The sequence below is a fragment of the Zingiber officinale genome, chromosome 10B (genome assembly GCF_018446385.1).
Source record: "Zingiber officinale cultivar Zhangliang chromosome 10B, Zo_v1.1, whole genome shotgun sequence".
NCBI lineage: Eukaryota > Viridiplantae > Streptophyta > Magnoliopsida > Zingiberales > Zingiberaceae > Zingiber > Zingiber officinale.
Window position 1 is genome coordinate 30350021 of NC_056005.1, and position 72089 is coordinate 30422109.

At 39.5% G+C, this 72089-nt stretch overlaps 2 protein-coding genes and 1 pseudogene across 2 annotated transcripts; 1 reads left to right on the forward strand and 2 right to left on the reverse strand.

Annotated features, from left to right (window-relative positions):
- Nucleotides 1–2672: 2672 nt before the first annotated feature.
- LOC122029058 lies at nucleotides 2673–37183 on the reverse strand. The gene is made up of 6 exons (XM_042588016.1): nucleotides 37050–37183; nucleotides 4511–4555; nucleotides 4134–4378; nucleotides 3953–4050; nucleotides 3748–3802; nucleotides 2673–2689 (listed from the first exon to the last, which is right to left on the reverse strand). The coding sequence occupies exons 1-6, from the start codon at nucleotides 37181–37183 to the stop codon at nucleotides 2685–2687; spliced, it is 582 nt and encodes a 193-aa protein (XP_042443950.1). The 3' UTR covers nucleotides 2673–2684.
- Nucleotides 37184–38492: 1309 nt separating this feature from the next.
- Nucleotides 38493–39140, reverse strand: LOC122029059. Its single transcript, XM_042588018.1, has 2 exons — nucleotides 38877–39140; nucleotides 38493–38822 (listed from the first exon to the last, which is right to left on the reverse strand). Exons 1-2 carry the CDS (start codon nucleotides 39138–39140, stop codon nucleotides 38493–38495), a joined length of 594 nt encoding a protein of 197 aa, XP_042443952.1.
- A 721-nt stretch (nucleotides 39141–39861) lies between these two features.
- On the forward strand, nucleotides 39862–39933 carry LOC122030691 (annotated as a pseudogene).
- Nucleotides 39934–72089: the final 32156 nt, after the last annotated feature.

Consider the following 72089-nt stretch of genomic DNA (forward strand, 5'->3'; position numbering starts at 1 on the left):
CCAGGATTCCTACAACACATAACAATCATCATATACGTGCAATATAGACATGCAAAATCAGCATACCAGCTCAATCAAAGAGACCAACCTTATGCTACCAACACTCATGGGTTACGGGTATATCTAAACAAAATTCATGCATATGTATCAAGCATGAATACATCAATCAAAAGCAACTCAAAATGGAGCAGCCTAATCATCCAGTAACAACCCTGCTCTAAGTTCAAAGGAACTAGTATCGGACAAGAAAAATATACACAGCCGTGGTATAACATTGCAAGTCAATGTCATACCCTACCAAGACTATATCAAATGGGAAGAATTTTATCATCATAAATCCAAATGTACTCTCCCAGTATACACTAGTAACGAGTGTATCCCATAAGTGTTAAGCAATTAACTCTACACTTCCTTACATCAGCGGGGTCATATATCCCAATGCACCCTCTAAATTATCCCACCAGATATATACAGTCCATGGTCAAAGTTTTCATGGAATAGGATACATCGATCCTCTATAACCTATCCAAGCCGACAATGATATACGGCTGAATCCGTCCTTTCCACGTCAGTACAAAGCATGTACTCAAATGTGCTCTAGATACATAACTAAGCACAAACAACCTAAAGGTTCAAACCTCTAAGAATAGAGTATGACAATCCTCTACTGATCAACCAACAAAACTAAATCATTCATCTACTAACTAATCAAGAATACCTTAATCCTCCACAAGCAACTAAGGTATATCAAACTACGATCAAATGGTATACTACATTATCAAATAACTAAATCAGTTCATGGGTCAATTCAACACTAATACATCATCTCAAACTAGAGAATGTCAATCCACATAATATCATATGAATAAATGTGTACGACCCAAAAGAAAAAGCTAGAATTCAATATCATCAAGACACCCTCATTTTTTTTATTTTTTTTTTTTATCCTCAAAAATATCAGCCCACTAATATCAGATGAATAAGTCTCTACTCTCCATGAGGGTAAGTTAGCATTCAAAACATCAAATCATTATTTATCCACATAGTTCAATATCAGATGAAACAAATATCAATTTTATCATCCTGTTAACTAACCACAATTAACCAGATTTATTAAAATCAAAAATCTCATAGGCACATAAACTCTCTAGCTTCCAATTTATAATCTGATCACCAACTATAAACATCAACCTGTGAACACTATACATGATACTCACTATATCACCATCAATGACAACCCAAATAAAAGATCATCAAAATAGTTATCCACTAAAAGATCATCAACAACCACATAACATTTACTCTCTTAAATCATTAGAAATCAACACATCAAAATATCTTATCTCACAATATCCCTCAACCTCAAACCATTCTCAACAATGATCAAACATGGTAACTCCCCTAATGAACAATTTTTCATCATATCGGGTATCCTAATATCCAAAAGATATGAGTATAAAACCTCCACTGGCTAAAACAACATAAATATGTAGGTATCATCCACTACCCAGCTAACAATAGCAGAGGCTGGTATGTGCCTCCATCTCCTACTAATAGTAACAGAAGCTAAAATCTACTGATGGTATGATGTGAAAAATCACCAGAGACTATAATCCTTGATCTCTATTAAGGTCAACCATGCTTAATGGCTAACTCATCACAAAAAATATGTGCTACAGCAACCAGACAGGTACTAAATAAAGAATGCTAATACCTGTCATAAACTATAAAATTAAACATCATACCTATATCCGTCGATGTCCAGTCCCCAAATTGACCTCAAAATTTCCGATCGAGAACAACAACGGAAATCCATATAAATCCGAAACGGAAATCCAAACCCAATCGTAATGGAAAAATTCATGTCACTCAAACAACTACCCAGTTTGACTCGCAAACTTGGGCTAAATCCAAAAATCCAGAATACCCAAAAACAGGTATCCGATAAATCACCAGAACACCGAAAGCAGGTATCATAACCCGCTCTGATACCAAATAAATTGGTATCAGATAAATCTCAAAAATCCAACACACGAAAATCCAACAAGTATCGCCAAACTTTGGCGCTCTGATACCATATCAATTGGTATCAGGTTATACCAACTATGCAAAATACGAAAACAAAGATCGTAAAAATCCAGAACACACAGCAAGTATCGTATACCTGCTCTGATACCACTAAATTGTCACGCCCCAGAGGAGTCTCTGTCCGAAGAAATTTCGGCAGCATCTCCCCTGTACGGCGGACAATATGAAACTTTCTACATATCACATATACATCAGCCACAGGCGGCTGGAATGATAACAAAAAAATAAAGACAAACACCACGCAGTTAATAAAGATATCCAGCCTCTGGCTGTCACAACCACGCAGTTAATAATAGTAAACAACAACAATAGGACTCTGACTCGAAATCCACCCTACTCCACTACATTCGTAAAGCTCAAATCCAACGAACTCACCTCTTCTGCCGTCTAGGCAGGCATATAGTAGAATAAAAACCAAACCATCCAAAAATCCATCAAACGGTAACAATCCGTACAATATCCATAAATAAAATCCAAAACAAAACTAAAACATAGTCTGATGGAAGAAAAACCAAAATAAAGCAAATAACAACCTAGTAGAGAACTAGCTCTACGTGCAGATGGGGGGCCAGCGACTGGAACTGCTCCGGACAGCCTCAACCTGAAAATATATCAACAATGGAGGCGGGGTGAGTCCAACACTCAGCAGGTACAACTGATATGCATAATAAAACAAATAACAGACAACACTAATCATGCGTACAGTCTCCTGAATATGAGGAGGATAAATGCAACTGAAATGAAATCAGAAGATAACTGTACTGACCGGATCAAAGTATAAAGGTAACAGGTCGTCAGACCGAGTGAGTCATAATCCTGTATGCATGTCAATCAATGCATCCAAACAAATGCAGCATATAAGTGCAGCAATCACAAGCAAATAAAAATGCAATAAATGCATATGTCAACCCCATACTCTGAAATCAATGCTCCTGTGCAATGACAGAGTAAACGGGATGCTGTCGGAGTACTCCTGTCCTGTGACCCCAAATCATAAATGGGGGAGCTCAATGCTCTCATCTCCCGGTACACGATGACGGGGAGGATATCTCTGCCGGCTACCACGCTGAGTCTCCTGACCAACGGAGCCAAACAAAGTCCACCATCTGCCGGCTACCACGCTGCTACCCTAAATGCCAACGGAGCCAAACAGAGCGGAACTGACTGCCGGCTACCACGCTGAGTCGCCTGACCAACGGAGCCAAACAGCAGAACCGCCACACACCAGCCAGATATACAAATCCATGGGTGATGTGTGCAGTACATGTAACTGGCGATGAGCTCAACCAAAGTAGAGCCGACAATCGCACAGCATGCAATCATGATGCATGATACTGAACATGGCAATCTCATGAATAACATGGCATGATCCATATAAATAGATACAAAGTGTGTACCACAAGAAGACGTATCAAATAGAAGGTACACAAATCGAAGAGGGTATCAAATAAACCCTAGATCCAGAATATAACAGAGCATGTGGTTAGGTCACTACCTAAGGCATATGTGATCAGGTAGATAATATGCAATGCAGAATAAATAAACAAACAACATGTACTAATCATGTAGTGACCAACCGAAATAAACAAGTAACACAATTACTGTTATATGTTAAACATATTATCATGCATATCAAAAGACACAAGTCAAAGTACCCGCCTCCAATAAAGTGGTCCAAATCCAATAATTGAGAAACACGTCTCGCGTCAAGCTCCTGTATCACCAATATTTAGTTTAGCAACTTCTATCACACATTAGTTAGCTAAACTAAATCCTAATCGAATTAAGAAATTCCAAATTAGATTAACTCAACATAATCCTACAACCATGAAATCCACAATTATACTCACAACCATGCATTTACCTTAATCCAAAACTCACCCAATTGCGTATGCCCGACTGTTGAGTCACTGTCGGAGACGCGTGCCTTGGTGATATAATGACCGGAACTAGAAGTTACTGCTGCGGAAATAAACAGTGACAGAATCCACTGTGATCAGCCAACAACTCAATGCAACATCCCCAAATTATATTCACATACCTACTCAAATCTGCCTCTCCTAACCAGTGCCCCTCGTTCCCTCTCTGTCGGTGGCTAATGGAAGAAGAAGCCGGCAGTGGAGAAAAGAACCAGGGCCCAGCGTCAACAATCAACCGATGGGGAAGAGGCTCGGTAGAATCCTGCGACCACAATGACCACAAACACAAGAAGCACCTCCGGCGATGAATGATGGCAGTCGAGTGATGATGGCCGACGATCAGGAGGTAGAACAGTCGGTCGGCCCTTGCTCTGCCGGAAGAAATAAAGAGAGGTGAAACATAAACTTGGTCGGCGCTAGGGCAGAAGAAGAAGAAAAGAAGAAGAGGGGAAATCAGGTTCGGTGAGGGAGAAGACGAGAAGATAAAGGGATTTGCCACAAACCCTAGGCCACGGCTGAGGAGAGGGAAAACTGTCGCGGTGACGGCGCTGGGAACTCCACGGCAAGGCTAGGGCAGAGGATGCTGTCCTCGTGAGGGGCAAGGGATGAGGAAGAAGAAGAGAGAACCGCCGAGTAGCCGGCGGTTAGGGCTCTTGGCGTCGGGTTCGGGAGTGAGGGAGAGAAGAGGCGCGCGGAGATGTTTCGGCGAGAAAGAAAACAGAATAAGAAATAAGAAAAAGAGAAAAAGAATTTAAAAGGAAAAGGAAAAATCAACTTTTCCTCATTTAAACGGGGTAACCTAAACAGGCTTTTCCGGACCCCGTTCTTATCCCCGTCAACTCGTCCGTACGAGCTCCGAAAAATTCCCAAAAAAATGTCCAAAATTCTGAAAAATTCCTTTATTAAGATTCGCCTATTTTCCGGTATTTTACATATATTTCCATTACATGTTTACATTGCTAGCATAGTCTTAAGTTGATGTTTTACATGATAAATCTATTTAAAAATGCATGTCATGTACATTTTCTGAATTATGTGTTTTAGCGTGAATTATTGTCAAGTGCGAGTTTTGTGTTTTCATAAGCAGTTTTTGAAAAGCATATTCTTGTTTTAATGCTTGTTTTGTGAGTAGATGGTACTTACTAAGCATTCGCTTATAGATTTGCATTTCCTTATACTGCAGATAAAGGTAAAGGAAAGCTCGAGTTGGAGGAGACAGCAGGAGCGATATTTTGTGTGTGTGTGTGACAAAATAGTGGAAAGATCTGGGAACTTGTTATTATCAGTTTGGAATATGTTAGAACTTGATGCTAAATTATGTTTTAACTTGCTATTATCAGTTTGGTAGTAATGTGAGTGGCAAAGAGGAAAGATTTAGGGTCTCCCCAAAGGGGAGGACCTCTCTTCATGCAATGGAAGAGAACCTTAACCCAAAGATGAGTACAAAGGGGAGAACAACCTTTTTTTGTAGAGCAGGGTGTGACCCCCCACACAACCCGCGACACGACCGTGTGGAGTCACACGACCGTGCACCTCTCCCTCTCGGCCTAGGTGACACAACCGTGTGGATTCACATGGTCGAGCACCTCTCCCTCTTGGCCAAGGAGACATGGCCGTGTGGATTCACACGACCGAGCACCTCTCCCTCTCGGCCAAGGAGACACGACCGTGTGGATTTACACGGTCGTGCCTCTCTCCCTCTTGGCCAAGGTGACACGACCGTGTGGATTCACATGGCCGTGCACCTCTTCCTATTGGCCAAGGCGACACGGTCGTGTAGATTCACACGGCCAAGCACTGCCAAGGTGACACAGTTGGTCATCGCCACACGGCCAAGTAGCACTCCTTCCCAGGTAAGGCTACATGGTCGGTCAGGGCCACACGGCCCAGACCCATTAGAAGCTCTAGACTCCCTTCCAGCTGTAACGACCCAATTTTTCTTATTTTGAGTTCTAAATATCTTTGAAAATGTCTGAAAATACTTTTAAAATATTCTGGAGATTTTTAGAAATTTTTAGAGTATTTTTATGTAATTTTTGGAGGTCGTTTAGTAGGGTTACAAAAAGAAAGAAGTTTTGATAAAAACGTTGAAGGGGAGACTCGAACCCGAGACCTTGACCCGAGCCGAATCTCAGCCGAACCCAGCCAACCAGCTGAGCTACCCGGTTTTATTAACCTAGTATGGAGAGAAATAGATTTAAGCATAGTTGGAATCGAATTTAAAACTAAGTTATAAAGGGGTTAAGTGTTTACCGTGACCTAAACCTAAGTTTTCCTCTCTTTTCTCTCCCGACGGCGCGATTTTCTTTCTCGGGCGAAAAAGGGGCGACGGCGCTAGGGCTCGTTTCCGGCGGCCGGCGAGGACTTCTTTCCGGGAGTTGTTCGCGGATTCGTGGTCTCCTCGTCAAGGAGAACACGCGGATAGGAAGGGATCGCCGAGACCTTCACTTCATCCAAACCGTAGAGCACTTCCCCTTCGGTTGTAAGTTCAAGAACCCAAGGTGAGTTGCTTCTCACCTGCAGTAGGAGTAGTTCCGATTCATTTATGTTTTCTGGTTGCTTGAGTTTCCTGTGAAGCATGCTAGGGTTGCTGTTTTAATGCCGTGTACTCTAAGAAGTTAGACAAAATCCTTTTGTGAAGTTTGATCTGTAAAGAATTCTTCGATTAGACTTAACAAAGGCTTAATACAAGATTTTTGATCTCTAAGCTATGAAGAACCAATTATAGTTCCTGTGGTTTCGGGTTGGTTTATAATGGTTGCTGCCATAATTGTTAAATCCGAATATGCTAGGTGGATTATGGGATCATTTTATGGTTGGGTAAGTCAGATTTGAGTTTGTGCCATGCAATGGGTGTAGATCAACCTTATTTGAGAGAGTCCTGTTGGTTTCTTTTAATGGCTTAATTTATTTCCTTAAGTTTAGAACCATGTTAGAACAGTTTGAAGTTAAAAGAGTAGTTAAGGAAATATTTTGCAATGAGCTAAGTTTTGGTTCCTTATATGCTTAATGTGCATGCTTAAAAGTATGATAATAGCAGCATTCGTTTAATTGATAACTACATTAAAGCCTTAATCAGAATGCTCATGTTCCTTTACAAGTTTTATTAGTTTTGGCTTGGTTTTAATAAGCAATGAATATGGGATAGCTTGATTAAATTTTGAGCTTGTAGTTAGTTTTCTGTATTGCTGTTAGAAGTTAAAAAAAAAAAAGAGACCAAAGTCTTAATAGAATCCCTAATCTTTTTAAGAATTGAGATCAGTAGCATATCAAGTGCTCAAAGAAATGCCAAGGCATTTTATCAGAAGAAGTATTTAAAGTAAGATATAAAGAAAAGTATTTTATTTTTAAAAAGGGCATGTACCGGACACAAGGTCCAAGGGATGGGCTCCAAGTTGCCCCTAGACATAAGGTCTAGAAGTGTCTTAATGGTTTTGGGATTAGCTACCTCAATTCTCATTAAGAAAGGCGCGCAAAGTGGTACAATGCCGGGCCCAAGTAAAGTTGAGTATTATTTTAAAGTATAAAAGTATTAAATTTGGAAACAAATAGAACAAGTTTCTTTTATCTAAATTGAAAGATTCTAACAAGATAGATTGTTGTTTTCCTTTAGAGATGCATGATGTAGTTCATTTCTATTTCATGTTGAGCATGTACCTCCTGTTTTCTTTTATGTATATGCATTTCTTATCGGATTTTGTGAGTAGAAAGCACTCACTAAGCTTTTAGCTTATAGATGCTATTTTTCCTCCTACTGCAGATATGGATAAAAATAAAGGAAAGGCTAAAGTGGCTTAGAAGAAGACGACAAGGAGACGATGATGGTGTGTGTGTGGTGGCGGATATGGAAGCTTGGGATCTAGCTAATAAATTGCTGCAAGTTAATTTATTTAGTTTTCTTCTTAAATAACTAGGAGAATTTAGAGAAATACAGATTCTGATACTCTTTCTGTTTTGCTGTTTTGAAGTGTTCAAATGTTTTGTTTTTGTTTCTGTTGGATTTCTGGAACCATTCGGATGGTTAAATGCATGGTTAAATGTTTTATGGAAGAAAATGCATATGAAAATTCGGTTTTCATTGTAAAGTAGCCTCAGGTGATTGCTGGTATGTTTATGAGTTTGCTCTATGTAGGAAATCGCCATGTATGCTATTCCGTTGATTGTGTTAGATGTAAGATTGGTAGGAGTATATGCTAAATATTAGTAGGTATTTACAGATATAACATGTGTAAGTTGCTTTAAATTCTTAATATGAGTAAGTGATGGAATTATGAATACTATAACATGCGTGAGCTTCCTTTGGTGATAAATACAGCATGGTAAAGGTCTTGCAGATTTTGGTAATTGCTTAGCATGTTAGTATTATTATATGAGTTTTGTCCTATGGAAGCATTTAGTATAATGTTCAGTTGTTTGAAACATGCGAACAGTAAGTTTAAATTGCAGAATGAAAACTATCTTCCTTTAATAGATGCAAGTTAGGAAAGTTGTAGCAAGCAGTGAGAGTGGTTAAGTTACATGTGTCTGTATGCTATGCTTGTTGTCTCATTTAATTGCATGTTTGATCCTGTGAAAAGATAAACAAGAAAGAAAAAAAAAGTATCAAGGAATTTTATGCTGCTATTTAGAGACATGTTCTGATATATGATATGTTTTCCAATAGTTTAAAATATCTCTGGTCTTAAAGTAAGTAGTACAGTAGTTAGTAGAATCAGTAGCGGTCACCCTCAGAGTAGTAGTAAGGAGGGTGGTCATTACAGTTGGTATCAGAGCAGGTCCATTTTCCAGCAACACACACACATCAGCATCAACCTTGCCGTCTTCAAGTAAGAAAGTATTTAAGTTCTTTCTTTATTGCTTTCCTTTATTTACATTATTATTTGCAGTATGGATTGATAGTTATAAGTGAATGAGTAAGATAAGAGTTTTATTCTTTTAGCTATTTCCTTTCTTAATATATAAATTGGTATGTTTAGAAAGGGTAGAGAAATCATCAAATTTTCTTATTTGTTTAACTAGATGTCGAGAAGAGGACGTCCCCGTACCGCTCGGGTTGAGGACCAAGTTCAGGAGAATGAGGTGCCAGGCTCAACTGAGCCCAATCTTTCTGAAGTTGTTGCCCAACTTCAGAAACAAGTAGCAGAGCAGCAGCAAGTAATTGCCAATCTGATGGCAAATCAACAACCAGTCCCTCCTACTCCTCAAACAGTAACTGTGGAGACTCCAGTGGTAACTGAGGTTCCACCAGCTGCCCAAGGAGTCGTCACAGCACCCCAGAGACAAGAAGCCTACCTCATACAGTGGCTGAAACTGAAACCAGAGAGCTTCTCAGGCACGACTGAGCCCTGGGATGCCCAGGCTTGGTTCAAGACACTGGAGAGCACCATGGAGCTTCTTGACTGGCCAGAAGTCGAGAAGGTCAAGTGTGCCTCCTTCTGCCTGACTGGAGACGCACGCATGTGGTGGGAGAGAGTCAAAAGCAAGAGGGCAATCAATCAGATGAAATGGATTGATTTTGAGACAGAATTCTACGACGAGTTCTTTCGCCAAAAGATCACCAACAAGCACTACGAGGAGTTTATGGAGTTCAGACAGGGGGATCTGACAGTAGAGGAAGCAGTTAAAAGATTCAACAGGCTAGCTCGTCTCTGCCCAGAACTAGTAAGTACAGAGAAGGAGCGAGTCAGACTAATGCTCAGAATGCTGAAGCCTGTGATATCACTTAATGTGAGCAGTGGGACTCATCAGCCCATGACTGGAGAAGAGTTGGTCAGTAGAGCCTTAGTAGCTGAGCACTACCTGAGCAGCATGAAGGCACAAAGAGAGCAACACAAGCCAATCAAGATGGAGACCAAGACTGGGGGAAATCAGAAACCCCAGTCAAATAATCAGAACTGGAAAGGCAAGGGCACTAAAAGAAAGCAGTGGGATTCAGGAAGTAACCAGAAGGGAGGACCAGAAACCAAACAGACTAAGCTCCTTCCCTGTCCTAAATGTGGGAGAACACATCCAGGAGCCTGCCTCTTGGGTAAGACTGGATGTTATTCTTGTGGTCAAGAAGGACACATGGCCAAACAGTGTCCTAACAAGTTCAAAGCACCTCAGCCACAGCCAATACAATATGGAGCCAAGCCTCAACTACATTATATGCCTGCAACTCTGGAAGGACCTCAGATCAGTCAAGGAAGGTTGGAAGCTCCACCAATTCCAGCCTTTGACAATGCCAGAGTATTCTCCCTTACCAAAGAGGAAGCTGCTAGTGCCTCCACGGTCGTAACAGGTCAAGTAGTTATTTTTCAGCATATAGCTACTGCACTATTTGATACTGGGGTGACCCATTCTTTTGTATCCATACCTTTTGCCAAAGAATTACAGGTACCTACAGAAAGCATGAATTCCAAGTTCCTGACAACCCTACCTTCTGGGGAAGTCAGTGGCTTCGGTCTGTACCAGTCAGAATTTCAGACCGAGAGCTATGTGTTAATCTGGTAGTCCTCGCTATGCAGGATTTCGATATCATTTTGGGTATGGATTTCCTCAGCAAGTACAGTGCTTCAGTGGACTGCCGCAGAAGAAAAGTAATCTTTAGTCCAGAAGGTGAACCATCCTTTGAATTTACAGGAGTACCAAAGAGGAAGACCCAGAAATTCCTCTCTTCTCTCACAGCTCACCAGATGTTAGCTAAAGGGTGTGCTGGTTTTCTTGCATTCATTGTGAGTACAGAGGAAGAAGAAAGACCTAAGCAGGAGGAAGTTCGGGTAGTCTGTGAGTATCCAGAGGTATTCCCAGAAGAGCTACCTGGACTACCTCCCAACAGAGAAGTGGAGTTTGAGATTGAACTGGTTCCCGGTCCAATTTCAAAAGCTCCATATCGCATGTCTCCAGCAGAGCTAAAAGAGTTACAAGAGCAACTTCAGGAGCTACTTGACAAGGGTTTCATACGCCCTAGTCACTCACCATGGGGAGCTCCTGTGTTGTTTGTCAAGAAGAAGGATGGATCTATGCGGATGTGCATAGATTATAGAGCTCTGAATCAAGTGACCATCAAGAACAGGTATCCACTGCCCAGGATCGATGATTTATTTGATCAATTGAAAGGGGCAACAGTGTTCTCCAAGATAGATCTGCGCTCTGGGTACCATCAGTTAAAAGTGAAGGAGAGTGATATACCCAGAACTGCTTTCAGGACCAGATATGGACACTATGAATTCGTGGTCATGCCTTTTGGTGTGACTAATGCACCTGCAGTCTTCATGGACTTGATGAATAGAGTGTTCAGAGAATACCTCGACAAGTTTGTCATTGTGTTCATAGACGACATTCTAGTCTATTCCAGAACTTCAGAGGAGCATGACACGCACTTGAGAATAGTTCTGCAGACCCTTCAACAAAAGCAACTTTATGCTAAATTCTCAAAGTGCGAGTTCTGGTTGGAACAGGTGGCATTTCTAGGTCACATTGTTTCAAAAGAAGGTATTCAGGTAGATCCAGCCAAAGTAGAAGCGGTCAGCAACTGGAAGAGACCCAAGAATGCCAGGGAGATCAGAAGCTTCCTTGGTTTAGCTGGGTACTACAGGAAATTTGTGGAGGACTTTTCCAGGATAGCCTCTCCACTTACAGCCCTCACCAGGAAGGACAAGAAGTTTGAATGGTCAGATAAATGTGAGCAGAGTTTTCAAGAACTCAAGAGGAGACTGACCAGTGCTCCTATATTGACTGTTCCAGAGGATGACAAGAGTTTTGACATCTACAGTGATGCTTCCAAGATGGGCTTAGGAGCTGTACTCATGCAGGAAGGAAAAGTTGTAGCTTATGCTTCCAGACAACTCAAAGACTATGAGAAGAACTACCCCACTCATGATCTTGAGCTGGCAGCTGTGGTCTTTGCACTGAAACTCTGGCGACACTATTTGTATGGAGTCCGGTGTAGAATCTTCACAGATCATCGAGTCTTAAGTACTTCTTCACTCGGAAGGACTTAAACATGAGACAGCGCAGGTGGCTAGAGTTGGTCAAAGATTATGACTGTGAAATCCTCTACCACCCAGGTAAAGCTAATAAAGTGGCGGATGCACTAAGCGAAAGTCCAGTGCATCCTTGATGTCCTTATCATCATTAGCCCCGCCACTGCGGAAGGAGTTGTCAGATTTTGGACTTGAAATTATTTATGGGCAACTTTCTGCATTGACCCTAGAGTCAACCCTGCTTGAGGATATACAGAAAAAGCAAAGTGAAGATCCAGATATCCAAAAGATCAAGCAAGGAATACAAGAAGAAGGAAATTCAGAATTTCGAGTATCAGACAGTGGAATTCTTTATCAGGGAAATCGCCTTTGTGTTCCCAATGATGAAGAGCTGAGAAAGAGAATTTTAGAAGAGGCCCATAGTACGCCATATTCTATGCATCCTGGTTCTACCAAGATGTACCAAGACGTGAAACAGAAGTTCCGGTGGTCCGGACTCAAAAGAGATGTAGCTAAACATGTCAGAGAGTCAAAGCAGAACACCAGAGACCAAGAGGAGTTTTACAACCTCTTCCAATACCAGAGTGGAAGTGGGAAGACATATCCATGGACTTCATAACAGGTCTCCCAAGAACCACAAATGGATATGATGCGATATGGGTGATAGTGGACAGATTGACCAAGTCTGCTCATTTTCTAGCCATCAAAGTGTCTCACTCTATAGAGCAGTTAGCACAGCTGTATGTTAAAGAGGTGATCAGACTTCACGGAGTTCCCAAATCTATTATTTCTGATAGAGATGGGCGCTTCACCTCTCACTTTTGGGAGTGTGTACAGACTGCACTAGGCACCAAGCTCAAGTTCAGCACAGCCTTCCATCCTCAGACTGATGGACAGACAGAGCGAGTAAATCAGATCCTAGAAGATATGCTCAGGGCTTGTGCACTAGATTTTAAAGGCAGTTGGTGCAAGTATCTGTGCTTAGCTGAGTTTGCCTACAACAATAGCTATCAGGCTACCATCAAGATGGCACCATATGAGGCGTTGTATGGCAGAAAGTGCAGATCACCTATATGCTGGCAAGAAGCAGGTGAAAGAAAAGAAATGGAAGTAGAGCTGGGCATTCAGACAGAGCTGATAGATGAGACCACTCAGGCCATTCAGAAGATCAGACAAAGAATTGAGATTGCCCAGAGCAGACAGAAGAGTTATGCTGACACACGCCGAAGGCCATTGGAATTTCAAGTAGGAGATTCAGTTTTCCTCAAGGTCGCTCCTATGAAGGGAGTGATGAGATTTGGCAAGAAGGGCAAATTAAGTCCTCGTTATGTAGGACCTTACCTGATCATAGAGAGGATTGGGAAAGTAGCTTACAGACTGGACTTACCACAAGACATGTCAGCAATACACAATGTGTTTCATGTCTCCATGTTAAAGAAGTGCCTCCATGACCCTAGCCAAGTGATTGAGCCTCAGTCAGTGCAGATCCAAGAGGATCTTAGTTATGAGAGTAGACCTACACAGATAGTGGATAGAGCAGTCAAGAGGCTAAGGAACAAAGAAGTGCCACTGGTGAAGGTCGTCTGGCAGAACCAGAAGCACGAGGAAGTCACTTGGGAACGAGAGGACAGTATGAGGCAGAAATATCCAGAACTATTCTAAGTTCGAGGACGAACTTTTTATAAGGTATGGGGAGTTGTAACGACCCAATTTTCCTTATTTTGAGTTCTAAATATCTTTGAAAATGTCTGAAAATACTTTTAAAATATTCTGGAGATTTTTAGAAATTTTTAGAGTATTTTTATGTAATTTTTGGAGGTCGTTTAGTAGGGTTACAAAAAGAAAGAAGTTTTGATAAAAACGTTGAAGGGGAGACTCGAACCCGAGACCTTGACCCGAGCCGAATCTCAGCCGAGCCCAGCCAACCAGCTGAGCTACCCGGTTTTATTAACCTAGTATGGAGAGAAATAGATTTAAGCATAGTTGGAATCGAATTTAAAACTAAGTTATAAAGGGGTTAAGTGTTTACCGTGACCTAAACCTAAGTTTTCCTCTCTTTTCTCTCCCGACGGCGCGATTTTCTTTCTCGGGCGAAAAAGGGGCGACGGCGCTAGGGCTCGTTTCCGGCGGCCGGCGAGGACTTCTTTCCGGGAGTTGTTCGCGGATTCGTGGTCTCCTCGTCAAGGAGAACACGGGGATAGGAAGGGATCGCCGAGACCTTCACTTCATCCAAACCGTAGAGCACTTCCCCTTCGGTTGTAAGTTCAAGAACCCAAGGTGAGTTGCTTCTCACCTGCAGTAGGAGTAGTTCCGATTCGTTTATGTTTTCTGGTTGCTTGAGTTTCCTGTGAAGCATGCTAGGGTTGCTGTTTTATTGCCGTGTACTCTAAGAAGTTAGACAAAATCCTTTTGTGAAGTTTGATCTATAAAGAATTCTTCGATTAGACTTAACAAAGGCTTAATACAAGATTTTTGATCTCTAAGCTATGAAGAACCAATTATAGTTCCTGTGGTTTCGGGTTGGTTTATAATGGTTGCTGCCATAATTGTTAAATCCGAATATGCTAGGTGGATTATGGGATCATTTTATGGTTGGGTAAGTCAGATTTGAGTTTGTGCCATGCAATGGGTGTAGATCAACCTTATTTGAGAGAGTCCTGTTGGTTTCTTTTAATGGCTTAATTTATTTCCTTAAGTTTAGAACCATGTTAGAACAGTTTGAAGTTAAAAGAGTAGTTAAGGAAATATTTTGCAACGAGCTAAGTTTTGGTTCCTTATATGCTTAATGTGCATGCTTAAAAGTATGATAACAGCAGCATTCGTTTAATTGATAACTACATTAAAGCCTTAATCAGAATGCTCATGTTCCTTTACAAGTTTTATTAGTTTTGGCTTGGTTTTAATAAGCAATGAATATGGTATAGCTTGATTAAATTTTGAGCTTGTAGTTAGTTTTCTGTATTGCTGTTAGAAGTTAAAAAAAAAAAAAGAGACCAAAGTCTTAATAGAATCCCTAATCTTTTTAAGAATTGAGATCAGTAGCATATCAAGTGCTCAAAGAAATGCCAAGGCATTTTATCAGAAGAAGTATTTAAAGTAAGATATAAAGAAAAGTATTTTATTTTTAAAAAGGGCATGTACCGGACACAAGGTCCAAGGGATGGGCTCCAAGTTGCCCCTAGACATAAGGTCTAGAAGTGTCTTAATGGTTTTGGGATTAGCTACCTCAATTCTCATTAAGAAAGGCGCGCAAAGTGGTACAATGCCGGGCCCAAGTAAAGTTGAGTATTATTTTAAAGTATAAAAGTATTAAATTTGGAAACAAATAGAACAAGTTTCTTTTATCTAAATTGAAAGATTCTAACAAGATAGATTGTTGTTTTCCTTTAGAGATGCATGATGTAGTTCATTTCTATTTCATGTTGAGCATGTACCTCCTGTTTTCTTTTATGTATATGCATTTCTTATCGGATTTTATGAGTAGAAAGCACTCACTAAGCTTTTAGCTTATAGATGCTATTTTTCCTCCTATTGCAGATATGGATAAAAATAAAGGAAAGGCTAAAGTGGCTTAGAAGAAGACGACAAGGAGACGATGATGGTGTGTGTGTGGTGGCGGATATGGAAGCTTGGGATCTAGCTAATAAATTGCTGCAAGTTAATTTATTTAGTTTTCTTCTTAAATAACTAGGAGAATTTAGAGAAATACAGATTCTGATACTCTTTCTGTTTTGCTGTTTTGAAGTGTTCAAATGTTTTGTTTTTGTTTCTGTTGGATTTCTAGAACCATTCGGATGGTTAAATGCATGGTTAAATGTTTTATGGAAGAAAATGCATATGAAAATTCGGTTTTCATTGTAAAGTAGCCTCAGGTGATTGCTGGTATGTTTATGAGTTTGCTCTATGTAGGAAATCGCCATGTATGCTATTCCGTTGATTGTGTTAGATGTAAGATTGGTAGGAGTATATGCTAAATATTAGTAGGTATTTACAGATATAACATGTGTAAGTTGCTTTAAATTCTTAATATGAGTAAGTGATGGAATTATGAATACTATAACATGCGTGAGCTTCCTTTGGTGATAAATACAGCATGGTAAAGGTCTTGCAGATTTTGGTAATTGCTTAGCATGTTAGTATTATTATATGAGTTTTGTCCTATGGAAGCATTTAGTATAATGTTCAGTTGTTTGAAACATGCGAACAGTAAGTTTAAATTGCAGAATGAAAACTATCTTCCTTTAATAGATGCATGTTAGGAAAGTTGTAGCAAGCAGTGAGAGTGGTTAAGTTACATGTGTCTGTATGCTATGCTCGTTGTCTCATTTAATTGCATGTTTGATCCTGTGAAAAGATAAACAAGAAAGAAAAAAAAAAGTATCAAGGGATTTTATGCTGCTATTTAGAGACATGTTCTGATATATGATATGTTTTCCAATAGTTTAAAATATCTCTGGTCTTAAAGTAAGTAGTACAGTAGTTAGTAGAATCAGTAGCGGTCACTCTCAGAGTAGTAGTAAGGAGGGTGTTCGTTACACCAGCTCTGCTTGGCTCCATGTCACATCCTATCAGTTGAAACAAATTTAGGGTAGGTCTCTGAACCGAGCAGTATATAATGTAAGTATAAAAAAAACAATGAAAGAGTAACGTTTGCATTGTAAGGTAAGGCCACTCAAGGATGGGAGCATTACATGATCATTTGTTGATATGGCTCGATTCGAGCGCCTGGACCCTATCTGGGCACCTCCAACGTGGCAAACTCTATCTCCACATAATGGCCATGCAACGGTGTGAATTTTTTATACACTCTCGGGCGCCCGGACTACTGCTGACGTGGACCCAAAGTTGATCCACTATGTCGAGACACCCTTTTGGCACCAAAGTGGACCGAGTGCTCGGACCATCTTGTTCGGGTGCCTAGATGGTCCAAGCACCCGGACCAACTGGTTCGAGAGCCCATATCAGTTAGCTATATGTTGTTCATCCCGCGCCTTCTCCGGTCGCTTGAGTGATCCTCTGGCCTTCTAGAGTTGAGCTCACCCAAACCCAACTCCAGCATTCTCTCCTCGAGCAGTCTTCCACTCCGGCTTCTGGTCCTTCAGAAACGTTGTGCGCTTCCTTCTCGTCTGCCAGCGTACTCTTCCATAGTACTTCATCCCTCAAATGCACCATGTCAATTGACTCTCTTCCCGTGTCATCCTTCTGGCTAGCTGCGTCTTCCACTCTACTTTTTGTGTTCATAAGCTCCTGCATACTTAGAGCCAAGGATCAAATACACAAAACCTAACTTAACTTGATTGATCATATCAAAACCATCACGGGGTACTTACAATATTCTCCTTTTTGATGTGGATCAACGTAAGTTAAATTAGGGTAAACTAAAATAGTAAACTAATAAATATGTAAATTAAAGCATTAAATATACAAATTAAAACAACAATTAAAAAAAATGTGCTTCCCTCTAGACTTAACTTTTATTTCTCTCCCTTAGATCACATTAAAAATAGGGGTAAAATATCAAGAAATATGTTGAAAAAATTTATAAGAGCTACATACACATTGATGAATATTTAGAAAAAGTATGGGATTTATTTTTCAAAAATCTAATTTTACCATTTAAAAACTCATTTTTCTGAAAAAAAAATTAAATTGTTATTATTCTTGGAAAAATTCTAAAATTTTTTATCACTATTAAACACAATAATCCAGAAAAGGGATAAAATTTTCATGAATAACCATAATAGATATATGCAATAATAAATTATTTTATACAAATATATGTATTTTCCAAAAACATGGTTTATTTTGAGATTGAAAAATATTATAAATTTTTATGAGTTTGTAAAATGGAAAGTATATCTGCATAAAAAATAATTTTTTTAAAATTGAATATTTGAGAATTTTTAATATTAAAAATTATCATTTTGACAAAAATTCAAAGAAAATTAAATAATAGTTAAAAAATTTCAAATAAATTTTCTTTGATAGAGAGCATGATGTTTTATCATAGAAAAATAAAATTTTCAAAAATAACTCTACAAAATAATTTTTAATTTTAAAAATATGATTTTTATTGAAAAAACCATAAAAAATAATATATCCGTCAAAAAATTTAAAATTTTTCCAACAGATAAGTTAATAAAATCCTTTTTAATAAAAAATTAAGATTTAATAAATTTCAAATAGAAAGGATTTGAAAAAAATTATTTGAAAAAGTTAGATAATTTTACACATGCAATGAAAATATTAAAATAAATAAAAATTAGAACATGCATGAAAATTTAACCTAAGCACAATTTTGGAACATAATATAGGTTCCTATCTATTGAATTAATTAGAAATTTTCTTGGTATATATTTTCTTGTTACTTTTCGGATTTGATCCTTATGGAATCTATAATACCAATTTAGCCCTTGATAATTTCTTAAATTTGAAATTTGAATATGCAAAAATTTTTAAAATTTCAATTTGTTCTTTTAACTTAGCATTTTTAATTTTCAATTTATCAAAATTCTCTACTAGACATGATTTTGCGAAGATTATTTTTATTTCTTGATTTTCCTTTTTCAATTTTTCATTTTTTATTTTGAGTTTACACATTGATTTTTACATGAATTTTATTCCAAAGTATAATTGATCAGGAGGTAAGAGATATACCTCACTTACCATGTCGGATCTGAAACTAGATTCTCCTCCTACATCGTTGCATTTATCTGATGTGGCCCCCCTTCATTGATGCTAGCTTCTGAGTTGCTTGGTTCTTCGTGACTAGCCATAGTGTAAGTCCAGCATATCATAAGTTTTTATTTCGAACTCGGATGATGAACTTTCATCCCAAGTGGCCTTGAGATTCTTGTGCTTGATTCATCTTGGCCCTTTGTCTTTCTCCTTCTTGAGCTCTAGGTAGTCCTCCTTTATATGTCCTTCTTTTTAGCAATTGTAGTATCAAATCTTTCTTTTGTTTCTTGAATTTTTTCTAGTTTGCATTTCTTTAAACTTGTTAGATTTAAAAAACATTTTAAACTTCCTTACCATATAAGCTTCTTGGTCTGCATCCAGATTTAAGTCTGACTCGGGTTTGTTCTTCTTGTTGGCTTTCAGTGCCAAATTCTGACTTGACTCTTTTGTTGTACCTGCACATCTAGTTTCATGTAATTCTAATGTTGAGAAGAGTTCTTCTAAGGTACTTATCTCTAAGTCTTTAGAAATGTAATAGGTGTTTATTATTGAGGTCCACTCTAGAGTTCTGGGAATGCATTGAGCACGTAGTAGACTGAGTCCTAGTTGGTTACCGTTTCACTGAGATTGATCAGTCTGATGATTATCTCCTTGATCTTTGCTTGTAGTTGAGCTACCTTCTCACCTTTTTCTAAGCGGAGGTTCGTTAGCTTACTCCGAAGAATATCTCATCATGCAAGCTTTGCTTCGGAGGTGCCTTTATGGAGCTCCATGAATGTCTCCCAGAGTTCTTTGTCTGAGGTGTAGCTTTGGATACGATTAACTTCTTGAGGCGGTAATACAGTTAGTAAATGATATTCCACTCTGCTGTTGGCTACGAAGTCACTTTGTTCCTTCTTCATCCATTGATTTTCTTCTTTCTCTTCTCCTTATTGATCCATAGAAACTATAAAACTAAACTTTATTATTAAAATAATTTCAAAATTTGTTCTTAGAAATACCTCCATTCGATATTTCTAGTATGTGAACTCCCCCTCAAACTTTAGTGGGTTGAGGCTTGGTCTGTCCATCAATTTCTTTGCATCGATCCACGGTTAATTCTTCTAAAGTATTCTTGCTTTGATACCACTTATAGGTCCCTGGGTGGCCAGCAAGAAGGGGCTGAATTGAATGAAATTACAAAAGTATTCTGTCTTAATCTTTGCACTAAGTTAGACAAACACTTATTAAGAAACAGAAAGTTAAATGCATAAAATACAAAAAGAGACAAGAATATTTACATGGTTTGTAATCAGAACATTATTAATCCAAGGTAAATGTAAATCATTAAAATTTCCTTCTGCCAAAGGAGGAGTATCCTCTTATAACATTGAATGCTCAGAAAAGTAAAGAACAGAAGTAGAAATTGAAGTATAGAACTCGTTTACAAGTGTTGTGTTGAACTACTGAGACCAGTGCTCTATTTATAACCTATTGGTCAAATCTGACCATTTGCTGACATGGCTCAGTCTGGGTGCCAGGATCTTATCTGGGCACCCCCTAGCGTGGCAAACTCTATCTTTACGCAATGGCCTCACAATGGTACGAAGATACTTTTTTATGCACTCTCGGGCACCCGAACCTGCTCTGTGCGCCTAGACCGCTGGTGACATGGACCCAAAGTTGATCCACTGCATCGAGGCACCCTTTCAGCACCAAAGTGGTCTGGACACCTAGACCATCTTGTCTAAGCATCCGAACGGTCTGGGCGCTCGGACCAACTGGTCCTAGTATCTGGATTGGTTAGCCATGTGCTAACCATCCAACGCCTTCTCGGGTCACTACCTTCTTCTCCAGTTGCTTGGGTGATCTTCTGGCCTTCTAGAGTTGTGCTCACCCGAACCCAACTCCAACCTTCTATGCTCGAGTAGTCTTCTGCTCCAGCTTCTCATCCCTCGGAAATGTCATGCACTTCCTTCTCATCCGCCAGCGTACTCTTCCGTAGCACCCCATCCCTCTAACGCACCGAGTTCATCGGCTCTCTTCCTGTGTCATTCTTCTCGCTAGCTATGTCTTTTGCTCAACTTCTTATGTTCCTAAGTTCATACACACTTAGACACAAGGATTAAATACACAAGACCTAACTTGACTTGATTAATTCCATCAACACCACCATGGGGGTACTTATATTATTGTCTTTTCTTACTCATGCATCATTATACTACTATACTAATTTTGTGTTGTAGAGATATTTTTTATACTAAGAAAACTAACTCTATTATATTGAATCTGATGGGATTGGTCAACCAAATAAGAGGTTTAGTTGACCAAACCAAGCTGATGTGGTAGGGTTCAGATCATGTAAAGTAAACTTGGAAGTTAGGCAAATCGGTCGACTGAACCTAGGAATCAATCGACTGAACATTAAATGCAATTTATGATCAAAGCTGGTAAAGAAAGAATTCAGTCTAATCGATCGACTAAACACAGTGATCAGTTGACCAAACAATAAATGTAATTAATGGAGCGAAGATCGGATCTCGGTAGAGAAGGAAGGACACATGATCAGTTGAATGAAGGCTTTTTCAATTGATCAAATGTAACTTATAAAAGTACATCTTGAGCTCTGAGACAAAGAGAACTCTAGGTGACAATTCTAATCTCTGATTCATTCTCTCTGCTATACTGTTGTTCATGCAGGTTACCACAACTCTTCTTTGAGAAGATCTCCAACAACCTTATTACTTTTCTATTTCATTGTTGTTGGTAAATTCTTTTCATACTTGTATTTATACCTGTACAATTTTGCTTCCTCTAGAAGAACTACTATTAGTGGATTACTCAACGAGTACAGTTAAGGATTGTGGGCCTTGGAGTAGTAGTCACGAGACTATGAACCATGTAAAAACAAAGTTGTACTTTACTTGCCACTTCTATTCACTTTGATTTAGTTTTACAAAATGAAAAAGACTTTTAATATACGATATCCCCCCTCCTCTATCGCTATTCTGATCTTTTAATTGGTATCAAAGCCAATCACTCTAAATTAACTTAACCATTTTTTGAGCATTTTAAAAATCTTTTCTTTTATTTTTGTAAAAAAATTAATTTTATTTTTGTTATATTCTATTTTCTCCTTTATCTCTTACTGTTAATCCCAAGATAAAGGTCTTGAAGATTTTCTTTGGTTATCCTTCTTTTTGTGAGAATGTCAAACTCCTACCAAGAGGGCTACAGTATGCCCTCCACTGTATTGGTGCAATATCCCATGGGTCAGGTTGACCAAGTTGACTAAGCTTGAGTTGGCTCAAGCTTGAGTCTTGATGTTTAAGTTTCATTGTTTAACAATACATGGAGATTGCAGATGCAATCATCTGATTGGAGAGATTGTTAATATAATTCCCCTTTAGTCAAAGACTAACTAGTTTGATGTGAAGAAGAGTCAAGTAGGTCAAGGTTGACTGGGAAAGTCCTAACTGAAGGTTAGGCAAGGGAAAATTCTAGTGAGTGAAGTCAGGTGAAAGACCTAGTGAGTGAAGCTAAGTAGTTGAAAAATCTTGGTGAGTGAACCCAGGTAAAAGACCTAGTGAGTGAAGCTAAGTAGTTGAAAAATCTTAGTGAGTGAAGCTAGGTGAAAGACCTAGTGTAATGACCCAATTTTCCTCATTAGGAGTTCTAAAAGTTCTTAAAAATATTTAAAAATATTTTAGAAATATTCTAGAAATTTTTATAAAATTTTAGAGTATTTTTATGTAATTTTTGGAAGTCGTTTGGTATTTTTACTAAACGAAAGAAGATTCGACAAAAAAATGTCCAAGCCGAGAATTGAACCCACGACCTTTGACTCGGTCAAAACCCGGCTGACAAGGTGGGCAAACAGATTTTTCTGTTTAAAAAAGGTAGAGAATTTATTTAAGATAGTTAACATAATATTGGATTATAAAAAGGATAAGTTGATCTTGGATTTGTCTGTTTAGAAAAGGTAGCGAATTTATTTAAGATAGTTAACAGAATATTATAAAAGGGATAAGTTGATGTTGGATTTGTCTGTTTAGAAAAGGTAGCGAATTTATTTAAGATAGTTAACAGAATATTGGATTATAAAAGGGATAAGTTGATGTTGGATTTGTCTGTTTAGAAAAGGTAGTGAATTTATTTAAGGAGTTAACAGAAATATTAAGTTATAAAAAGGGATAAGTTGATGTTCTGTTTTCCCGTGACTTAAACCATTCTCTCCTTCTCTTCTGCGTACGATGGCGGAGCTCGGGCAGAAAATGAAAGGGAGTTAGGGCATCATCTCCGGCGGTCGGCCAAGGTCCTAGAAGCCCTTTTTATTCAGTTGTGAGTCCAAGAAGCAAGGTAAGTGCTTCTCACCTGCAGTAGTAGTTTCGGACCTTTGTTCTTCTTGAATTCGAAGCATAAGAAGCGCTTATAGTGCAGAGTTTTAATTAAGCCTATAGTGCAGATTTTAATTAAGCTTATAATTTAGATTTTTATGTAGAGCTTATATTGCAGATTTTAATTAAGCGCTTATAGTGCAGATTTTTAATTAAGCCTATAGTGCAGATTTTAATTAAGTTTATAATGCAGATTTTTATGTAAGCTTATAGTGTAGATTTTAATTAAGCCTATAGTGCAGATTTTAATTAAGCTTATAGTGCAGATTTTTAATTAAGCTTATAGTGCAGATTTTAATTAAGTTTATAGGTGCAGATTTTAATTAAGCCTATAGTGCAGATTTCAATCAAGCTTATAGTGCAGATTTTTATGTAAGCTTATAGTGCAGATTTTAATTAAGCTTGTAGTGTAGATTTCTTAGAGCTTAAAATACAGATTTCTTTAGAGCAGATTTCTTTAGAGCTTGTAGTGCAAATTTCTTAAGAGCTTATGGTGCAGATTTCTTTAAAGTTTATAGTGCATATTTTTTGTGGAACTTGTAGTGCAGATTTTTGTTTATGCATTTCAAAGTTAGAATTTGTTTAAAATTTTTAGTTTTTAAAGAAGCATTCTTTTATTAGAGGTATTAACAAGTATAATAAAGATAAAGAAAAGAAAGAAAAAGGCCAAGGCCTTAAGTAGATCCCAAAGTCAAGACTTTAGGGATATTTGGCATACAAGGTGCTCATTAAAATGCCGAGACATTATATATTAAAATTATTAAAAGATAACAAGTATTTTACTTTTATCAGTGACACTGTGCTGGACTCTCAGTTGTCCATGGATTGGGCTCCCATAGTCGTCCCTAGGTTTAGATAACCGAGTAGTAACGACACGGCCGACGGTCGACGGTCGACGACCCGAGGGTCGCCAAATGGGCCGCCAAATGGGTCGGGTCGTTACAAAAGTAAAAGCAAGTACAGTTGTCGGGCCCAAGAAGAAAGTTGATTATTATTTTAAAGTATTAAAGTATAAGTTTTCAAACAAAAGAAATAAGCTTCACATAAGTTTTAAATTCAGCAAGTTTAGCTTTCTTATATACTGACATGTTGTTTAGATTTGCTTACATGTTTAGTATTTCAGTATGCTATGTTTTGTTTGCTATTAGATGAGCATTCAGTTTCTAGATTTCTTTCAACTTACATGCATACTCAAGTTTTGTGAGTTAGATAGCGCTTACTAAGCAATTTTGCTTATAGATGCATTTCCTCTTACTGCAGATAAAGGAAAGGAAAAGCTATAGTAAAGGAAGGTGACAAGGAGGTGCGGATGGATGTGTGATGCCTGGACTATAGAAGCCTTGGGATTTAGCATAAGAATTTATTAACAAAGAGTTGAGTAGAATGTATTAGATGAGTCATTTAGTCTTCCGTTGCTAGTTAATTGTATGTTTTGAGTTCTCCGAGAGTTTTAGGAATTTCTATCAACATGTGAACAAGGATAGTTAAGTAAAGTTAGTAGTCTAGTAGCCCTCCGCCCTCACAGACCAGTAGTGAGGAGGGTGGGGTGTTACAAGTTGGTATCAGAGCAGTTCCTATTCTCCAACATCACACATCAGCACCAACATTGTCGTCTTCAAGTAGGAAAGTATTTAATTTTTAGTATGCTTTTCTTTATTCTTTACAGTAAAGAGAAATCCTTAGAAGTATTAGATTATATGTACAGAATAGGGAGATGTTTAGAAGTGCTTATAAAGTTAAGAATTCTGCTTAGTTTCTTTTACATAACAAGATGTGTTCTGGGATGGTGGTATGATCCGGGTACCTAAGCCCGGTGAGCGCGCCAGAATCAAACAAGATGTGTACTGGGATGGTGGTATGATCTGGGGACCTAAGCCCGGTGAGTGCGCCAGAATCAAACAAGATATGTTCTGGGATGGTGGTATGATCTGGGGACCTAAGCCCAGTGAGCGCGCCAGAATCAAACAAGATATGTTCTGGGATGGTGGTATAATCCGGGGACCTAAGCCCGGTGAGCGCGCCAGAATAAAGGGGAACTCCGGTCCTAAGTTCGGACCCCTACCAACCTAGCGCTAGGGTAGTTGTCTGATCAACAACTTATGTTACGGTACTACTAAGTGCAACTAGGCCACCACAATAGTATGTTTATAAGTATGCATGCAAGTATGTTCAAGTCATGTTATATTTATATTTTCGTTTATGTTTAGGTCCACGTTATATTCATGTTATGTTCTTGCCTATGCATATGGACATGCTTGTGATCGAGTCTATCATTATGTTTAGTTCATCTACCATGCTTACGTTTATGTTGTCATGCTTATGTCACTGCTTATGCTTATGTTCATTGAAAGTAGGTTAGGAGGTCATAAGATACCTTTGATGTGGTTTTCCTTAGTACATTAGATTATGGAAGCTAACTAATGCATGTACAAGGTAGAGAACATGCTATAGAATTATTCTAAGTTCGAGGACGAACTTTTTATAAGGTATGGGAGATTGTAATGACCCAATTTTCCTCATTAAGAGTTCTAAAAGTTCTTAAAAATATTTAGAAATATTTTAGAAATATTCTAGAGATTTTTAGAAATTTTTAGAGTATTTTTATATAATTTTTGGAGGTCGTTTGGTACTTTTACTAAACGAAGGAAGTTTCGACAAAAAAATGTCCAAGCCGAGAATTGAACCCACGACCTTTGACTCGGTCAAAACCCGGCTGACCAGGTGGGCAAACGGATTTTTCTGTTTAAAAAAGGTAGCGAATTTATTTAAGATAGTTTACAGAATATTGGATTATAAAAAGGATAAGTTGATCTTGGATTTGTCTGTTTAGAAAAGGTAGCGAATTTATTTAGGATAATTAACAGAATATTGGAATATAAAAGGGATAAGTTGATGTTGGATTTGTCTGTTTAGAAAAGATAGCGAATTTATTTAAGTAGTTAACAGAAATATTAAGTTATAAAAAGGGATAAGTTGATGCTCTGTTTTCCCCTGACTTAAACCATTCTCTCCTTCTCTTCTGCGTATGATGGCGGAGCTCGGGCAGAAAACGAAAGGGAGTTAGGGCATCATCTCCGGCGGCTGGCCAAGGTCCTAGAATCCCTTTTTATTCGGTTGTGAGTCCAAGAAGCAAGGTAAGTGCTTCTCACCTGCAGTAGTAGTTTCGGACCTTTGTTCTTATTGAATTAGAAGCATAAGAAGCGCTTATAGTGTAGATTTTAAATTAAGCCTATAGTGCAGATTTTAATTAAGATTATAATGCAGATTTTTATGTAGAGCTTATATTGCAGATTTTTAGTGCAGATTTTTAATTAAGCCTATAGTGCAGATTTTAATTAAGCTTATAATGCAGATTTTTATGTAAGCTTATAGTGCAGATTTTAATTAAGCCTATAGTGCAGATTTTAATTAAGCTTATAGTGCAGATTTTTAATTAAGCTTATAGTGCAGATTTTAATGAAGTTTATAGGTGCAGATTTTAATTAAGCATATAGTGCAGATTTCAATCAAGCTTATAGTGCAGATTTTTATGTAAGCTTATAGTGCAGATTTTAATTAAGCTTATAGTGCAGATTTCTTAGAGCTTAAAATGCAGATTTCTTTAGAGCAGATTTCTTTAGAGCTTGTAGTGCAAATTTCTTAAGAGCTTTTGGTGCAGATTTCTTTAAAGTTTATAGTGCAGATTTTTGGTGGAACTTGTAGTGCAGATTTTTGTTTATGCATTTCAAAGTTAGAATTTGTTTAAACATTTCAGTTTTTAAAGAAGCATTCTTTTATTAGAGGTATTAACAAGTATAAGAAAGATAAAGAAAAGAAAGAAAAAGGCCAAGGCCTTAAGTAGATCCCAAAGTCAAGACTTTAGGGATATTTGACATACAAGGTGCTCATTAAAATGCCAAGGCATTATATATTAGAAGTATTAAAAGATAACAAGAATTTTACTTTTATCAGTGGCACTGTGCTGGACTCTCAGTTGTCCTTGGGTTGGGCTCCCATAGTCGTCCCTAGGTTTAGATAACCTTGTAGTAACGACACGGCCGACGGTCGACGGACGATGACCCGAGGGTCGCCAAATGGGCCACCAAATGGGTCGAGTCATTACAAAAGTAAAAGCAAGTACAGTTGCCGAGCCCAAGAAGAAAGTTGATTATTATTTTGAAGTATTAAAGTATAAGTTTTCAAACAAAAGAAATAAGCTTCACATAAGTTTTAAATTCAGCAAGTTTAGCTTTCTTATATACTGACATGTTGTTTAGATTTGCTTACATGTTTAGTATTTCAGTATGCTATGTTTCGTTTGCTATTAGATGAGCATTCAGTTTCTAGATTTCTTTCAGCTTACATGCATATTCGAGTTTTGTGAGTTAGATAGCGCTTACTAAGCAATTTTGCTTATAGATGCATTTCCTCTTACTGCAGATAAAGGAAAGGAAAAGCTATAGTAAAGGAAGGCGACAAGGAGGTGCGGATGGATGTGTGATGCCTGGACTATAGAAGCCTTGGGATTTAGCATAAGAATTTATTAACAAAGAGTTGAGTAGAATATATTAGATGAGTCATTTAGTCTTCGGCTGCTAGTTAATTGTATGTTTTGAGTTCTCCGAGAGTTTTAGGAATTTCTATCAACATGTGAACAAGGATAGTTAAGTAAAGTTAGTAGTCCAGTAGCCCTCCGCCCTCACAGACCAGTAGTGAGGAGGGTGGGGTGTTACACCTAGTGAGTAAAGCTAGGCAGGTGAAAGTCCCGGTGAGTGAAGCCAGGCAGTGAGAAAATCCTGGTGAGTGAAGCTAAGTGAAAACCCTAGTGAGTGAACCTAGGGGAAAGTCCTGGTGAGTGAAGCCAGACAGATAGAAAATCCTAGTGAGCGAAGCTAGGCAGAAGGAAAGACTTGGTGAGTGAAGCTAGGCACGTGGAGATTCAGGTGGGTCAAGGTTGATCGGACACCTAGTGTTTGGAAGCCCAAGTAAGTCAAAGGATTGACTAGATGCTTAGCATAAGGAAATCGAGATGGGTCAAGCTTGACTGGACATATGGTGGAAGTCCAAGTGGGTCATGCAGGATTGGACACTTTGCATGAGATGGTAAGTCCAAGTGGGTCAATGTTGACTAGACACTTGGCACGAGAAGAAAAGTCAAAGTAGGTCCAAGGGTTGACTGGACACTTGGTGAAGAAGTCTTGGTAGGTCAAGGTTGACTAGATGCTAGGCATAAGGAGTTCCAACAGGTCATGGTTGACCAGATGTTGGAATTGGAGACCCTAGACTTGAGTTAAGAAAGTCAAAAGGAAGTCAATCGATTAATCGATCAATTGAATTATGGTTCAATCGATTATTCAATCGATTGAAGGTGTGATACGAAGAAGGCTGACCCAATCGATCGACCGATCAATTGGGAAGTGAAATAACGAGCACAAAATGCTCCCCAATTGATCGTCCGATCGATTGGTCTCCCCAATCGATTGGTCAATCAATTGGGGCAAGTTTTCTTGTGCAGACGCGAGAGCACAGAAGAAGGTTGAATCGACCAGCTGATCAATTCAGTCTCCCCAATCGATCAGCCGATAGATAGGGATGTGACCGCTGCCAGGTAGCGAGTGATGGATGGCTGGGATGGCGCGGATCTAATGTGGCAATCGATTGGGAGCATGCCCAATTGATGAGCCCTAGAAGCACGAAGTATATAGCCGTTGGCAAGCTTCTTCTCCAAAAGGCTTCTTCCTCGATCTTACTACGATTCTCTTCGACACTCACTGCCGGACTTTGAGCTTGGAAGAGAAGTGTTGTTGCACTTTCCAAAGGGTCCAGAGGCGATCTACATCAACAAGATCAAGCAAGAGAAGATTTTTATTTATACACTTGTGTATTTTCTTCTTGTTTGAGTGTATCTTGTTGTGTGAGTCTTGTATGAGGTTTCTCCACCTCTGGTAGTTACTGAGAAGGAGTGTTTTCTTAGTGAAGAGTGCTCGTGTCTGTGGATCCTTGGATTAGTCATCTCATCTTGAGGTGGATACCATGTAAATCCTAGTGTTAGCATTGCTTCAGTTACATTCCAATGCATATCATCGTCAAGGAATGAGTAACGAAGCGTGACTAGCTGTTCACCCCCCTCTAGCTACAAATCGACCCTAACAAGTGGTATCAGAGCGAGGTTGCTTTTCACTAGAATCATCGCCAGAAGGGGCAACGAGCTAGAGGGAGAAGAAGTTAAAGCAAATTTCAACAAGTCGAAGACTTCATCAAAGGCTCAACTTCAAATGGAATTCCAAGATGAACTTGGATTTGACACAAGGGTGCCTCCACCATTCATATCAATGAGCTTCGATTCTTGGAAATCAAGGATTGAAAATTTCCTCATGATGAAGATAGAGCAATGGTTTACTCTAATGGAAGACTTTGAAGCTCTAAAAGACTCAAAGGGCAAAATTCTCAAGAAAAGCAAATGGAGCAAGGAGCAAATTCAAAGGTGCGAGGCGAACAACAAGGTAACCAAATTATTGGTTAGTCTATTGCTAAGCACAATCATTTGCAAAATTGGAGAATACAAGGATGCAAATGAATTTTGGAGCAAATTGGCCAAGCTTCATGAAGAACCCTCCACTGCATCAAACCAAGAGAAATCCATAGAGGGCAACTCATTGGAGCAAGACCAAGAGGAAGAGGACTCCGAAGTTGAGAGATGCTCAACTTTCGAAGAAGAAGTCCAAGAAGCTTCATCCTCAAAGGAGTGCAACCAAAAGAGCAAAGAAGGAGCATACTCTTTGTTCAATAGGCAAGAAGATGAAGATAATGAAGCCTCCACCTCTAGGATTGAGGGGGAGTGTAAATCATTGACTTCGGAGCGAGAATAAGCCTCTACCTCCGGATCAAGTGAAGAAGGAGGATCATGTGCCACCCCTACAAGAAAAGGTATAACAATTTTAATTGTTAAAAATAAAAATCATATTATATTCTTTAAGTGTAGGGAACATGGGCACTACAAAAGTAAGTGTCCTAAATTGGCTAAGAAGAAGGGCCAAGTGGCACCAAAGCCCAAGGAGATTGCCCCCATAAAAAGAAGTGCAAGGAGCACATTATGTGTTTTTCTTGCAACCAAAAAGGACATTATCGGAGCCAATGGCCAAAGGAGAAGAAATCGGTCAAAGTCAAGGGTGGAAGCACAAGTTAAGGGGGAGCTTCCAAGGCAAAACTCAAGGTATCATGTATTGAGCCTATCCCTTTGAATCATGGTAAAAAACATGCTAGGTCTAATTTATATCATTTTAATACTATTTACTATAAAAATAGGAGGCATGATAGTGTTAAAGGAAATCATGTGGCCTATCATGCTAAGACTACCACCTCTAAGGCTAGGAAGGTAGATAAACTAGGCAATTACTCTAAGGATTTTAATTATAGGCCTAAAAATAAAAATGCTGATGGAAATCAAGAAAAATCCAAATCTAAGGATTTAAGGTTAGAAAATCATGCCTTGAGGTCAAGGCTTGATAAATTAGAAAAGACCCTAAAGAAAATAGAAAATATTATTAACGGTCAAAGAGCATAACCTAGGGATAATTAGACAAGAATCATCTAATGGTAGGAGGGGTTTGGATACAAACCTAAAATCAAGAAGGATGAAGCCTCTTATCATAGGGTTCCATATAATTATGGAACCAATCCTAGGTCTAGGGGTCAAGTCAAAGATACAAGGAGAGTTATCCCTAGAAGTATTTTTGCCAAGACCAATATGACTAAGACTTTTAAGAAATCAAAGAAAGTCACTAAGAAGGTCACAAGGGAAGCTATCCCTAGAGTTGACCTAGAGGAAGTGACCAAGTGTTACGATTCTGCAAGTGCATGGATTCGTCGTCAGTAATATAAAAGATTGTCGAACCCACAAGGACTGGTTATAAGCACTAGTGATGACACACTTAAGATTAGCTACACTATCGATGGTTGTAAGTAATCTAAGAAAGAGATTAGAAAGTAGGGGATGATAACTAGCAACGAGAAGAAATCAACCTGGTTAATGAAGAGTTCTAGGAGTTCGGTTTCATTGTGGTGGTATTGATATGTCTCATACTATCCTATACTCATTATCCATCGGCATGCATTCGCCGGAAGCTAAAGAAACTATCCTTGAGCACCAAACAAAGATGATCCCTATGAAATCCTGTTACGGTTAACCCCTGTCACTAGGGCGCCTCAGTAGATCACAAGGACACGACTCTTATTGATGTTATCAAAGATAGAATTTAGAAGCTTAGTTTGGTCTCTTACATCCTTGTGGAGGCATCGCCTCTCCTTTCAAGGAAGTACCCTATATGTCCGTGAATGGGTTACCCCTGTCACTAGGGCCCCTCGGGTGTACGATCTAAGGTATTCCCTCTACGAGGTTGGCAATTCCTACACAATCAATCAACACGACAAAGAGATCGAGTAGTCGAAACAAAGTAAGCGAAATCATCCAATGAATATAAGCATAACATGAGTCTTACATTAAAACCAATCCACAATTACTCCCTCATCCTAGAACAAGGACTCTACTCCATAGACGCTGGAGAAAAAACCGAAGACATAGTAAATCTAAACACACAATCCTCAAAAGCAAAGAGAGAAAGAAGAAGTATGCTTATCCAATGACGATGAGTGATCTTCGGACCCAATCCTTTTCTTTTGGAGTTGATGTGGTGATGAAAGGTCGTTGGATCGATGTTCTAGATGACATGGAATGGCACCAGAGTGATTCTCCTCTTGACAGCTCGTCTCCCGACTCCCTCCCTCGGAAAAGGGGTTAAAACCCCTTTTATAGGATAGGGCGCGGTGCAGCGGCACGGTCGTGCCCTAACTTGGCTCTGGATGCGATGCCTGGTCGTGCCAATTGGCACGACCGTGTGATGCTGGGACTCATCTTCTGGGGACATGACTGTGCAGGGTTGCATGGCCGTGTGTTGCTTGGCCTCGGTCATGGGGGGCACGGCCGTGCATTTCTCCTCTTCTGTCTGGCCACACGGTCGTGCTCTCTAGCTCACTCCGGTGCGTCGACAAATGTTGTTTTCACTCTGAAAGTTGTTCCTTTCAACACAAACCAAACAAAGAGCAAATATCTATGCAAAAGAGTATATATGATGAATACATGATAAAAGAGACGATCATACAAAGGATATGTACGTATAAAGCAAGCGAATGTGCATAAAAACATGCATAAACTATCATAATATTTATGCACATCACACACCCAGACTTGAACCTTTGCTTGTCCTCAAGTAAAACACTATAAACTATGTTCGGGAGCGCTTGGCAGTGTTTCATAATCCCTAGTGCATTCGCCTAACTCTATCAACTAGTTTCATTGATAAGCATGATTGTGAAGTTACCTAAGTATGGCCTAAGCATAAGTTCTTTGTGGTCGGTGCAACAAGTAGCTCAAACTCTTTAAGTTTCAATTCTTTGTCCTTGTTAAGTCATTATACGATTGAGTTCCTAATGTTCCCGGTGATAGGCACTTACCTGCCACACACTTGGTTCATTTTTCTTAAGTTACACACGGTCTCAAAGGATACTTCTCGGAATCAAGAGAAACATAACATTCATTTTCCCAATTACCTAACTCGGTCTAAAAGGGATGAATTGTTAGTTTCCACTCATGACAACTATTTTTTTATCTCTTATTTTTTTTTAAATTTTTTTTGGTGCTGTGTAGCACTAATCACACATGCGGGATGCATATGCTGGGATTTAGATTTTTCCAAATGAGCTTTCATGATCTGAGGTTATCCAGTAACCAAAATGTAAATAAGAAATCCCCATGGGAACACAAGTACTAACCAATTCGGATGAATCATAACTATTCCAAAAATATTTCTACTATTCATGCTTAAGTACTTAGGTGTAGTGTAAATAAGATCCTTAAGGTTAGACCAAAATTTATACCAAACTCCGTGCAGTACTTAGCTTATTTCATGCTACTAGAGATAGAGAAAGGAGATACACCAAACATACTAACACTATCTTGACAACTCATAAACTAAGAAAATGCTAGTCATTTTGCTATCGGACAAGTAGCAGAAAAAGTAGAAGGTTTGATATTCTCAAATATGCCTCAAAACTAGAAATGCGAATAAACAAAGCAAAGTACAAATGAGATGCAAATAAAAACATGAAACTAGAAAAAATGCAGATAAAAAAAATAGACTAAAAATAAAAATATGCAAAGCAGAAAGAAAATGTAAAAAGAAAAGAAAACTCGAAAACTCGACTCAACTCAGGTTGTGCAAAAAGACACAACACCCCCACAGACTTAGACTTTTCATCATCCCAATGAAATCAATACGGTGGTGGGGTGGGGGATAAGGGGGTCCCCGATGTGTGTCACTGAGAAATCTAGGCATACCAAGAAGATGGCCAAGGTGTTGATGATATTGATATAGGGCATCTACTTGTTATCTAGTGATATCCATATCATCCATAAAATTTCTCATTCTTTCCTGGTCACCTGACTATAGACCGAAAATGATCCTGTACCTCCCTAAACTGGTCGTTCGATAACTTGAAGTGACCCTCCAACAATCGTTGTTAGGTATTTTGCTTCTCATGAAGGGAGTTTAAAGAGGTACGGAAGTCAGAAAAATCAAACCTAGAGGATCCCGTGCCATATGCAAAAGAGTGTCTAGGAAGGTCCGGATGTCCGGAGGGCTGCGGAAATCCTGATGATGAGGGCTCTTGGTGGTACTCGAGTTCTTCTACAATGGAGGGTACAGTTTCGGGGTGTAAATCAGTAATCACCCAATTCGTGGGGTCGTGAACTGAAGTGTGCTCGAGGCAAGGAAGGGGTAATGGAAAATCATTAGTTCTAGGGAAAGAAAACTCATTCTCATCCCTACAAATCATCTTCATAGCAAGACAAGAATCAATGTCGATCTTGTCATTACCATGAATCACCTCTAATCCATCAAGTGCACAACCCAGATTGAATGCTACTTAGGTGATCAATCCACCAAGCACTATCATCCCCGAAGATGCCTTATGTAACGACCCAATTTTCCTCATTAGGAGTTCTAAAAGTTATTAAAAATATTTATAAATATTTTCAAAATATTCTAGAGATTTTTAGAAATTTTTAGAGTATTTTTATGTAATTTTTGGAGGTCGTTTGGTATTTTTACTAAACGAAGGAAGTTTCGACAAAAAAATGTCCAAGCCGAGAATTGAACCCATGACCTTTGACTTAGTCAAAACCCAGCTGACCAGGTGGGCAAACAGATTTTTTTGTTTAGAAAAGGTAGCGAATTTATTTAAGATAGTTAACAGAATATTATAAAAGGGATAAGTTGATGTTGGATTTGTTTGTTTAGAAAAGGTGGCGAATTTATTTAAGATAGTTAACAGAATATTATAAAAGGGATAAGTTGATGTTGGATTTGTCTGTTTAGAAAAGGTAGCGAATTTATTTAAGGAGTTAACAGAAATATTAAGTTATAAAAAGGGATAAGTTGATGCTCTGTTTTCCCGTGACTTAAACCATTCTCTCCTTCTCTTCTGCGTACGATGGCGGAGCTCGGGCAGAAAACGAAAGGGAGTTAGGGCATCATCTCCGGCGGTCGGCCAAGGTCCTAGAGGCCCCTTTTTGTTCGGTTATGAGTCCAAGAAGCAAGGTAAGTGCTTCTCACCTGCAGTAGGAGTAGTTTCGGACCTTTGTTCTTCTTGAATTCGAAGCATGAGAAGCGCTTATAGTGAAGATTTTTAATTAAGTCTATAATGCAGATTTTTAATTAAGCTTATAGTGCAGATTTTTATATAGGCTTATAGTGCAGATTTTAATTAAACTTGTAGTGTAGATTTTTAATTAAGCCTATAGTACAGATTTTAATGAAGCTTATAGTGCAGATTTTTATGTAGTCTTATAGTACAGATTTTAATTAAGCTTATAGTGCAGATTTTTAATTGAGCTTATAGTGCAGATTTTTATTTAAGCTTATAGTGTAGATTTTAATTAAGGCTATAGTGCAGATTTCAATGAAGCTTATAGTGTAGATTTTTATGTAAGCTTATAGTGCAGATTTTAATTAAGCTTGTAGTGCAGATTTGTTAGAGCTTAAAATGCAGATTTCTTTAGAGCAGATTTCTTTAGAGCTTGTAGTGCAGATTTCTTAAGAGCTTATGGTACAGATTTCTTTAAAGTTTATAGTGCAGATTTTTGGTGGAACTTATAGTGCAGATTTTTGGTGGAATTTATAGTGTAGATTTTTTGTGGAACTTGTAGTGCAGATTTTTGGTGGAACTTATAGTGCAGTTTTTAAAGAAAAAGATTATAGTACAGTTTGGTTAAGTATTATAGTGCAGAATTTATGTTTGCATAGTATGCAGAAATAGTGTAGCATAAAATGCAGAATCTTGATTAGTATAGTATGCAGAATTTTGATTAGCATAGTATGCAGATTTTTGTTTATGCATTTCAAAGTTAGAATTTGTTTAAACATTTCAGTTTTTAAAGAAGCATTCTTTTATTAGAAGTATTAACAAGTGTAAGAAAGATAAAGAAAAGAAAGAGAAAGGCCAAGACCTTAAGTAGATCCCAAAGTCAAGACTTTAGGGATTTTGGCACACAAGGTGCTTAAAGAAAATACCGAGACATTATATATTAGAAGTAATAAAAGATAACAAGTATTTTACTTTATTTAAGAGGCTAGTACCCGACTTCCGAGGTTGTCGTTAAACAAATCGAGGTGTCCAATTTCGAGGTCTTGGCCCTGGTAGACTGAGGTCTGCTCTTTTAGGATTGGTGGCTCGCTACCCCAACCTATTAGGGAACGCGCATAAGATGTACTATGCCTGGGCCCAAGAAGAAAGTTGATTATTATTTTGAAGTATTAAAGTATAAGTTTTCAAACAAAAGAAATAAGCTTCACATAAGTTTAAAATTTAGCAAGTTTAGCTTTCTTATATATTGACATGTTGTTTAGATTTGCTTACATGTTTAGTATTTCAGTATGCTATGTTTCGTTTGCTATTAGATGAGCATTCAATTTCTAAATTTCTTTTAGCTTACATGCATACTCGAGTTTTGTGAGTTAGATAGCGCTTACTAAGCAATTTTGCTTATAGATGCATTTCCTCTTACTGCAGATAAAGGAAAGGAAAAGTAATAGCAAAGGAAGGCGACAAGGAGGTGCGGATGGATGTGTGATGTCTGGACTATAGAAGCCTTGGGATTTAGCATAAGAATTTATTAACAAAGAGTTGAGTAGAATGTATTTGATGAGTCATTTAGTCTTTCGCTGCTAGTTAATTATATGTTTTGAGTTCTCCGAGAGTTTTAGGAATTTCTATCAACATGTGAACAAGGATAGTTAAGTAAAGTTAGTAGTCCAGTAGCGCTCTGCCCTCACAGACCAGTAGTGAGGATGGTGGGGTGTTACACCTTAGCTGCCCTCCACAAAGTTTGCAAAAAATGAAATTCTGAATCAAAATCAACTTTATTCAACATCACCCAAAGAGAATAGAGTTCTATCTTTCTAACCACCCCATCACTCTCTCCTCGACCAAAGATCGTTTTGCTCATCACTCGGTGAAGGTATCTAAAGGTCGGGTTTTGCGTGCGGGATGCCTTGGCTCTAGAGGGTTCATAACGATCTTTTGATCCGTTTATCGACGTCAAAAATTCATTCCATCTAATTTCATCATCAAATCCTTGGGCACCACCAATGGGTAAACTAAAACAATTATTGAAATCACTAAAAGTCTATCGAACTTCTTTATTCATCATCCTAAAAGTTATAACCCCTACGTAGTCATCTTCAGAAGAAAATTTAACATCAAGTGAGCTTTAAAATTCAAGGACTAGGCGGGGGTAAGTCGGTGCATGAGCGTACATAATATCATTCCAGTCTAAAGAGATTATCATCCAATCTACATCATCCCTGATTCCTAATATGTCCATAGTAATGGTATCCATATAGTGCATGTGATTTTCCTAGCGATAAGGATATCATATCTAGCTTTTTATTCATGATTTTTAAAAATAATATTGAACTCATTTTCGTTACCTTCGTCGCATGCCACCCTTTTTTCCTTTAACTTTTGAAGTAGAAGCATTCCCTTTGCTTTTGTCGCCTCCCGGAGCATCTCCTTCGCCAGATCCACAGCTTCCTTGATGAAGTCTCTTCAAGATCTGCGACATGGTGCAAGGCTTTGAGGAGTTTCTTGTGGAAATGGGTCTTGAGGGTGGAAGGGGAGGAGAAGGAAGGAAAAATAGGGAAGTTTCTTCTCTCTTTTCGGATTTGTGGCTTGAGGAAGTGTTAGATCTAGTAGATCTAAGCAAAAGTGAGCTCTAGAGGTGGGAAATCAGGGTTTCATGAGGTGTAGTAGAGAGGAGAAGGCTTTTGGGAGAGAAGAAGATGGAAATAGGGTTTTTTGGAGGGTGGGCGGCGCACACGGGCAGGGGCACGGCCGTGTCTTATAGACACGGCCGGGTTAGGTAGGGCTCTGTACAACCATGTCAATTGGCACGGCCTCCTCTGTTCTCCTTTTGGCCAAGGCCGCACAGCCATGCTAGTTGGCACGACCCAGTCCTTCCTCTTCTCTGGCCATGTCTCACTGCCGTATCAATTGGCACGGCCCGAGTCATCTCCTTCTCTGGTAGTCTCGAACAGTCGTGCCAAGTGGCATGGCCAGTGTCCTTCCTCTGCATAGGTCATACGGTCGTGCAAGGTTGTACGACCCGTGCCTTCATTCCTCTGTTGGCTTCGCATGGCCGTGTGGGATCACACGGTCGACTCCTTTAGGCTCACGGTGACTCACCCTTCGCTCTTTCGGTTCCTCTAACGCCTCCATGCCCATGAAATGCTCACGGCCAGCTCATGGAGGCTCTGCACATCTTGAAAACGAACATCCAAAAAATAAAGAAACAATAAAAATGCTCTACTAAACTAACCAAACTAGAACAACGAACTATAATGAAAAAAACCCTTGGGTTGCCTCCCAAGAAGCGCTTGTTTTAGGCCTTTAGCTCGACCCCGTTTCAATTAATGCGGACTAAACCCGTGGAAGCATGGCTCTCCCCCTAGGGTTAATGCTCTAGTCTGCACCTTCAGTTTTGCTCGTGCAGGACAAATATATTTCTTGTTGCTCGCTGGAGGGGAACTCTCATGGAAACTGCACTCCTCGACTTTGTGTATATTGATCTTGCTAGAATTGCCCTGAGAAGAGGGGTTGCAGATGAAGGAATAAAATAAATCAAACTCGATCTTTTCTTTGCCGATCTCCAAGGATAAACTGTGACTTTTTACATCGATGATGGCTCCAGCTGTGGCAAGGAATGGTCTTCCAAGGATGATCGGTATCTTGGGGTCTTCCTCCATATCCAAGATAATGAAATCTGTGGGAACTATACATCCATCCACTTCTACTGCCACGTCTTTCACTATTCCCATTGGGTATCTGCATGAATGGTCAGCTAATTGTAGTGCCATTATGGTCAGTTTAATGTTCTAGAGGCCCAGCTTCTTACATAACGCTGGCCCCAAGTCGCAGAAAGCTCTCGGTATGAGTTCAGAACCAATTTTGCATGGTATAGAGAAACTTCCTGGATCCTGAAGCTTTGGTGGAGAATTTGCCATAAGGAGAGCGCTGTAATTTTCTGTTAATGCTAGGATCTCGAAGTCGCCCTTCTGCCTCCTGTTAGATAAAATACCCTTTAAGAACTTTGCAAACTTTGACATTTGGTGTAGTGCATCAATCAGTGGTACTTCTATGCAAATTTCCTTGATCTTCTTCAAGAAGCGGTTGAACTCTTCATCCTTCTGGGAGGTTATCAGTTTCTGAGGGAAAGGAATCGTCTAATTTTATGGGGGAACTTAAAGAGTTTCTTCAACCTTTTTAGTAGCCTCCTCCCCATCCCTGTTTTGAGTCTGATTAGGCATTAGGAGAGAGGGCTCCTTCTCTAAGTCAAGTTCCTTCTGAGTAATGATTTTGGGGTCTCCCACAATACGTCCGCTCCTCAGCTCAATGCAGTTGCAATGTTCCACTAGATTTATATCTGGCTTCCCTGAAAATGTTCCCTGCGCTCTTGAGATGGATTGGGCTATCTGGGCTATCTGGTTGTCTTGCATCTTTCGATGCTTCTCAAAATTTTCCATTCTTTAAGTTAATAGCTTGATCTCATTCTTTATCTCCTTTTGCTCTGAGAGAGCTTCTTCAAGCATCTTTTCAATTCTGGACAATTGTGAAGGTTGTTGTTGAAAAGTTTGTTGTCCAGCTGAGTAGTTCTGCTGCCCAGGTGAGTTGCTCTGTTGTCCAGGTTGATAGCTTTGTTGTCCAGGTTGATAGCTTTGTTTTACTGGCCCTTGATCTTGATTGTTCCGGTATGAGAATTTTGGGTGATTCCTCCAACCTGGATTGTATGTATTGGAGTACGAATTATTTTGCCTTTGGTTGTAGCTAACTATTGCATCACACTGCTCAAGTTGGTTTATATGTGCTTGTATTGGCCCTAGGGGGCAAGTACCTTGAGCATGATCCGTACTTCCGTAAGTTTCGCAAACACAAACTATCGCATTGGTCGTGTTGTTGTTGTTTCCCATGGCCTCAAACTTCTTGGTCAGAGTGTCCATCTTTACAGACATGAGAGTGACCGCATCTACGTCGAATTTCCCTGACGCTTTTATTGGGTTCCCTTAGAAAGAACCACCAGATCTTTCTGATGCCCACTGATGGTGATTCTGTGTCATATTCTCTATGATCTCTTCAGCTTCATCAAGGCTCCTGTTCATTAGTTCTCCTCCTGCTGCAGAATCAAGGGATACCTTCATGTGATAATTGATTCCATTGAAGAAGGTGTGTACAACCAACCATTTCTCAAGGCCATGATGGGGGCACTGTCTCAGCATACTCTTGAATCTGTCCCAGGCTTCAAATAATGATTCTGAGTCCACCTGTTTAAAGCTTGCAATCAAGTTCCTCATGTGGACAGTTTTGCTCAGTGGATAGAATTTTTCCAGGAATTTCTGCTCACACTGCTCCTAAGATGTAATGTTGTTTGTTGGAAGGGAATTTAGCCACTGCTTGGCTCTATCTTTCAGGGAGAATCCGAAGAACGATAACCTTACTGATTTTGGAGGGACTCTGCTAACTTTCATGGTGCCGCAGATCTCGTAGAAAAGTTCCAAGTGGTGGTTTGGATCATCATACGGTCTTCCTCCGAATTGATTCTGCTGAACCATGTGAATTACAGCAGGCTTGATCTCAAAGTTGTTAGCTTCGATTGGTGGTCGAGTGATGCTAGACCGAACCCCTCATGCATAAGGTGCTGCATAATCCTTCAACAATTTATCAGCCATCTATGAAGATTCTTGTGTTGCTTGAAATGCCTTCTATAAGTTTCTTCTCCTCAGGAAAGTCTTATCAATCTCTGGATCAAACGGTAGGAGCTGTCCTGAAAGATTAGTTCTTCACATACAAAAATAAAATATGAACTATAGTAAAGGGGAAAAAATGAAATAATACTATTTTTGGTGTTTTTAATAAAAATGCAGAAAATAAAGAAAAACAAGAATGCAAACTAAAGGAAAGATAAAGGAAAAGAAAACAAAGTCTAGTCTAATCTAGTATAACTATCACCAATGTTATAGACAGTCCCCGACAATGGCGCCAAAAACTTGTTACGATTCCGTAAGTGCACGGATTCGTCGTCAGTAATATAAAAGATTATCGAACCCACAGGGACTGGTTATAAGGACTTGTGATGGCACACTTAAGAATAGCTACACTATCGATGGTTGTAAGTCATCTAAGAAAGAAATTAGAAAGCGGGGGATGAGAACTAGCAACGAGAAGAAATCAACCTGGTTAATGAAGAGTTCTAGGAGTTCGGTTTCATTGTGGTGGTATTGATGTGTCTCATACTATCCTATACTCATTGTCCATCGGTATGCATTCGTCGGAAGCTAAAGCAACTATCCTTAAGCACCAAACGAAAACGATCCTTATGAAATCCTGTTACGGTTAACCCCTGTCACTAAGGCGCCTCAATAGATCATAAGGACACGACTCTTATTGATGTTATCAAAGATAGAATTTAGAAGCTTAGTTTAGTCTCTTACTTCCTTGTGGAGGCGTCGCCTCTCCTTTCAAGTAAGTACCCTAGATGTCCGTGAATGGGTTACCCCTGTCACTAGGGCCCCTCGGGTGTGCGATCTAAGGTATTCCTTCTACAAGGTTGGCAATTCCTACACAATCAATCAACACGACAAAGAGATCGAGTAGTCGAAACAAAGCAAGCGAAATCATCCAATGAATATAAGCGTAACATGAGTCTTATATCAAAACCAATCCACAATTACTCTCTCATCCTAGAACAAGGACTCTACTCCATAGATGATGGAGAAAAATCTGAAGACATAGTAAATCTAAACATACAACCCTCAAAAGTAAAGAGAGAAAGAAGAAGTATGCTTATCCAATGACGATGAGTAATCTTCGGATCCAATCCTTTGCTTCTGGAGTTGATGTGGTGATGAAAGGTCGCTGGATCGATGTTCTGGACGGTGTGGAACGAAACCAGAGTGATTCTCCTCTTAACGGCTCGCCTCCCTGCTCCCTCCCTCGGAAAAGGGGTTAAAAACCCCTTTTATAGGCTAGGGCGCGGTGGCACGGCCATGCAAGGATGGCACGGTCGTGCCCTAACTTAGCTCTGGATGTGATGCACGGTCGTGCCAATTGGCACGGTCGTGTGATGTTGGGACTCAACTTCTGGGGGCACGGCCGTGCAGGGTTGCACAACCGTGTGCTGCTTGGCCTCGGTCATGGGGTCACGGTCATGCAGGGTTGCACGACCATGTTCTGATCCACCCTTGGATTGGTCGCACGGCTGTGCAAGGGTTGCACGGTCGTGTATTTCTCCTCTTCTGTTTGGCCACACAGCCGTGCAAGCTTTGCACGGCTGTGCTCTCTAGCTCACTCCAATGCGTTGACAAACGTTGTTTTCACTCCGAAAGTTGTTTCTGTCAACACAAAACCAAACAAACAGCAGATATCTGTGCAAAAGAGTATATATGATGAATACATGATAAAAGAGGCGATCATACAAAGGATACGTACGTATAAAGCAAGCGAATGTGCGTAAAAGCATGCATAAACTATCATAATATTTATGCACATCACCAAGGCTTCTAAGAAGCCTAGAAGGTCATTAGTAAGGTATCTAGGGAAGTTATCCCTAGTGAATACCTAGAGAATCCAAGGAGTACCAATAGGTTTTGGGTTCCGAGGAGTATATTCTCTACACCCTAGAGGATTAGAGAGTGTCAACTCAAATTGAAAGGGTGGTTAACCCAACCTTGATGTAGTTAGCACTTGGAGAGCATTTTCAAGGTTTTTGTAAACCTTTGAAAATGAAAATGAATCATATGTTTACTCTTTGAAAGAGTAAAATGTGCCATAATTTGAGGAAATGGATTTGATTTTTATTGGCACAAAAAGGAAAGAATAAAAGAAGTGCCAAGTTGAGTTTTAGCATTTTCTTAAAGAAAATTGAGCAATCTAGGATAAATTTTAGGTTTAGCATTTATTTATGAAAAATTAGATGGATAATCTAGGTATATCATTTATGATAAAAATTGTCATGATTGATTGCTCATCATATGTCATGACATCATATTGTGCATTAATGCTTACTATGAAAAATATAAAAATATCATGTTATATAATACATACATCATATAGCTATAGTATATTTTTTTAAAAAAAATATTCTTTTTGATGTATGCCATAAAATCATCATGCATTATTTTAATTTCCTTATAATTAAGGACAATGACATTTACCAACAAGTGACATCCTAGGTGGATGTTCACAATTCAAAATGTCTAGATAGATATACATGATCCCTACTTTAGGGCAAAACCAAAAACTATATCTCACAACGACTATAAGGTGACTTGTATGTGTTTTAGTACACATTAGATACAAGTGAGATGTTAGGATGATGAACAAGACTCAAGATATTGATTTAGTACATCTAGTTGAGTTTTGATTTCATCAAAACACATAGTTATGTGTACTCGAATCATTGGGAAAGCTAATGTACAAGTCATGTGCATTGAGCCCAAAGAACATGGTTGGAAATTGGTTTTGAAAATCATTTTAAATATACTTTGAAAAAGCTTGGTGAAGGCTATCTTTTGATAGTAATCATCATTGAAAAGTTAGACATAAACTTGAAAGAAACATTGAAGTTTTTGCAAGTTTTCAAGTTTGTATCAATCTTTGAAAATGAGATGTATTTTCTTAGAAAACTATTTTTCCATGATAGTTTATATCCTGAGTAATGTCTAAAATAATTTTCATGATTTTTTAGAATTTTGTAGAATTTTTGTGGAGTTTCTGAATTTTACTAAAATTAAATTTTAGGAAATTAGAACTCCAATCGATTGGGCGATCGATTGGAGTGTCTCAATCGATCGAGCGATCGATTGAGATGGGAGTTTCTCACAAGCAGAGGCTTGCAGGATCGATCAGCTGATCGATTCAACGATGCTGAATTGATCGGACAATCGATTCAAGGTGATTTTTTCGCGAATAGTACCTCGCGGAATTGATCGAGCGATCGATTGGAACCAGTGTTAATCGATTGAGTCCCAACCCAATTGATTGAAAAGGCTGATTTTGGCTAGAAAAGTCTAATTTCAACACTTTAAGCCATTTTTAGCCCCTTTAACCATTCCTAACCTCTTGAAACACATTTGTATACATTTAGGGGGAGTTTTCATGATGAAACAAGGATGGATTGTTTAAGGAACACTAGGTTGAAGTTTAGGATGAGCTTAGTTTCAGTATTGAATCTTTTGAACCTCAAAACTTTAAATTTTTGGGTTTCCTAAAGGTTTAGTAATTCTAAGTAATTGTTGGTGCAATGATAGAAGCTTGAAGCATGTTTTTAGGGGAAGCTACTCTTTAAAAACGTGAAAATATTTTTTCGAAACTATTGAAGATGGTAAATCCTTCATTTGGAAAAATGCTCAAGGTTGAGCATTGGGGAACAATGGAAGATTGGATATCTTCATTGTAGAAAAGGAGTATGCTCAAGGATGAGCATTGAATATAAAGAAAGGTATGAGACCTTCATTATGAGTGTGAAGTTGGTTAATGCTCGAGGGTAAGCATTAAAGACAATGAAGGGTATGGGACCTTCATTGTGGTGTTGTGAACAACAAGTGAGGTTGTGAACAACGTTGAGTAACTCTTCAGGGGTAGAGTTTTTGATGTGTGACAATAGGGGGAGAAATGTAGGGTTTAAGTTAGGCCTTTGTCTCTCAAGGAAAGTTTGGGGGAGAATGTAGGGTCTAAATTATGCCTTCATTATCCAAAGGACATTGGCATGAAGAATAAGTTGAGGCTATGGGATTAGCCTAATTTAAAGGTATTGTCAAATATAAAAAATGAGGAGATTGTTGGTGTAATATCCCCTAGGTCAGGTTGACCAAGTTGACTAAGCTTGAGTCTTGATGTTTGGGATTCGATGTTTGACAATACATGGAGATTGCAGATGCAATCATTCGATTGGGGAGATTATTGATACAATTGCCCTTTAGTCAAGAACTGACCAGTGTGATGTGAAGAAGGGTCAAGTAGGTCAAGGTTGACCAGATACTTGACTGGAAAAGTCCTAATTGGAGGTTAGGCAAGGGAAAATCCTGGTGAGTGAAGCCAGGTGAAAGACCTAGTGAGTGAAACTAGGCAGTTGGAAAATCCTAGTGAGTGAAGCTAGGTGAAAGACCTAGTGACTAAAGCTAGGCAGGTGAAAGTCCCGGTGAGTGAAGTCGGGCAGTGGGAAAATCATGGTGAGTAAAGTCAGGTGAAAACCCTAGTGAGTGAAGCTAGATGAAAGTCCTGGTGAATGAAGCTAGGAAAATGGAAAGCCCTAGTGAGTGAAGCTAGGCAGAAGGAAAGACTTGGTGAGTGAAGCCAAGCACGTGGAGATCCAGGTGGGTCAAGGTTGACCGGACACCTGGTGTTGGAAAGTCTAAGTAGGTCAAAGGATTGACCAGATATTTGGCACAAGGAAATCCATATGGGTCAATATTGACTAGATATCTAGTGGAAGTCTAAGTGGATCATGGAGAATCAGACACTTGGCACGAGACGATAAGTCCAAGTGGATCAAGGTCGACCGGACACTTGGCATGAGAAGAAATGTCCAAGTGGATCAAAGGTTGATCGGACCCTTGGCGAAGAAGTCCCGGCAGGTCAAGGTTGACCGGATGCTAGGCATGAGGAGTTCCAACAGGTCACGATTGACCAGATGTTGGAATTGGGGGCCCTAGAATTGAGTTAAGCAAGTCAAAGGGAAGTCAATCGATCAACCGAACAATTGAATTGTGGTTCAATCGATCAATCAATCGATTGAAAGTGTCCTGCAAAGAAGGTTGGCCCAATCGATCGACCAATTGATTGGAAAGTGAAATCGCGAGCACAGAATGCTCCCTAATCGATTGGGGCAAGTTTTCTTGCGCAGATGCGAGAGCACAGAAGAAGGTTGAATCGATCAACCAATCAATTCAGCCTCCTCAATTTAGCAGTCGATCTATTAGGATGTGACTATTGCACAGATAGCGAGCAATGGATGGCTGGGATGGCGCGGATTTGACGTGGCAATCGATTGGGAGCATGCCCAATCGATTGGGATCCCTATAAGCGCGAAGTATATAGCTGTTGGCGAGCATCTTCTCCAAAAGGCTTCTTCCCCGATCTTACTGTGTTTCTCTTTGACACTCACTGTAGGACTTCGAGCTTGGAAGAGAAGTGTTGTTGCACTTTCCAAAGGGTCTAGAGGCGATCTACATCAACAAAATTAGGCAAGAGAAGGTTTTTATTTATCCACTTGTGTATTTTCATCTTGTTTGAGTGTATCTTATTGTGTGAGTCTTATATGAGGTTTCTCCACCTTTGGTAGTGTTACACACCGCAAGTGTACAGTTACATCGTCAGTAATAAAAGAATATCAAATCCACAGGGACTGGTTATAATCACTAAAGATGTATTACTAATTCTTGTCCTCAATTGTAATGTATTTGTAAGAAGTTACCGCTTATTTCCTGCAGAAAACAACGATCAAGGACTAACATCTAAACCTTAAGCAATCAAAGAGTTATGATTCCTATGAAGTCCAATAGCGGGACAGCCCTGTCACGACGCCCCTCGGTCATACGACATTGAAACACATTACTAATCAATTCACATCAAGATATAGAATTCAGCATATCAATCCGTCCTACTTCTTTGTAGGTTCTTGCTTCACCCCTAAAGGTGATCCCCTAAATGTCCGTTAGTGGGGCAGCCCTGTCATGACGCCCCTTGGTCATACAAGTTAGAGAATTCCTCAACAAGATTCCACAAGAAATACAAACAACCAATAGAGAATGGTAATTAGGCATAAAACATAACAATTCACACAAGATTGATTGATATAAGACATAACAACTTCCTTGAATCAAGAAAATGGCAAATCCTTGAATCTTACATCAATTTACATCACAATTACTCCCTTCATCCTAGAACAAAGAAATGTACTCCATAGGATACAAGAAAAGAACTAAAGACGAAAAGATCCTAATCATTTTGATCCAAATCAAGATGATTGAATAGGAACACTTATCTCAATACGACGAGTGATCTTCGGAATCAATCCAATGCTCCCGGAGTCGAATGTTAGATGGAAAACGCCTCTCCAATGATAGGAATCACACCTAGGAATTGATCTCCCTAAAGGGAGAGCCTCCCCCTTTCAAAGAGGAAGAAGCCCTATATATAGAAGAGGGCATTTGGGCGCCACACGGCCCAGGGCACAACCGTGTGAATCTCACACAGCCCTACCAGTCCCCTCCTCGGCTATGGTCACACGGCCGAGTGATCCTCACATGGTCGTACCAAGCTTCATCCCTGGCTGGCATACACGGCCGTGCAGATCCACACGGCCTGGCCAGCCTTTGTCTCTGGAAGTATCACACGGTCGTGTGGCACACATAGTTGTGCTCTGACTGGCTTCAAAGTGACACGGCTGTGTGGCCCTCACATGGCCATGTCCTTCTCCTTTGTTGCTGAGGCTACACGACCTTCTTACCCTCACACGGCCAGGGTCACTCCCCTTGATATGGCTGTGTGGCAGTCACACCTAGTGTCATCTTTCCTTCGTCTAGTTTTAGAATTAGCCACGAACATTAATTGTTCTCCAAATTTGACTCGTGAACATATAAAACACACAAGAGAAGATCTCCGAACAAAGAAAAGTGTTTATGCCAAAAGTGAAGTAAGGAGCATGAAAGTGCATAGATAAAGCATGTTGGGTATTTCGGGCCACAAAAACCGCTTTTTGCGTTGTGGAAACCCCGAAACCCCCATGCCACGGATCCGTGTGAAGAAATAAAATTATATAAAACTTTCATATACATGTTTTCTACTCCTAGATCTACATTAGATCTACAAAATAAAAAGGTTACCCTTGATGCGAAGCCCTTCGCAATCCCGCTCGTCTAAGGTTCGTCGCCGAATCTCGAGAGTATCAAAGTAGATACTCCTCTATATGTATCCACACAAACAACTCGATGGAGAGAACCTCTAAGGATGTGTTAGCAACTTTAGAAGATCAGTAATGGTGGAGGAGAGGGATACAAGAGAAGAGCTTGAGAAAGAAGGAGTTACTCACCAAGCACACAAAATGCACTAATTCCCTCATCTAAAGTGGTCGGCCACTTTAAGAGAGAATGTAACCTCCATGGGATGCCAAGAGTCACAACTCTTGGTAACTCCCATGAGGTGGCATCTCACTTAAGCAACCATGATGATGTGGAGCATCATCATTGGTCCACTTCTTGTCGACTCACCAATGAGGTGGCAAATGGTCAAGTCAAACTTGACTCTTCATCTTCCTCTCAAGTCAAGTCAAACTTGACCACTTCTCTCCCATGGTTGATCAAATCTAACCATTGGTTCAAGTCAATTTTAATTTAATGAATCCCTATTCATTGAATTAAATTGATTCAATGAGTCTAAGTCCAAATTAGACTCATTTAATACATGAACCAAATTGAGTCCAACTCAATTAGCCTAATTTGGATTACTCTTAATCCAATTTGGTTCATCACATGAACCTAATCCTTTAGGTTCATCAAATGAACCTAATTTCCATCTAATTGCCCTTTTTGTGTGATCCTATAGGTTCTTATAACGTTGCCAATGCTCCTAAATGTTGGGTTTTTCGGGCCGCAAAAACCGCTTTTTGCGTTGCGAAAACCCCAAAATTCCCATGCCACGGATCCGTGCGAAGGTTAAAATTTCGTAAAAACTTTCACGTACAAGTTTTCTAAGCCTAGATCTACTTTAGATCTATGAGATAAGAATTTACCCTTGATGCGAAGCCCTTCGCAATCCCGCTCGTCCAAGGTTCGTCGCCGGATCTCGAGAGTATCAAAGTAGATACTCCTCTATGTGTATCCACACGAACAACTCGATGGAGAGAACCTCTAAGGATGTGCTAGCAACCTTAGAAGATCAGTAATGGTGGAGGAGAGGGAGAGAAGAGAAGAGCTTGAGAGGAGGAAGAAGATGAGAGTTACTTTCCAAGCACACAAATGCACTAACTCCCTCATCTAAAGTGGTCGGCCACTTTAAGAGAGATTGTAACCTCCATGGGATGCCAAGAGTCACAACTCTTGGTAACTCCCATGAGGTGGCATCTCACTTAAGCAACCATGATGATGTGGAGCATCATCATTGATCCACTTCTTGCCGACTCACCAATGAGCTGGCAAATGGTCAAGTCAAACTTGACTCTTCATCTTCCTCTCAAGTCAAGTCAAATTTGACCACTTCTCTCCCATGGTTGATCAAATCTAACCATGGTTCAAGTCAATTTTAATTTAATGAATCTCTATTCATTGAATTAAATTAATTAAATGAGTCTAAGTCCAAATTAGACTCACTTAACACATGAACCAAATTGAGTTTCAACTCAATTAGCTCAATTTGGATTACTCTTAATACAATTTGGTTCATCACATGGACCTAATCCTTTAGGTTCATCAAATGAACCTAATCTCCATCTAATTGCCCTTTGTGTGTGACCTTATACGTTCTTATAACGTTGGCAATACTCCTAAACCCATTTAGAAGCATAAGTAATGAGCGATATCTAGCAACACATCATTACTACCCAAGTTATAAGAATGTTGAGATCCAACATCACCTTGTGACTACTAATTGTGACTCCTCACAATATATGACATTGTCCTTCTATCCTAGACATCTAGATTGATCAATATGAGGCATAGACCGTGTCATCCTCTAATCAATCTAAATCTTGAATCCCAAGTAGACTCACTCAATCAAATGAGTTCAATATGTTATATTAACTCATTTGGGCATGGTCATGCACTTAGTGGTCTCACTCTATCAAGAATATCGATGTCTCTCCCGTCATATAGGAGGGATAGATCCCATCTACATCACTCACATCCCTCCGTATAATTTGTTACATACCCAATAATCGCCTTTATAGTCCACCCAGTTACGGGTGACGTTTGACGAAGCCAAAGTACGTAACTCCTTATGTAGGGAACCATGGTGACTTCAGGTCCAAGGACTAGTAGTCATACTAATAGCCACATGAGAAAGTATATGACACTCATATAACGATCCATGATACTTTCTCATGGCGGGTCATTCAGTATACATTCTCCAATGCATACTCATGTGTCAACTTGATATCTCCATATCCATGACTTGTGAGATCAAGTCATCGAGTTGACCTACATGCTAGTCTCGCCGCATTAACATTGTCCCTAAATATTAATACTCGACTAGGAATGATTAACAATAGTGTTCCCTATATCATCTCACTATCGATTCAACTAATCGATTGATATAGGTAAGAACCTTTTACTCAAGAACGCAATTATACTTAGTTATTTGGCACCAATACAAGTAAGTATAATAACCAAAACAAATGCCTTTATTTATATATAGAAGAATATGATACAATGAGTGTTGGTGCGGGAAGCATCCGACGATCGAACCTGAGTTTTGATAATGACAAAGGATTCAAAATTAAGATGTGTGGTGATCTAACAGTCTGAATGAGATGGCAGGAAAGTCCTAAGTGTACTTAGGCAAAAGCCCTACCTGTGGTTAGGCAAGGGAAAAACCCTAGGGGGTGGTAACCCTAGGTCATAGGGGGTGGTAACCCTATGTGGGAAGTCTTAGCGGGTCGGCTCTTCGGGCAAAAATCCTAGGGGGTGGCAACCCTAGGTTAAAATCCTGGTGTTGCAAACCGGGTAGAAGTCTGGATGAGTCGAGGACCGGACATCCAACATGAAGACCAGAAGCATCGGACGCTGAGCAAAAGTCCAGTCGGTCTGGAGGACCAGACTGGCATAAGGTAATTCTCCTGAGTGGAGTAGGTGAGGACGCGTTCCCCGTAGAGGGAACAGTAGGCATCGGGTCGACCTAGGGTTTTCGGTCGGAAACCCGAAGTCAGACTCGGACAGTCCGAAGACTGTCAATTCATTTGTTTACAAATTATCTATTTTGCTCTAACTCTGTTTTGCAGGAGACTAACCTTTTTTGTGCAGGGTTAGAAGTGACCGGGATCGGTTGACCGAACCTTGCAATCGGTCGACCGAACCTCCAAGCTAACAGATCAGGTCTCCAGAAGTTGGGCCGGGCTCGACCAGGGATCGGTCGACCGGACCTCGGGATCGGTCGACCGAACCTGGGAAGGTGTCGATTGGATCAAGCCGAGGTGAGCGGGTCAGAGGAGACTGATCGGTCGATCGAACAAGGTGATCGGTCGACCGAACCTCAAATAAAGTTTGACCAGCGGAGCGAGAGGATCGGGCGGATCAGATGGGAGAAGATCGCCTGATCGGTCGACCGAACATTAGGATCGGTCGACTGATCCGCGTCGGGTCAAGTTGATCCCGAAGCTTGGGGATCTAGATCAGACTTTGCAGAGCTATAAAAGGAGGCCTCGAGGTGCAGCTCACATCATTAATTCGAACAGAAAACTGTGCTCTTCCGTGTGCTGCTGCTAACGCCTCAACAACACTCTGCTACTCCAACGAAACGCTTCAAAGTTCTCTATTTTCTTTTCGTTGGTATAGTTCCTTTATTGCACTTAATTGTACTTATTCACTTGTAAAGATTTGCGCTATATAGTTGTTGCCCACCGAAAGCGGTTAAGGACCGCAGGCCTTCGAGTAGGAGTCGATATAGGCTCCGAACGAAGTAAACCACTTGCGTCTCTATGTGTTTGTATTTACTTTCCACTGCATTTCTACTCTTTGTTTTAAATCACTAAAATAGCCACGAGCGCTATTCACCCCCCCCCCCCCCGCTAGCGCTTTCGATCCAACAATTGGTATCAGAGCGAGGTCGTTTTGAATCGGTGCAACCACCATTCAAAACAATTTTTTCGTGGTATTTTTCAGATTTTTCGGAGTCAATTAGAATTTAGCCTTATAGCTATATTCTAATTCTTTTCTCGAATCAGTTTTTGTGTGAAGTTGGTGTAACACCACTAGAGTCCGTTTTCTTTTTAACACTTCCAGCAATACTAATCCAGGACCAAGTCCTGGAAATTTTCTTGTTGTTTATTTTTTTTAGTTGATCTAAAATGACCCTTCAAGAAGGCTACAGTACAGCTCACCCCCCGCTATTCACTGGAGATGACTTCGGGTACTGGAAGAGTCGGATGGAGGCATATCTCCAGACTCATTTTGAAGTCTGGATGATCATCAAAACCAGACTTAAACTACCAACTGATAACGCCGGTAAGCCACTACCATACGAAGACTGGGACGCATCTTTGATTAAGAAGGTGGAAGCTAATGCCAAGGCGACATGCACCCTCCAGTGTGGCTTATCAAAAGAAGAACTTAACCGCGTCGGCCCCTTCAACAGTACCAAGGAACAATGGGAAAAGCTCAGTGAACTTCACGAAGGAACTTCACGAAGGATCCATGGTGGATGCCTACAAGGTTTCCAAGGATCTATCTACCATTAAAATTGATGAACTTTTTGCAGAATTTGAACTTCATGAATAGATTAATGCACGCCCGACCGAGAAAGGGTTGGCTTTGGTTGCAGGAACAGGGAGAATGCGCAAATCAAAGATAAAGCGCAGAACCGAACCTGAGTCAGAAGAAGAACCAAATTCGGAAGACGACGACGAGCTTATAACCGAAATAGTCAACCTGGTAAAGAAACTCTACAAAAAGAAGGGGTTCAACAAAAAGGATGTCAGAAAAGCCATCCAGTCCAAAGAAGCTCAACCAAGCTCAAAGGTCAAATTCGAAGTGACCTGCTACGGGTGCAATCAGAAGGGGCACATCAAAGCAAACTATCCGAACCAAAAGGATCCAAAGAAACCAAAGAGGAAGAAGGCATTGAAGGCAACATGGGATGAGTCTTCTTCCGAGGAATCCGATAACGAAGAACTCGAGCAGACGAATTTTCTCGCATTAATCGCCCGAGACTACACCAACGAATCCGGAAGCGAGGACGAATCGGAAGCTGAGTCCGAGAGAAGCCATGGATCCGCATTCGTTTCCGAAGGGCCAAACCCCTCTGTAAGTAAAAAAATATAGCTTAATTAATTATTTAATGCATAAAAGTCCAAAATTCGAATCAAGTCGCTTCTGAAGGAGGTAACACTCCTTAAAGAAACGACTAATAACGAATCCTTGACTGATCCAGTTCAGACTGGAACCTCAACTCAAGTTCAAAAACTTGAGGAAGAGAATTCCAACTTGAAAAGTCAAGTCAAGGATTTGAAAACAACCTTAGAACGATTTTCCTTGGGGTCCAAGAATCTTGACTTGATTCTTGGAACACAAAGGGCAATCTATAATCGAATTGGACTAGGATACAAATCGAAAAAGAAGTATAAGTCATATTTATCTCTCATACAAAGAACAAATAGAAAAATGGTCGAAGCATGGGTTGCTAAGTCCAACCTGATCAATCAAGTTGGACTCGGACAATATTGGGTTCCTAAGGATCAAATACATTACCTCGATAGACCATATCGAGGCTATGATCCAGGGGGAGCTAGAAGAAAAACGATTCAAAATTCAAAATTCAAATTAAATTAAAATTAAATTCAAAATTCAAGGAAAAATTCAAAATTCAAATTCAAATTAAATTAAAATTAAATTCAAAATTCAATAAAAAATTTGAAATTAAAATTCAAAATTCAAATTAAATTAAAATTAAATTCAAAATTCAATGAAAAATTCAAAATTAAATTCAAAATTCAAAATTCAATGAAAAATTCGAAATTAAATTCAAAGTTCAAAATTCAAATTTCGAAATTAAATTTATAATTCAAAATTCAATCAAAATTTGAAATTAAATTCAAAATTCAATCAAAATTCAAAATTAAATTTAATATTCTAAAGTTAATTAAAGGAGGATCCAGAATAGCTGGCACCCGCAACTAAACTACCCGACTGGGTAACTAAACTTAATCTACCCGAAATGGGTAAACAAGAGTAGACTACCCGGCAAGGTAATTAAGGTTAGATAAAATGGGCTAGGTTTAACTTTACCCACGGTACTGGTGAAGTTTTTGGATGATAATACGTTAGGGAAGCTTGGGCATCGCATGTCTAGGAAGATATGGTTTCGACCTGGTGCATTTGGCCAAGTGGAACTGACCGAAGCTACCCTTAAATGGATCCTAACCAGTTAGACCAAGGTTTAGTATTAAGTTCAATGGGTAGGACTATTTGGAAAACCTCGAAGGCATGGTTACTTTATGAGTTCCTTGTGACTCACCATAGCCTAGAAGTTTATCCAAAGAATGCTTACTTGTTGAACCCAAAGCTAAACCTGAATCTAACACAAAGTTAAACATAATCCTAAATTTGAACCTCAATTCATCTCACAAAAATTATAAGAGTCACTGATTGAAAATTTAGATCGGGTGAGATGACTAAAGAATTGAAATTCAAAAATAAATTCAGAATTATAATTAATTGAAATTTAAAATTAAATTCATAATTAATTCAAATTCAAATTCGTAATTAATATTATATTTTCAAATAAAAATTTCAATATCTTTTTTAAAAATAATTAACTTAAAAGATTTTTCAAATTAAATTAATGTAAAATATTTTTAAAACAAATTAACTTAAAATATTTTTCAAAATTTAATTAACTTAAATTTTTTTCTATTAACTCAAAACCCTTAAGATTAATGTTTTAATTATTCAAACCATCTAAAAATACCCCATAGGATTAACTGATAATTAACCTAGGTTGGGTAAAATTGAAAATTAGGGAGTTTACTTCAATTAAGCTGTCTTTTGATCAAAGAGGAAAAAATTCAATTCGACTACTTTATGTGTAGGAATTAGATCAATGGATACTGGACAGTGGATGCTCCAGACATATGACTGGAGATAAATTGAAATTTACTAAGCTCAAACTAAAGAACTTAGGATCGGTTGCGTTCGGCAACGACAGTAAACTTAAGGTAATCGGAAAAGGTAATATTGAACTTAACTCTTGATTTTATTATTCAAAAGGTTTTATTAGTTGAAAATCTCAATTTTAATTTATTAAGTATAAGTCAATTATGCGATACTGGTTATTCAGTTAATTTCACCAAGTCTGAATGTATAGTTAAACATATTGAAAATCCAAAAATCATACTTAAGGGTACTAGGAAAGATAATGTCTACACTATTTATCTACCAACATCCTCAATAAAGTGTTTTCTAACACAACAAGAGGAAACTGGGTTGTGGCACAGAAGATTAGGTCACACTCACACTAGACTCATTTAAAAAATAAGTCAAAATGGACTAGTTAGAGAGTTGCCCAAATTAAAAGTTATTGAAAACTCAATCTGTAATGCATGTCAACAAGGAAAACAAACCAAGTCAACCCACAAGCCAACCAATTTAGTTAGAACCACTTGCCTACTTGAGCTCCTTCACCTAGACCTATTTGATTCACATGGAGCCAAGTCATTAAGCAAGAACCAGTATTACTTAGTTATAATCGATGACTACTCCAGGTTCACCTGGGTAAATTTTCTAAAGATAAAAGATGAAACCTTTGAAGTCTTTTTTAATTTTTGTAAACTAATAGAAAATGAAAAAGACACTCAAATTAAAAGAATCAGAAGCGGCCATGGAGAAGAATTTGAGAATCACAACTTTATTGAATTTTGTGAAATAAATGGGTACAAACATGAATACTCCTGCCCTAGGACCCCTCAACAAAATGGTTTAGTAGAACGTAAAAACGGAACCCTACAAGAAGCTGCTAGGACAATGTTGAACGAATATAGACTATCTAATCAATTCTGGGTTGAAGTAGTTAATACAGCCTGTTACATTCAAAATAGGATTTTAATTAACAAATTTCAAATAAAACACCCTATGAAATTTATTATAATAAAATTCCCAACTTAAACTATTTAAAAGTGTTTGGGTGTAAAGTCTTCATTTTAAACACTAAATACTACTTAGGGAAATTTACATCAAAAACAACCTCGGAAATATTTTTAGGGTATTCAACAACCAGTAGAGCATATAGAATGTATAACAAAAATACCCTAAAAGTAGAAGAAATAATAAATATAATATTTGATGAAGAAAATAAATTACCCAACACAATAAATGAAAATGAAAATATAGAAAATGCTAACCTAATAAACAGAGAAGATGATGAAATTCAACCTGAACCTATTTAGTCTGAAGAACAAATCACCAACTCAAATGGTATACGACCAACAAGAACAAGCTCAAATCACCCATCTAACCAAATTTTGGGTGACCCAACTTTAAGAGTCAGAACTAGGTCATCCTATAGAAACCAGAGTTAAATAGCCCTGATTTCAAAAATCGAACCCAAAACCATAGAAGAAGCCCTACCAAACCCAGATTGGACTCTAGCAATGTAAGAAGAATTGGCCCAATTTGAAAGAAATCAGGTATGGGAATTAGTGCCAAAACCCATTAATAAATCAATAATTGACACTAAATGGGTTTTTAGAAACAAATTAAATGATCAAGGTGAAATAGTTAGGAACAAAGCTAGCTTAGTAGCTAAAGGATTCAGTCAAGTAGAAGGGTTAGACTATGATGAGACCTATGCTCCTGTAGCAAGACTTGAATTCATTAGGTTGTTGCTAGCCTATGCAGCACACAAAGGATTCAAGCTAATTCAAATGGACGTAAAATCCACATTTTTAAACAGATTTATTAAAGAAGAAGTATATGTAGGTCAACCCCCAGGATTTGAGGACATAGAACAACCAAATTATGTCTTCAGACTAAAAAAGGCCCTATACGGACTAAAACAAGCACCTAGGGCTTGGTATGAACGTCTGTCCAATTATCTAACATCAAAAGGATTTAACCAAGGTCAAATAGACCCAACCCTTTTCGTAAAAACCTTAGAAAATGACATTTTTATAGCCCAAATTTACGTCGACGATATAATTTTTGGTTCATCAAACTATAAATTTCTAAAAGAATTCACCAAACTAATGGAAAATAAATTCGAAATGAGTCTGGTAGGAGAACTTAATTTTTTCTTAGGTTTACAGATTAAGCAAACTAAAGATGGAATTTATATTTATCAAATTAAATATGCTAAGGAATTAGTTAGAAAATTTAGCATGGAGAACTCAAAAATAATTAATACACTAATGGCTACAAATGTTAGAACAGACTCAGACTTAGAAGGTAAACCAGTAGATTTGAAATACTATCGAAGTGCGATAGGAAGTCTACTGTACCTAACTGCGAGTCGACGAGACATTATTTTCGCAGTAGGTATGTGTGCACGATACCAAACTTGTGCAAAAGAGTCTCACTTAACTCTTGTCAAAAGAATCCTTAAGTATGTTAAGGGAGCCCTGAATGTAGGACTATGGTACCCTAGATCTGGCACCCTTGATCTAACTGGCTACTCTGACTCAGACTATGTCGCGTGCAAACTAGATAGAAAAAGTACAAGTGGCAGCTGTCAATTTCTAGGGCAATGCCTAGTTAGTTGGTCAAGTAGAAAGCAACACTGTGTTGCGTTATCCACCACTGAGACTGAATATATAGCCTTAGGTGAATGCACATCTCAATTGCTATGGATGATGCATACCCTTAAAGACTATCAACTGGAGTATCATAAAACAAAAATCTCAATTGACAATATAAGCTCAATAAATTTAACAAAAAACTCAATTCATCACTCAAGGACTAAACATATAGAAGTAAAGCACCATTTTGTAAGGGATCACGTAGCTAAGGGTGATATTGAACTCAACTATGTTGAGTCAAAATTAAACCTAGCTGACATCTTCACAAAGCCCTTATCTGAACTTGAGTTCAGCTCACTTAGAAGACAAATAGGAATGTGTTGGGTAGAGTAGGTATTGAGTTTCAAATATGTTCTACTTGTTTTCAAAATAAGGTTTTAAACATTCTAGGAAAATATTATTTTTAAAATTCCAATTTTACTAGATTTTCAAAATATGGAATTAGCTTAGGCTTTACCCTAGAAATCCTGTTCCCCCAGATTTAAGCCAGAGCATCTCACAAACACCTAGATATACCTTGCTTGTGCTTGAAAAACATAGAATGGTGTGAGCTGCATAGGGTACAGTCTGGACTTAAGAATGCTTATTATTGTGCATCAATATGAGTCTGGGAGTTAAATACTTTAGTAACAGTAATCAAGTCAAGTCTTCCAGCCTTAGTCAAATCTAATTGGACTAAATGACTTAACTTGACTAACCAAGTGAAAGCTGCTGCCCTCTAGGCAATCAGCAAGTAGCTAAAGGTTAGACAGTTGGTGAAGGAAATGAGAATATTAAGCATGCTTGTACTTTAGGGCTCTGATACCCGATCAAAACCAATTGATTGCTATTTAACTGAACTCATGCTTGGACTTAGGGACCAACAAAAAAAAATATAACCTAAATTTTTTTTAGCTACTCTCTCTTCATCATAAAAATTAACAACTTCTTACTCCTAATTTTTCAAAAATAAGTATTATTTTATTCAAAATTAAGCTAAGCTATACTTTCAAAATTTAATGTTTTCAAAAGGCTTAGCTAAGTGATCCATATAGCAACTTTCAAAGTTTTTTCAAACTTAGCTAACCTTGAAACCTAACTTTATAAATTCTTGCTAACATATTTTCCTAAGTTACCCTTCAGATTCATTCTTCACTTCGCTAAAAATTATAGTTTTGCAAAAAAAAAAAAATTCAGGAGTCAACTTAGCACTTATCATGTTTTTCAAAGCCTAAATCAGTTTTTTTTCAAAAAACTTAAAACTTTCAAATGGTTTTTTTTTGATAAATGGCAAAGGGGGAGAGTATGAATTTTAAAAGTAAAAAGTAAAAATTCAAACAGGAAGCCCTGTATTAAGGGGGAGCTTAAGTGTTAGCTTAAGTTATGTTTGTATTTGATATACTTAAGCTTGCTTACTTACATTTGTTTTTTCTTATGCACTTGTTTTACTTAACTTTGAATTTTGATTGCCATAATCAAAAAGGGGGAGATTGTTGGTGCGGGAAGCATCCGACGATCGAACCTGAGTTTTGATAATGGTAAAGGATTCAAAGTTAAGATGTGTGGTGATCTAACAGTCTGAATGAGATTGCAGGAAAGTCCTAAGTGTACTTAGGCAAAAGCCCTAACTGTGGTTAGGCAAGGAAAAAACCCTAGGAGGTGGTAACCCTAGGTCCTAGGGAGTGGTAACCCTATGCTGGAAGTCTTAGCGGGTCGGCGCTTCGGGCAAAAATCCTAGGGGGTGGTAACCCTAGGTTAAAATCCTGGTGTCGCGAACCGGGTAGAAGTCTGGATGGGTCGAGGACCGAACATCCAGCATGAAGACCGGAAGCATCGGACGCTGAGCAAAAGTCCAGTCGGTTTGGAGGACCGGACTGGCATCAGGTAAATCTCCTTAGTGGAGTAGGTGAGGACGCGTTCCCCGTAGAGGGAACAGTAGGCGTCGGGTCGACCTAGGGTTTCTGGTCGGAAACTCGAAGGCAGACCCGGACAGTCCGAAGACTGTCAAGTCATTTGTTTACAAATTATCTATTTTGTTCTAACTCTATTTTGCAGGAGACTAACCTTTTTTTGTGCAGGGTTAGAAGTGACCGGGATCGGTCGACCGAACTTTGCGATCGGTCGACCGAACTTTACGATCGATCGACCGAACCTCCAAGCTAACAGATCAAGTCTCCAGAAGTTGGACCGAGCTCGACCAGGGATCGGTCGACCGGACCTCGGGATCTGTCGACCAAACCTGGGATAGGTGTCGACTGGATCAAGCTGAGGTGAGCGGGTAAGAGGAGACTGATCGGTTGACCGAAAAAGGTGATCGGTCGACCGAACCTCAGATAAAGTTTGACCAGCGGAGTGAGAGGATCGGGCGGATCGGATGGGAGAAGATCGCTTGATCGGTCGACCGAACATTGGGATCGGTCGACCGATCCGTATCGGGTCAAACTTGATCCCGAAGCTTGGGGATCTGGATCAGACTTTGCAGAGCTATAAAAGGAGGCCTCGAGGTGCAGCTCACATCATTAATTTGAACAGAAAACTGTGCTCTTCCATGTGCTGCTGCTAACGCCTCAACAACGCTCTGCTACTCCAACGAAATGCTTCAAAGTTCTCGGTTTTCTTTTTGTTGGTATAGTTCCTTTATTGCACTTAATTGTACTTATTCACTTGTAAAGATTTGCACTATATAGTTGTTGCCCACCGAAAGCGGTCAAGGACCGCGGGCCTTCGAGTAGGAGTCGAGATAGGCTCCGAACGAAGTAAACCACTTGCGTCTCTGTGTGTTTGCATTTACTTTCCGCTGCATTTCTACTCTTTGTTTTAAATCGCTAAAATAGCCACGAGCGCTATTCACCCCCCCCCCCCTCTAGCGCTTTCGATCCAACAATGAGTCCATACAACAATCATCAAATGATTGGCTCTAGGGCTCTAACTAACAAAGCATGTATAAAATATAAGAATGTGCATCAAAACATGCTAAACAAGTGTATAAAATCTACACACATCACACCCCCAGACTTAAACTTTTGCTTGTCCTCAAGCAAAATACCGTAATCAAGATTCATATACTCAATAATGCATCATAATCCTTAATGTACTTTCCTAACTCTATCTACAAGTTTCAATGATGAGCATGATCATAGAAATAACCCAAGTATGGCTTAAGCATAAGCCTCTAGTGCACAGTACAAAAAGGCAACTCAAACCCTTCAAGTTTCAATCTTCGTCCTAGTCAAGTCGTCATCCAATTGAGTTCCTAATGTTTCCGGTGATAGACACTTACCTGCCACACACTTGGTTTATATTTCTCAATCAACCCAAGGTCTCAAAGGCGTGCTCGATATCATAAGAACCATAGCAGTCATTTCTCCAGTAACCTAACTCGGTCTCAAAGGGGTGACTTGCTAGTTTCCACTCACGATAACTATTTTTTATATCCCTTTTTCAACACTTTTTTCATTCACTTTTTTTCCCAACACTTTTTTTTTTCATTCATTAAGTGATTGCATTGTGCAACACTTAAACACATATTTGTAGGACCGTTAGATTCGATAGAGGGGGGGTGAATATCGATTCGAAAACTTAGAGTATAAACGCAGCGGAAAAGTAAAATAGACACAAATATTTTTTACTTCGTTCGGAGCCTGTGACGACTCCTACTCGAAGGCTCGTACTCCGTGAGTACTTTCGTTGGGCAATTCACTAGCAGTTCGAAATAATGATTACAAAAAAAATCGTACAAAGAATGCTAATGAAAAACTAAAAACAAATACCGACAAGAAGGGAAAAGAATGGAGCGTAGTGTCGGAGCTTTGTTCGCGTCGCAGAAGTGCAGAGCAATGGAAGACTTTTCTTTTTGTTGTTGTTCTGAAGCTCTCCTCTGACCCTTCTTTTATATGAGGCTCGGGGCGCCCTGGATGTCTTCCGGGCGCCCTGGTGAGACGTGGCAAGTCCAACCAGCGAGCTCCACGTGGCGACGCGCGATCAGGATAAAATTTCCCTCCCGGGCACCCGGATCCCTTCCGGGCGCCCGGACCTCCGGGCGCCCGGACCCTGTTTTCCCGCAGAATCCGTCCTGCAAGACAAACGTTAGTCCGGAGGCAAATTTACCATGCAACACAGATTGTTAGCAAAAGCAAAGTGAGTATGAATTAGCAAAAATAGTATGACTTAGATTCCGTCTTTCCGAGACCGGAATCTAGTCACGATCTCGACTTAGATATCCGAAATGGATCTAAGCCGGATCGACGCCTAATGTTCCCTTCCCGGAAACGTGTCCTCACAGTCACTCCCCTCCAGTGACTTACCTTACTTACCTGCCAGACGTCCTGACTTACCTCACTTCTGCCAGACATCCGATCAGCCCGTCGACCTAGCTGGACTTCTCGCCAAGCGTCCGGTCAGCCCGTCGACCCGCTTGGACTTCTCGCCAGCTATCCGGTCAGCCCATCGACCTAGCTGGACTTCTCGCCAAGCGTCCGGTCAGCCCGTCGACCCGCTTAGACTTCTCGCCAGCTATCCGGTCAGCCCGTCGACCTAGCTGGACTTCGTGCCAGACATCCGGTCAGCCCGTCAACCTGTCTGGACTTCTCCTGCACACTCGATCAAAGTGTCAGACAAAAACAAACTAACTTAACCTGATTTGTCATTCATCAAAACCTGGGTTAGATCGTTAGTGCTAACCGTACCAACAATATTTTCATAGGCACATAAGTTGGGATATTTTGATTTTTCCAAATGAGCTTACAAGATTCGAGCCTTATCCAGTAACCAAAATGAAGTTTGAGAAATCACTATAGAAATCAAGTACTAAACAAATAGGATGAATCATGACTATTTCAATGATATCAACTATTTAAGTTCAAGTAAAGTAAAGTGAAGGTAAGATCCTTAAGGTTAACCCAAAACTCAAACTTATTTCCATATGATACTTAGCTCACATCATGCTACTCAAGATAGAGAAAAGAGGTACACTAAACATACTAGCATCATTTACAATATCATGAATCAAGATAAAGAATGTGCTAACAATTTTGTTTTTGGCCAAGTAAGCATAAAAGTGAGGATTGATGTTTCTTCCATAGGGATGCCACAAAACTTTTCGAAAGACAGTCAAATGACTATCAAAAATAATCCAAACAAAGCAAAACAAATGCAAAAATAAAAATTGAAAGTGCAGAAAACTGAGAAAAAAAATACAAAAAAATTTCAGGTTACAAACCACCCCTCACCCCCCTCCCCGACTTAAATTTTTTATCGTCCCAATGAAATCAAAATGGTGGGGGAGGTGGACTTGGGAAAGGAGGTCTACGTGGACGTCCAATAGGAAAGGTAGGAAAACCTGGAGTCTCACTCAGGATCCTATGATACTCATAGAGGGCATCTACTTGTTGACTAGTAATACTCATGCCCTGCATAATTTCTCTCATTCTAGATTGATCAATATCATAGTCCTGAACAAATTCGGCCACTTGACCTTGAAAATTCCTCGTGAACTGAAAATGATTTTGTATTTCTCTAAACTGGTCATCTGATAAAGAAAAGTGACCCTCCAACATTGCTCATTGGGCATCCTACTTCTCATGAAGCGAGTCTAGAGATGCACGAAAATCAAAAAAATCAAATCTGGAAGTACCCGTACCATAGCTAAAAGACTGCCTAGCAGGTTCCGAATGTTTGGAAGGCTACGGATGTCCAGATGATGAGGGCTCAAGGTGGGGCTCTGTGTCTCCAGATATGGAAGGAACATTCTCAGGATCTCTATCAGTGATTACCCAATTAGCAGGGTTACGGATGGAGGTGCACTCGGGATAAGGAAGAGGTAATGGAAACCCATTCTTCCTAGGAAAAGCAAAACCATTATGATCCTGACAAATCATTTTCATAGCAATACATGCATCAATATCAATCATGTCATTGCCATGAATGACCTCCAACCCATCTAGATCAAGATTCAAACTTATAGCTATTTGAGTAATCAAACCACCATAAACAATCGATCCCGAGGATGCCTTTCCGGCTCTCACCAAGGTTTGCAAAAAATGGAAACTGGAATCAAAGTCAACCTTATGTAACATAGCCCACAGAGCATAAAGTTCTACTTTCTTTATAACCCCATCACTTTCCCCTCTACCAAAAATAATTTTACTCATGACATGATGTAAATATCTAAAAATGGGATTTTGCATATGAGAAGTCATAGCTCTAGAGGGCCCATAGGGTTGATCTAATCCAGTAACCAAATTCCAAAAATGATTCCAATTAAATCTTGAGTTAAACTTGCGAGCGTTACCGGTAGACAATCCAAAATAATTATTGAAATCACTAAATGTCCACTGAAACTCTTGATTCATTAGTCTAAAAGTAATCTTGCCAACAAAATCATCCTCATTAGCAAAGTGATGAACTAAAAAATTCTGGTATAATTCGAGGATATGTAGGTAGATGTGTGTACATGATATCGTTCCAATCAAGAGACCTAATCATCCAATCTATATCATCCCCTAATTCCTAACATGTTTAAAACAGTTAGGTCCATATAACATGTACACACAATCTTTCTATTGACAAGAAATTCAAATCTAGACTTATGATCTTCATTTCTAAAAATAATATTGAATTCATTGTCGTTACCTTCGTCGCATGCTATCCTCTTTCCCTTGCCCTTTGTCAGTTGCTTTCCTTTTTCTTTGGTTGGCTCCCTTCCTCCGCTTGATCCATCGCTTCCTTTGCGAAGTTTCTTCAAAATATTGGGCATGTTGTCAAGCTTGAGTAAGGAAAGGTGTTGTTTTGTTGGAGAAGTAAGTTCTTGTGAGAATAGATCTTGAAAGACAAGATTTTTGGGACTAGGAGTTGTAGATCTTGAAGATAGGAGAGGAGAGAAGCATTGTTAAGATCTAGATCTTGAGAAATTTGTGGAGAGAAATGAGTTTAAGATCTAGATCTGAGAGGATTAGATGAGAAGTTGAAGAAGAGAAGAGTTTGGGAGAGAGGAGTGACTTGAGGATGGGGGGTTGTGTGTGCCGACATGGCCTAGGTATGGTTGTGTCTTCTAGACACGGCCAAGGCAGACCACTTCACACGGGTCGTGTAGATCTACAAGAACCTAACCCTCTCCTTCTTGGGTTAGTCCACACGGTCGTGCGGGTTGGCACGGCCACAACCATCTTCTTCACGGTTTAGTTCACACGGTCGTGTCTGGGACACAGCCTGATTCTTCTTCTTCTTGGGTAACCTTGCACAGCTGTGTATGGTACATGGGCAGTGCAGATTTCTTCTCTGGATTTTTACACGGCTGTGTCCATCTCTTCTGGAATCATCACACAGTCGTATGTGAGACACGGCCAAGCAATTTTTATTCTCGGGAACCCTTACATGGCCGTGTCCTACAGACCTGACCCATGCATCCTCCTTCTCTGCAAGTCATACACGACCGTGTATTAGATGTTCTTGCTCCTTCTCGACTTTTCCAATGCTTCCATGCCCATAAAATGGTCATGGCCAGCTCATGGAAGCAAAATTACAACCTGAAAACAAAAGTAATGACAAATTTAAAGTACTAACTAATGAAATAAAAAACTTGAACTAAAAAAAATACTAAAGAAACTCTTGGGTTGCCTCCCAAGAAGTGTTTGTTTAAGGTCTTTAGCTCGACCGATCTTTTTACTCCTTTTCTCTTTTCCTTGCCCTAGGAGGGCAGATATATTTTCATTTTTATTGGGAGGCCTCCTCCCAATTTCACTCACCGAATCATGTTCCTCATTCGGTGACCTCCCATGAGGATGGAAATTCCAATCCTCAAGTTGATAAACATCTGCCCCACTGTAAACACTTAATAGGAAAGAAGATACATGGTTAGAAGTGTTAGAAAAATCATACTCCAACCTTTCCTTACCAATTACCAATGAAAGTTTATGGTTTTTAACATCAATTATTGCTCCAGCTGTTTCAAGGAAAGGTCTTCCTAATATGATCGAAATCTTCGGGTCCTCTACCATGTCTAGTACTACAAAATCTGTGGGAATTATATTCCCACCAGCCTCTACCGGCACATCCTCAATAATTCCCATTGGATACCTGCACGAATGATTAGCTAATTGTAGTGCCATGGTAGTAAGTTTTAAGTTTTTGAGACCCAATTTGTTACAAATTGAATATGGAATGAGGCTAACACTTGCCCCCAAATCACAAAAGACTTTTTCTATGAACTCAGATCCTATATTGCAGGGGATGTAAAAGCTTCCTGGATCTTTAAGCTTTAGGGAAATTCTCTTCTCAAATAAAGCACTGCATTCCTCGGTAAGTACTATGGTCTCAATATCTCCCCTTCTTCTTTTGTTTGACATGATATCCTTCAAGAATTTGGCAAACTTTGGCATTTGTAAAATTGCATCAATTAAGGGAACTTCAACATAAATTTCTTTAACTTTTTCCAAAAATCTGCCAAACTTTTCATCTTTTTTTAGCATCACTAATCTTTGAGGAAAAGGGAGTACTTGAGTTTGTGGGTTTAGTGGAAGAGTCTCTTCAACTTTAATGGTACTCTCCTCATCTTCTTGCATTTGAGTGGATTTGGGTGCCGGAGGAGAGAGCTCTTCTTCAGCTTTCATCCCTTTTGGAGCAGTCACTTGAGGATCCCCCAAGGTCTGTCCGCTCCTAAGCTCAATTCGATTGCAATGCTCTATTGGATTAACATCAGGTTTTCCAGAAATTGTCCTGGTGCTCTTGAAGATGATGAAGTTAATTGGGCAATTTGGCTATTTTGAATATTTTGATACTTTTCAGAATTATCCATTCTCTGAGTTAGCTTCAAAATATCTTGATTCATTTCATTTTGATTAGAGATAATTTCCTCAAGCATCTTCTCAATTTTAGAAAATTGATAGCTTTGAGAAGATTGTTGTTATTGTTAGGATCCTTCGTACGGAGGCTAGAGAGGGGGGTGTGAATAGCCGACCCCAAATCGTCGCGTTTCTACAAAACGTGTTAGCGCAGCGGAAAATAAACACAGAAACGAAAGGGAAAGAAGACAAACCTCAAACAAACCGATGTAACAAGGTTCGGAGATAAACTCCTACTCCTCGGCGTGTCCGTAAGGTGGACGAAGCCTATCAATCCGTCGGTGGATGAGTCCCCGGAGAACCGGCTAATAAATGCTCCTTGTGGGTGGAGAAACCTCGCCACAATACTTGTAACAACAAGAAAGGAGTACAAGGAAAGCAAGAAGCAAATACAAACAACAATATGAATGCAACACTCGCTTGCCTTCTCTGTCGATCGGAGGCGATGAAGCAGCAACTTCACAACCCAAACGCAGCAGCTGATCGACGACTGGAAGCTCACGCGAAGCTTCGGAAGCGAGCTCAACAAAGCCCGTGAATCAAACACAGAAGCAGAAGCTTCAATCCAATGGAAGAAGAAGAAGAAGAATTTTAAAGGCTCGCAGCAGCAGCCCTCCTTTTATAACCTGCGAAGAAAATGAAAAAACACAGAAGAAATCTAGCCGTTGCGTCGCAACGGCTAGTGCCTGGATCGGTCTGTGGACCGATCAGGCTCCATGTGGATCGGTCCACAGACCGAATCAGCAGGTTCCCCGATCGGTCCATGGACCGATCGGGGAACCTCCTGATCGGTCCACGGCATCGACCGAACCTCTGATCGGTCCGTAGACCGATCAGGCTTCTCTTCTCTGCTCGTTTGCCATCATTGTCTGATCGGTCTCCAGACCGATCAGATAACCTACAGTAGGCTACTGGATGGTTACTGATCGGTCTGGTGACCGATCAAGCTATCCAGTGTATCACTGGATCGGTCCCCAGACCGATCCAAACTCCCCAGCCCTAAACCTCAGGCTTCTACACCAACATCCGGTCAACCTTGACATGTTGGTTCATCATTCCTAGCATCTGGTCACTCCCTTGACTTGCTAGAATTCTCTACCAAGTGTTCGGTCAATCCCTTTGACCCACTTGGGCTTTCCTCTTTGTGTCAAGTATCCGGTCACTCCCTTGACCTACTTGACCTTCTCAACACCAGATGTCCTGATCACCCTTGATCCATCTGGATTTTTGCTTGCCCGGCTTCACTCACCAGGACTTTCACCTAGCTTCACTCACTAGGGTTTTCACCTGGCTTCACTCACCAGGATTTCCAATCTGCCTGCCTTCACTCACCAGGACTTCCAAACTGCCTGGCTTCACTCACCAGGACTTTCCCGAATGCCTGGCTTCACTCACCAGGACTTCTACTTTCACCTAGCTTCACTCACTAGGATTTCCCGACTGCCTGGCTTCACTCACCAGGACTTCTCCGTGCCAAACTCCCTGTTTGGACTTTCCCCGTGCCAAGTCTCCATACTTGGACTTTCCGCGTGCCAAGCTACCTGCTTGGACTTTTCCCCGTGCCAAGTCTCCGTACTTGGACTTTTCCAGTGCCAAGTCTCCATACTTGGACTTTTTGCGTGCCAAGCTCCCTGCTTGGACTTTTCCCGAATCAGGTCAACCAGGTCAACCTTGACCTAAGGTTGCACCTACAATCTCCCAAACACCTATTCTTGTCAAACATCAAGAATACAACTCTCTTCTCGTCAAACATCGTCAAACATCAAAACACAACTCGAGTCAGGTCAACTCGAGTCAGGTCAACCAGGTCAACTATGACCTAAGGTTGCACCAACAGTTATTGCTGAAAATTTTGTTGCCCCTACTGGAAATTTTGTTTTGCCCCCATGGATGGTCCTTGTTCTTGATTGTTTCTATAAGAAAAATTAGGATGCTTCTTCAACCTCGGGTTGTATGTGTTGGAATATGGATTGTTCTGTCATTGATTAAAACCCATGATAGTGTCACATTACTCTAATTGATTTATTTGTGCAGAAATAACTCCCAAAGGACATGAGTCTTGAGAATGATGAGAACTTCTGCATGTTTCAGAACAACATACTATGTCATTCACTGTATTAGTGCTAGTCCCCATATTTTCTAGTTTCTTTGTAAGAGCATATAGCTTTGCAGTCATTAAGGTAATTGTATCTACATCAAATTTTCCTGATGCTTTTGTTGGGTTTGTAAAGGAATAGCCCCCACTTCTCTCTGTTTCCCATTGATGATAGTTTTGTGCTACACTTTCAATGATTTCTTCGACCTTATCTAAGCTTTTATTCATAAGTGCCCCTCCAGCAGCTGAATTTAGGGACACCTTAGTATGGTAATTGATACCGTTATAAAATGTGTGCAACACTAACCATTTCTACAATCCATGATGTGAGAATTGTCTGAGTATATTATTGTATCTATCCCATGCTTCAAATAAAGATTCGGAGTCGGATTGTCTGAAGCTTGCGATAAGATTTCTCATATGAGCTGTTTTGCTTGGGGGATAGAACTTATCTAAGAATTGCTACTCACATTGTTCCCAAGTGGTAATGCTATTAGGAGGTAAAGAATTCAACCATTGTTTAGCTCTATCTCATAAAGAAAACCCAAACAGTAATAATCTAATAGCTTCAGAAGAAACACCATTTATTTTCATGGTACCGCATATTTCATAAAAGACTTCCAAATGCTGATTAGGATCTTTATGCGGTCCACCTCCAAACTGATTTTGCTGAACCATGTTGATTATTGCAGGTTTGATCTCAAAGTTATTTGCTTCAACAGAGGGTCTTGTAATGCTTGAGAGGAACCCTCTAGCATAAGGTGCTGCATAATCCTTAAGTGATCTATTTGCCATATTTGATTATTCTTGCTCTTCTTGATGTCTTTGTAAGATTTTCCTTCAATGAAACGTTCTATCAATCTCGGGATCAAGAGTAAATAATTCTCCTGCAATGTTAGATCTTCGCATACAAGAACAAGATTAAAGAATTTGCTTTCAAGAAAAGAATGCAAAGAATTTGATTTACAAAAAGAATTACAGAATAACAAATGTAAAGAAAGAATGTAATGAAAGAATGCAAAATAGAATTGAAAAAGAAAAAAACTAGTTACAAGTTAGATGTAAAAAAAGAAAAAAAAAAGTTTAGTCTAACTCAAATGATAATCTCTAATGTTATAGACGCAGTCCCCGACAACGGCGCCAAAAACTTGTTACGCACCGCAAGTGTACAATTATGTCGTCAGCAATAAAAGAATATCGAATCCACAGCGACTGGTTATAATAACTAAAGATGTCTCAAAAGTGAATTAGCTAAAGAAATGATTAAAAGGTCATACAACTAACGATTAGAAGTAAGGGTTAAATGCAGAAACTCAGTTTTGTAGAGGTTCTAGGATTTTTGGTTTCTTTGTGATACTCATCAATGTAATATAATCTACCAATTCTTGTCCTCAATTGTAATGTATTTGTAAGAAGTTACTGGTTATTTCCTGCAGAAAACATCGATCAAGGACTAACATCTAAACCTTAAGCAATCAAAGAGTTATGATTCCTATGAAGTCCATTAGCAGGGCAACCCTGTCACGACGCCCCTCGGTCATACAACATAGAAACACATTACTAATCAATTCACATCAAGATATAGAATTCAGCATATCAATCTGTCCTGCTTCTTTGTAGGTTCTTGCTTCACCCCTCAAGGTGATCCCCTAAATATCCATTAGCGGGGCAACCCTATCACGACGCCCCTCGGTCATATAATTTAGAGAATTCCTCAACAAGATTCCATAAGAAATACAAACAACCAATTAAGAATGGTAATTAGGTACAAAATACAACAATCCACACAAGATTGATTGATAAAAAACATAACAACATCCTTGAATCAAGAAATGACAAATCCTTAAGTCTTACATCAATTTACATCACAATTACTCCCTTCATCCTAGAACAAAGAAATCTACTCCATAGGATACAAGAAAAGAACTGAAGATGAAAAGATCATAATCATTCTGATCTAAATCAAGATGATAGAATAGGAACACTTATCTCAATACGACGAGTGATCTTCGGAACCAATCCAATGCTCCCGGAGTCGAATCTTGAACATAAAATGCCTCTCCAATGATAGGAACTGCGCCCAAGAATTGATCTCCCCAAAGGGAGAGCCTCCCCCTTTCAAAGAGGAAGAAGCCCTATATATAGAAGAGGGCATTTGGGCGCAACACGGCCCAGGCACGGCCGTGTGAATCTCACACAGCCCCGCTAGTCCCCTCCTCGGCTATGGTCACACGGCCGTGTGATCCTCACATGGCAGTGCCAAGCTTCATTCCTGGCTGGCATGCACGGCCGTGCAGATCCACATGGCCTGGCCAGCCTTTGTCTCTGGAAGTGTCACACGGTCGTGTGGCATACATGGCTATGTTCTAACTAGCTTCAAAAGTGGCACGACCCTGTGGCCCTCACACGGCCATGTCCCTCTCCTTTGCTGCTAAGGCTACACGACCTTCTTACCCTCACACGGCCAGGGTCACTCCCCTTGGTATAGTCGTGTGGCAGTCACACCTAGTGTCATCTTTCCTTCGTCTAGTTGTAGAATTAGCCACGAACATTAATTCTTCTCTAAATTTGACTCCTGAACACAGAAAACGCACAAGAACAAATCTTCGAACAAAGAAAAATATATATGCCAAAAGTGAAGGAGCATGAAAGTGCATAGATAATGCATGTATAAAATATAAGAATGTGCGTCAAAACATGCTAAACAAGTTTATAAAATCTACGCACATCAGGTAGTTACTGAGAAGGAGTGGTTTCTTAGTGGAGAGTGCTTGTGTGTGTGGATCATTGGATTAGTCACCTCATCTTGAGGCGGATACCAAGTAAATCCTAGTGTTAGCGTTGCTTCAGTTACATTCCGCTGCATATCATCATCAAGGAGCAAGCAACGAAGCGTGACGGGCTATTCCCCCCCCCCCCCCCCCCCTCCTCTAGCTACAAATTGACCCTAACACACTGTTCACTTGTAAAAATTTCACCTACTAGAAGAGAAGAATGGAATGCTACTTCAAGTCTAATATCAAACTCTAGCTCACAATTTTGAAAGGATACACACCACCCATAGAGAACGAGGAACCACTCGACCCGGAAAAATGGAATCCCTAAATGGTGAAGAAAGCACAAGTAAACTATAAAGCTATAAACACTATCTAGTGTTGCTTAACCATGGAGGAGCTAAATTGAGTCGAACGAAAATGTAAAAGAACTATGGGATCTTCTGGTAAAACTACACAAGGGAACTGATGACCCCAAGATAACAAAAAGATATCTTTTACTTAATAATTTATTTAATATAAAAATGTTGCATGTTGAAATCGCAATCCAACTATACACACTGACTCAAAGACATCCTCAATTGTCTCCATCTAATCGAACATCAATTGGAAAACCATGGCACTATAAGGTATGCTCTAAACACCTTCCCTCAAAACTCATTGTGGACATCAATGGTAGATGCCTACAAACTTTCAAGGGACCTTTCAATTATTACATTCGACAAATTTTTTTTATGAATTAGAGTTGCATGAGCAGTCTAACTTGAGTCAAGTCGAGAAAAGAATTATATTGTATGCATGACCAAGTAAGGATATGAAGTCCCAAACAAAGCTTGAACCTGAGAGCGAGTCAGACTTAGACTCTACAAATGAAGAAGAACTACTAACCATGGTTAGAAGGATATTCAAAAAGAAGATATTTAAAAGGAGTATAAAGAAGATGCCACCCAACTCAAACCAAAACAAATCAGAAATAACCTGCTATGGATGCAACAAGAAGGCTTCAAACACGAGTGCTCAAATTGGAAGGAGGAGAAGACCAAGTTCACAAGAAAAAAGAAAGCTTTTTAAGCAACTTGGGATAAATCGTCTTCCAAGGAATCCGACACAGAAGAATCGAAACACTCGAACCACCTTGCACTTATGGCAAGAAATGAAGAGTCCGAGTTCGAGTCTAAGGATGAGTACAAGTCAAAGTCCAATGATAAATCCAAAAGAAGCCATGGATCCACATCCATTTGAGAAGGTCCTAATATGGTAACATTTTCTTCTAAATCTAATTTACTTAAAATAGTAAA

What these genes read in the sequence shown, in the direction of transcription:
- LOC122029059 (XM_042588018.1), bottom strand. Translation starts at nt 39,140, where the DNA reads ATGGAAAATTTTGAGAAGCATCGAAAGATGCAAGACAACCAGATAGCC. An exon ending in GGGAGGAGGCTACTAAAAAG is followed by an intron (nt 38,823 to 38,876) that starts GTTGAAGAAACT and finishes CCTTTCCCTCAG; the next exon opens with AAACTGATAACCTCCCAGAA.
- LOC122029058 (XM_042588016.1), bottom strand. Translation starts at nt 37,183, where the DNA reads ATGTCGCAGATCTTGAAGAGACTTCATCAAGGAAGCTGTGGATCTGGC. An exon ending in AAGGGTGGCATGCGACGAAG is followed by an intron (nt 4,556 to 37,049) that starts GTAACGAAAATG and finishes TGGAGTTCCCAG; the next exon opens with CGCCGTCACCGCGACAGTTT. An exon ending in TGGGTGAGTTTTGGATTAAG is followed by an intron (nt 3,803 to 3,952) that starts GTAAATGCATGG and finishes TTGGTGATACAG; the next exon opens with GAGCTTGACGCGAGACGTGT.